Here is a 63,466-nt window from a genome sequence, read left to right as displayed (position 1 = left end):
CAAATCTGGAACTAAAAAGGAACTAAAAGGTATCACTCACCTGCAGAGGCAGACCACTGACATGACGCCGCATAGAAGCAATCCAATAGCAGGTGTAAGTATGTATACCAAATACCATGGCTGGTGGGTTGCTGCATGAAATCAACAGTGAATTGCATAAAGTATCATGCAGTGTGTTATGTGTTGTACAGAGACCATGAGCCTTGCTCTTTGCTTTACTTACCTTCAGGGTTCTCAGACACAGTTAAATTCCACTTCATACTGTTGACTCCAAGAACGGAACTTATATTACATGTATAAAGTCCTTCATCCTCAGGTTGAGCACTGCTGATACTCAGCTTTGTAGGTAAGTTGTGGTCTATTGTCACTCTGGGAGAGGAGAAATCTGAAAATGTCTGATTCGATGTAACAGCATGTACAAAACGAGATCTGCCTTTAATCCAGGTGATTTGCGTTGCATTTATGGAGGATATGTTGCAACAGAACATGACCGAGTTTCCTCTGGACACCAATATATTCCTGCAGTCATCTGTTGGAGCAGCAGCTGGAAGGAAACGATGAATAAACATAAAAAGAACTTTGTACTTACATTTGAATAAAAGCATGTATCGCAAACAGAAATCAGCTCTGTACCTGCACAGACGCGCCATGTCACTGAGAGCAGAATAAAGAGCAGAGCTACTTGGTTTACGCTGAACATGATGCCTATCAGACAGAGAAGGAAGACAAAGTGGAGCTACTCAGTTAGCTTTTACAGGTATTTGTGGAGGAGGCACAGAGAAGAGGAAGTGGTTAGTTGCTCTTCTGCTCAGCTCATAAAAAAAAAAGATTTAAAAAAATTGTGGAATAAAAAATCTTGTTGCTTTAAAATTATATACAGTTATTTAGTGGACATACGGACAAGCAAAGTAAAATCCTTTGTCAAAATGAACTGACAACATGATCACACAACAAATAACTTTGCCACCATCTTCAGTCACTCGTGTCATAAACCAAAGTATAAAATGCTGCCACGTAAATGACTGTCTTAAAGGGCAGGAAAACCACTTCTGCATTGTGTGAACCAAGACTGTTGTGTGAGACATCACAGCAGCATTAAGCGTGGGGGACTTCATAGTGTATGCGCTAACCATAACTAACGGTTATTAACGACGATTCTCTTGTGTTGCTCAGTGTGTGTTCGAAGTAGTCGACTTGTTGTGTACCATGATGGTGAAAACCACTCATCTTAGACATCAGTAGATCCTTTTCACAGAAAACAGTCTGACACATCGAAGTCAGAAAAACTGGTTTCTGGTAGCGTCTATGGTTTGCAATCACACTGTCATGAAAGAATACAACAGAGCCATTGTAGAAGTTACTAGTGACAGCTGTGTGTTCAGTCCAAACATCTGCTATGTTCATTGTTCATCCACTAAAGGTACTGATATTATCCCCAAACACTGGTTTCCCTTATTTCCCTTAGAATGAAGGTGATGTTACACATTTGTGAGACCATGTGGATATAATATACTATATATCCACATGTAATATAATATGCTTTAAGAAATAAAATATTCTTATTTTACAAAGTGCCTTGTCTTGAATGACCCTGTTGCAAAATACCCATTGAAAATAGTGCAGATGGAAATATCAGGAAAAAATTCTTTCTTTTACGCTGTATGTACTTTTTACAGTCAGAGGTTGTTAATAAATCTACATTCTGGCTTTTGTTTCAGTAGGATGTATTTAAACTATTAAAAATGGCTTGTAAATCCAAAATAGAATTGACATTTTGCATGTTTTTAAATCATTTGAATCGACTATTTGTTCACAGATTAATGCTGCAAACCTAAACATTAAACGGAACATCAAACTTGGCCGAGTTTAAACACAAAACAGGGGATTTATCAGAAATGGCCTTCTTGTAATCATGAGCTACGCCCAATGATGCGATGAACAAACCATCCCCACAAGCAAGGAGAACGTGCGCGTCATTTTTTTAAGATACCGGAACAAGCCAATAGATTGCATCTAAGCAGCAAAGACAGATAAAAAAAAAAAAAATGGGTGAAGTGAAAGTTGACTACAATCGTTTCATGAGCATCAGTCAGTTCAGCCACTGTTGTTGCTCCATTTCAACTTGGAAGCAAAAGGTGCAATCATTAAGCTAAAAACTTAACAACAATAATAATAATAAACACAGTCGTAAGGAGAATATGGAAATAAAACCTATTTATGAATTAAGAAAGTGTGTTATGAGTAACGATGGGCTGCAGTCAAGCTTTCGTGCAATAACGTCTGTGTTCACGTGTATATTTAACACCCGCAGACACAGTCTACACGGCTATGAAGTGTCTCTCATTTCCTTTGTTTCTGCTAACACACACACACACACAGACACACACACACACACACGCACAGTGAGGGGCTTGACTCTTGACTCGGCTGTTGACATGGAACAAGAACAGGAAACTCACAAAGGTTCACAAAGGTGTTAAAAGAGAAACGAATTTGCCACCTCAAATGGATTCACACCCCCCTTAGGAAATATGTTACACACATGTCTCACGCACGATATTTTGATTAAAGGTGTTTACCGGTTTTCTGTTTGTCTACATCACATTTTCTAATCACACGGTGTCTGTCTGTCATTGTGCTCAGGTCAGAAGTGCACTCCAGTATGAATCACGCTAAAGGACAGAGTCGGATGGCTGCAGGGAAGATTTATAAAAAAGGACTTCGTAAAGAAACACAGAGATCTGTCAAGAAGACACACATTTGCTTCCTAAAAAGACATGCTTTAGTCTTCCTCATGCTTCTACATATTCTGATGGAGATGCCCTGCTGCCAACTGCTGAGAGTGGTAACACTTCATAATGCAGCCCACGTGCCACAGTTTCAAGATGCAATGTTTCCGATGCGGAAAGTCACGTGGGTCTATTATTGAGTGTGCCCTCACCAAGTTGTAAACTGGAGTTCAAACTGTTTTCGACAATCGTACATTATATTAATGACAAGAGTAACAAATAGAAATACAAACAAAACATATTTATTATTAGTCAGCAACAGACTCAGACATTGTCATGAGGGGTGGCCAGGCTGAAGCCCTCATCTCAAATCTCTGGAATTCAAATAGTCCCATTTAAAAAAAATGTAACCCTGAACTGATTTATAAAAAAAGATTTGGATTTGGTTACTCAACATTATGCTCTTTTAATTGTTGAGATTACCATTTAAACTACATTAGAGTTCTGAAATAACTCTGAGTATGTGCAGAGCGTTCTAACAGACTTCACTGCTGATTGCGTGACGTGGCCGGAAGGGTGGCAAGATTGTAGTCCGATGGGCACCCCCGGGCCACCCCTTGTCTCTGCCCCTGTTAATATTTAAAGCAAAGATACAACATCTGTGGTAAACACAGCATTTACGACTAAAATATTATTAGAAATCCTCAAGGAAGTTCTTTCAGTTCAACATGTAAACGTCACCATGCAGGCACAAACTTAATCGAACTGCCTCTGGCCCTGATGACAGCAGCACACCTCTGAGGCATTGACAAGATCAATTTCTGAACATAGTCAAGGGAGAGTTCGTTGTTCCAAACATGAACGATGGCTTCCTGAAGTTCATGAAGTGTCTTTGGTCTCTTTCTGCCAACTGCAGATGCCAGAAGATGCCAACAGTTCTCTACAGGATTAAGGTCCGGGCTGTATCCTGGCCATTTTAGGGTTGTAATGGACCGCTCCTCCAGCCATTTCTTCACCTGTAACACATGTAAACACATTACTGTTGAGTGTCGGATGCAGAAAAGAAGCAGAAGTTACCACACAAGTGCTGCTTCAGTCGACAGTATGTCAACACCACACAGAGCATGAAAGTTGACTGAGGCACACAAATCTGGAACTAAAGAGGAACTAAAACGTATCAGTCACCAGGAGCTGAAGTTTAGTTGTTGCTTCCAGCTGTTTGTAGGAGCAGTTTAATAAATGATTGGAGCATTAAAGAGGAGAGGGATTCATTTGAACATCTCCAAAATGAAAGAGGTGCATGCGTTCATGCACAACTCACCACAGCGATCATTTCATAAATTACATACTTAGAAATTTTCAGGGTCTATCAGTGAGTGACTGTCATGGCCTCCTCCTCCTGTGCTTAGCTGCCAGCTCGCCCTCCTTAACCCTTTCTCCCGTGGACGTGAGGGCGGTGTGCGTGTGCTTTCCCTCGTGCAGGTGATTGGACAATCAGCTGAGTGAGGCCACTTTTGATGGGGAGTGGCTCACCTGTTCATCATTCACTACCTGCCTTAAAAGAATGGCTTCTGTTGCTTTGCTCTAGTTTCAGCTGTGTTTTCTTGTTCAGTTCGCTCCTGCCTCCACGCTGACTGCACTCCACACCTCTCCATCGTGCCCACTCTCCTTCTAAGACATGCAATCCCAGATTCCTGCAGCCACACTACGCACCTCTCCGTATGCATTCCCCTGAACTCTCTCCTCTAACTGCTGTCGGCTAAGTTGATTAGTTTCGCTACGAGGTTACGTCTGTTATTATCTGAGCCGAATTCTTGATGCCTTGTGCTTAATTGCTAAACTTGTTTGATGGAAGCCTTTGGTGCATAACTGTCCTAGCCCTGTCATATTCAGTCTTGTGAATTCCCCGCTCTGTAACTATCTAGTGTCTTGTGATTAATTCTGTTTGTATCTTGTGATTTGCATGCGTCCCTTTGTGACTTCTGTAGATGCTCCATATAGGAGTAGCTTCTGTAGCGTTATTCCCTGTCGTGCCTTCTAGTGCCCCGCCCCAGTTCCCATATTATCTCTTGTATCATAGTCTGAGTGTGTTATATAGTAAATTGTTAGACATTTATTCTGTGTGCTGCGTCCCTCTGTCTGCACTTGGGTCTCTGCACAAACTGTGACAGACTCTGTAATTTTCTACACCAAAGACAGGTCAGCTGTCAAATACAGTGTACCGTCTGCAGCGGTTTTACAAAGCTGAATCACACCTGTGTTTTAGTTACTGTAAAACTTTTTAGTAAACTTAAAACACTTTTCTGTCATATCAAGCTTTTTATCAGAGATGTTTGTTTTGCAGCAGAATATTTGCAGTATCATATGCATTGAACTGCCAAAAAGTGGCAACAGGTAGTCTAGTAACAATGAACTAATTTCACTGCACCATAAATTGTTATATTTACATAAATTACACTGAGTTACAAAAGAAATGCTTTTTTGAAGGTGTCTAAGATTTCTTTTTAACTGATTTAGGACATTTTTGCAACGCTGAATCCAAAAATGACATCTGTTTTTCTGTATCAGGTCAGGTTTTTATGCCAACTCGATTAAAAAATAAATAAATTTTGCCACTAAATCGATGACATTTTTTGAAATTAGCGATTGATTTATTTCAGTATTTCTCATCTGAAATCGGATTTTAGAGGAAAAATTTCATTTTCTAATCCTTTTCATAAGCTAAATGATCCAAAAGTTGATGAGCGTAAACATTTGTAAAGGTAAATACAAGTAAATTGCATGTTTCATCAGCATTGCTCAAAATTCAGGGCTTGAACTTGCGCTTCTTGGAACTCCTGGAATGATCAGCAGCAGGTTTGTCTCTCTTCAGAGTCCAGCAGTAATCAGCCATCATGACTACATCCCAGCATCCTGATACCTGGTCTCCATCTCTTTCTGCTAAAATCACACGACTCTGATGTGTTGCTCATAAACCAGGAGGTAAACTTTCTATCTAGATGTAATTCTCCTGCAACTATTTATAGTATCAACTTGTTCATTTCAGGCAATAGAAAAAAATCATTTTGTATGATACAAAGCATAGATATCCGCACATGTACACAAAAATATATATATTAAAAAAAAGTGCATGTTGCGACAAACAAAATTTTGACCTTATTGAGCAAAACCAATGTAATATTTGGATTCTGCACATTGCAATTGTCCAAAATCAGCTCAAAAAACTTTGACACCAAAATGGGTGTAGACCATCATACATGAACAGACACATCAACTTCTTGCGGACATCACAGCATTTGTTCTCTAGGACTATTCTGAGTGGTGGTCATGATACAACTAAAATTGCAATTGTGCTGGTATTAGTCTACACACATTAGATGAAAACATTAGCTGTAAAATAAGACCGTAAATTTAACAACTCTCAGTTTGATCACATATATTCGACAACAGCATACCAGAATTTCACTTTTGTTTTCCGTGTGCCACCCCAGGGGCCCCATCTGACCCTCCTATAATAAACTTCTGGATGTGCCCCTGATATACTCACACTTTTAGCCCGATGACAGGCAGCAGAGTCTTTCTGAAAGATGCAGCCATTTGGCAGGTTGAAGTGGTCCCTAATGGTTGGCAGCAGCTTTTCTTCCAGTATTGCCAGGTACCCACTGGCATTTAAAGATCCATTTATAAACTGCAGGCGACCTACTCCACGATAAGAAATGCAGCCCCATATCAACTGGCTGGTGGGGAATCTCATCACCAAACAGTCTGGATCTTCCTCATGTCCAACAGTTTCCATCCCATCAGCCACACGCAGGATGAATTTCTTCTCATCCGAGAAAATCACTGACTTCCACTGCTCGGGTGTCCATCTCACATGCTCCTTGCACCAATTCAACCGGACCTTTTTCATTTTTTGCGTGAGGAGGGGCTTTTTCTTAGGACGTCTGTCTTTCAGGAGGCGTCTTCTGACTGTCACTGCACTCGCCACCACTCCTGTACGTTCCTCCCACTCCCGTTTCAGCTCAAACGAAGACGCGCTGCGGTTTTTGTGGAACAGGCGCTTCAGAACGCGGTCCTGTTTCGCCGTGGAGACTCGTTTGCGTCCCGTTCCTTGTTTCCTCGCTGCAGAGCCGGTGTTCTTGAGTTTGGAGAGAAATCTGCTCACCGTCGACTGATTACAAGACACTCTTTTGGCGATCTGACGCGTGGAACGTCCCTCCTCATGCAAAGCAACGATCGCAGTCTTCTTTTCCTGCGTTAACTGCGCGTAACTGGACATCCTGACCAAAGCAGAGGCTGCAACTCATGCACAGCTTATGTACGCCGATGTGCAATGAAAGTGCATCACCTCTGAAAACTGAGTTAGTAGTAACCCAAGCAGCTATAAAGCATGATTTCTTACAGCTTGCATCAGATAAGATTGACATGCGTGGGTGGTGATGTAATGTTACATCAGCTGTGGTTTTCATGCTCATGTTTCAGTTGTATCAGGATGGAGCTCCTGGTGAACTTTTCACTTTGTTGTAGTTGCCCTTAGCAAGGAGCAATTATAGAGTAATAGGTCAGTGTGTGTGTGTGTGTGTGTGAGAGAGAGAGAGAGAGAGAGGGAGACTGTGTGTGTGTGTGTGTGTGTGTGTGTGTGTGTGTGTGTGTGTGAGAGAGAGAGAGAGAGAGAGAGAGCAGTCTGATAAGGTCTAACAAGTTATTTTACAGGTGAGCTTCTCCTCAGAATGATTCGATTTTGGGGTCAATCAGTGAAACAACAGCTCCGCCAAAGGTCAAAGATCACTTTTTTTCCCTAAAATATCACCTAGCTTCAAACGAGTTGAAGGTAGATTTATGGTATTTGGTACAGAGGCTTTCCATCGGTGATGATTCATTCCACCTTGGGTGATGTTTCAAGGTCAAAAGTTTTGACTGCACTGTAGCTTGAAAACAAGTTAGACACATTGTTTGTATCGGGGACTTTGTATAGGCTTCCTACTGGGGATGTCACATTTGATCTTGGGTGATTTTTTTTTAGGTCAAACTCAAGGTAAAAAATATTTGATATATTGCCATTATATTTTAAACTATGCGGCCATCAGTACAGGGATATAGTTGCCCCTGCTGGCCATAATTACAGTGAGCCCCAGTTAACCACTATTCCGTCCAACTTACCACAAAATAGGTGTTTTCTTTCACTAATCATGTTTGACTGGTAGTCCAACGTGAAAAGGGTCCTGTCCATGTATATATTACATGCTATTTCAAATATAATGGCAATATCCTTTTTTTTTTTTTTTTACCTCGAGTGAATTATCCCCCAAAGTCAAATGTAACATCACCAATGGAAAGCCCTATCATAGCTGCGTATCTGCACCAAATACTGTAAATCTACCTTCCACCCTTTTGAAGGCGTACAGCCTTTTTGGAAATAGTGACCTTTGACCTCTAGCAGAGCTATTTTTGCACTGATTGACTGCAGAATCGAATAAGTCCGAGAAGAGGCCATTCCTAGCTCACCTGTAAAATATCAACCTGAGAGTTTAGCACTCGAGTTCGAGACTGTTCACAGACACACACATAGATAGGACCAATAACTCTACCACAACATGTAATGTATACATGGGTAGTACCTAATTCACCTTGGACAACCAGCCAACCATGATTAGTGAAAGAAAACACTTGTGTTGTAATTTGGATGAAATAATGGTTTAGTGGGGTTCAGAGCAATCATGGCTGGCGGGGGCAACTATACCCCTCTACTGAGGGTCCTCTAGCTTTCCATTTGAACCACTTGAGGGCTTCTGACAGAGGTGTTGATAGGTCTTGAAACACATCAGTCTAGACCAGCCCAATCTTAAGAACTGAACCTGAATTTCAAGGTATTTCAAATAAATATAAAACCTGCATTACTGAGCTGTATCCCACTTTTCAATACTTCGCCCATGAGCCACATTAATGTCACAGTGAGGTCATTCATAAAGCTTTGAGTGATGAAGAACAGTTTTATGCCAGTTGCAGCTGCTGAAGCTTAAAACTCCTTCAGAGAAGTCATAGATGTCTTGGTGGTACTCTCGCTAATCTCTTTCACGCATACTGACTCAGTTCTTTAACAATGACTTGCTCTAGGAAGATCCACACATGTGCCGTATTCTTTCCATTTCTTAATGATGGGTTTACCAACACTCCAAAGGATATTCAGTGACTTGTAAATTGTCTTGGATCCATCCCCTGACTTATGTTTTTTAATGACCTTTACTCTGAACTGCTTGGAATGTTCTTTTGTCTTCATGGTGTAGGTCTAATGTCGTTCATCATTGACTTTGAACTACAATCACTTGAGACACACTCACTGCACTCATCTCCATTTTCTCCACAATTAGACTTCGAGCACCAACTGGGTGCACCATTATTGAATTAGATGAGTCACTTGAAAGGGGGTGTCTACTTATGCAATCACATATTTTACATTTTAGATTTTAATTAGCTCACGGTACTTTGTAGAAATCTGCTTTTATTTTGACACAAACGTGCCTTTTTTGTAAATTCTTGCCAAAAATGCCCAATTAAATTGAGCCTGATACCGTGTTGAAAGCAGTAGAAGAGAAAAACATCTGAAATGGGTGGATACTTTTTATAGGCTCTGTATTTTGTAGGTTATTCTTTCATTTTTAATAATGCATTTATTTGACAGCACTTTGAATGACTTCTGGTAAGAGGAAAAAGTTCACCCATAAAGTTTCATAACCCAATACCCAAAAGGAATAACTAATAATTAAATGGTGTCTGTGTTGCTGATGAAAAACACTGAAAACTCTATGTTTGGCAGTGCATTCAGCAATGGATCCAACTCTTTCACCACCTCCTCCTGCCTCGCCTGTGCCTCGTTGCCTTGATCCTATTCTTTTTGAAAAAGGTTCTTACATCCAAAGCCATCCATTGTTGCCTTAGTGAATTAGTTATCTGGCTACCGCCAGATGCCAACAATGACAAGTCCTGCAACCAGTGTGATGTCTCTCTTGTGGGCTTGCACAAAACGCACAAGTGTGAAGTAAAGCAAAGCTGATTTGCTGCTTGAATGACAAACAGAAGACCTGAAACACAAAGTGCTTGTGTTTTTGATCAATGCTGTCATCTATCTGCCTCTATTACAGAAGCTCAGGGCCTATCAGCGCCACTGATTTCTGATGACATTTCAGCCATAGATGAAGGTTGCAAATGCTCATTTTGGAATACTTTGAGAACACTTGTCAAATCTTTGCCTTTGTTCGATATATTTGGTTTATTTTTGTGTTTGCGATGCTCGTCATTTATGTATTAATGTAACATAACTTTGTGAAAAAAAGGGTTTGATGCACTTTCTTTGAACACCAGTGTAACAGCTGATGCAATATTACATCATCACCTACACCAGTCAGTCTTCTGTGACACAATCTGTAAGAAATATTGCTGTAAACTTAGACTAAAAGCTGCTGCACTTTCTTTGAGAATTTAAGACTGATAAATTCCTGTCATTGTATATCACACTATATTATTATCTTAACTGTGGATTTTATTGCAGCTTTGCTGTATTGCATTGAGTTAGTTTTACGTAGGGCTGCAAGGTGGCTCGGTGGTGAGCACTGCTGCCTCGCAGCTAGAAGATCCCCGGTTCGTGTCCCAGTTAGGACGCCTGGGATCTTGCACAGAGTCTGCATGTTCTCCCTGTGCAGTGTGGGTTCTCTCTGGGTTCTCTGGCTTCCTCCCACACAGTCCACAAACATGTTGGTAATTCTAAATTGTCCGTAGGTGTTATTGTGAGTGTGCTTGGTTGTCTGTCTCTAAGTGTAGCCCTGTGATAGACTGGTGACCTTGTCCAGGGTGTCCCCTGCCTTTTCCCTGAGTCGAGCAGGATAGGCTCCAGCCCCCCAGGACCTTAATGAGGATTAAGCGTTGTATAGATAATGGATGGTAGTTTAACCTATCTGTATCTAATAAACTGGCAGATGAGAGTGAATTATTTCTCCTTTCCTCTAAATTGTTACTCTCCAAATGGTCAATTTCTTATCCACTGTGTCCAAATGAGCAGTGAAAACTCATAAGTATGTTTTGTTCCCTGTTTCATACAATAAAATTACCCCTTAAATTGTGGGCTGTACTATGAAGTGTTGCTATACAAGCTTCTTGGCCGACAGTTTGTTCTGTTTTTCCATCTCTCTCTCTCTCTCTCTCTCCCCTAATGCAGAGCTGATGGAGCACAATTTGATTACAGGCTGCTGATCTGTTTAACGGGTACAGGTTTACCAAAGGTCTGTGGAGGCCTCGAATCAATTTGCCTGACAGATGGGAGAAACACATTTTAAATGTGTATCTCTGCTGATGTTCAAAGAAAGTGCATCACCACTTAAACCTGTAAGTGTCACCCCATTCTGAGTATTTTATGGCGTCATTTCTTAAGGATTGCATCAGATAAGATTGACATAGGTGATGATGTGGTGTTGCATCAGCTGTTTAATCTCTGCAGTCGCTGCAGTCGCTCCTTGCTTGTGTCGGGAAGGAGCCTGGTGAACTTTTTAGGTTTTTTTTCCATTTAAAATGATAAACTGAATCAACTCAAGGGCTTCTGATAACATCCCAGCCTTAAATGTCACACGTGGAACTGTTGCACAAAGGTTGCAAATGCTCATTTTGGAGCATTTTGAGGGCACCTGTCAAATATTAGTTACTTTTGCCTGAATTATAAAAGTAAGTGCCGATTGGTTTTGCACTTTCCTTGCAGTTATTGTCAATGTGTGTGTGCACATAAATGAAAGTGCATTTGTAGATGTTATATTTTAGATGTGATAGGGTGCACACACATCCCCCCTCCCTTTGTGTGTGACACATTATATGTCTTTGCTGCTCTTATATGTGTCGATATGCACTAGTGTGTGTGTGCATGTTCACACCCCGGGGCCTGTTGTGTCCAAATTCTTGGTAAATCAACGAGTTCTTTGGTAACAGTCAGCAGGCGCCTCTGGCCATAGTCACCAGAGTGAGAAGAGCCTCAGCTAACAAGCAGAAAAAGAGAACGTTGCTTTTCACCAACAATGTGTGAGTCCTTTCAGCATCATTTCAATTTGATTCCATTAAGGCCAAAAAAAAAAAAAAAGAGTCCCCAAACCGTCTGTCTCTGAACACAAGCGTGATTAGCGCTGATCAGCTGTTTTGATTGCAATCATTATCTCTCCTTTTCTCTATTTGATATTTGCAACTTGGAAATTATGAAGGCAGAGCAATAATGTGCGCATGAAAGCGAAACAGGAGCCCTTAAGTATGATCATAATATTTAATTCTGCAGGGCCCTCCCACACACATATGCAGCTTCTGCAGGATACCGCTAGCCTCAACCCTTAACCACACACTTTCACAAGCACACGGTGTTGTTTCCATCATCTGAGGGGAGATTAAGCTGACATTTGTTTGGCAATTTGTTGCGAACTAACCACGTCTCCTATTGAACCTGCTTATATAGAAAATGTGATTTGAAAAATGTATTTACCACAATAGAAAATGGTAACACTTAAAGGAGATGTCAGCTGATTTTACGTTAAGTCTTTATGCAGGCCTTGGGGAGTACGACTGCATGTAACACTGAGCTGTGTGATGTCTGATAACATGCCTCAGATGCTGAGTCAGACCTGGATGAGGCCTAAGGATTATGAGTTTGAAAATTAAAATAAATATCTGGAGGTGTTGAGTTAGAAAAAAAGTGAGTTTAGCAGACCTCTGTGACCAACTCCTCATCTCTGCTTGAGGCTTGTGGCTCAAGGCTTCGCTTGCGAGCCCACAATCTCTCACCAAACTGTCAACGCTCATCTTGCATATTTTAAGGTCCTGTCGGTGTCGGGGTTGTACAAGAACAATGCGGCGAATGAAAAAAAGATCATCTCTGGTTCTGCTTCATCAATTTTAATCACTTTTTGAACTGCCCTTTCAGAGGCTTTTTTAAATAAAAATATGTTGTGTTTGTAGAAATATGCTGTACATACAATGGCAAACAAGTACTTCCATATTTAGCAGATCATGACCCAGATAGCCTTAATGGTCAATGAGGTAAAATTCTATAAAACAGTAGCTCCACTGTCAAACTAGAGAATCACAGAGACAGACAGAGTAAGGACAGAGGAGCAGGTAAATGAATACATCAGACAGTTGAATCTCATTCAGGAGGCAACACAGGTTGTTAAAATGTGATATTAAAGGATGCAATTTATTTGCAAAATCATAATTATGTCCTGTTTCTTTAGCCAGGCAGTCTGAGATGGTGAGGCAGAAGAGTGGCTAAAGGCACTGATCTGTTTTTCCTTGGTGCCATTTGAGATACAGATGGGTTACAGATGTAAAGAAGAACATCATCATATGTCTTAGGAGGGAGGAATGGCACACAATTCTCACACAAGAGATCCCCTCATTTTAGATGATGGCGGTGGAGTCTAATTCAATTGGGATAAGATGTGTGTGTGATTGAAATCATTTTCATACACATTAAACATTCAGTGACCCCTCACGCCATGTGGATGGAGGCCCTGTCATCCTGGATAGAAGTATTAATCACAGGATGAGGGTGATCACTCAGGTCAACTTTGTATTGATATGCAGTGAACCTTTCTTCCAAAGGGACAAGTTTCCTCAAACCATGCCAGCAAAATGTCCTCCACAGCATAACAACGCACCCACATCTCCTCGCTACAGGAGTCACAGTTCATTTTTCTCCTTTAATTTGTCATTCGTCTGTAGATTTGGCTGGTGCTCCAAGAACTGCCAGAAGAGGGCATAATTGTACCTTGATCTCCTGGTTGGAATATCACAATATAGCACCAAAAATGTCTAAGTTAACAAGTCCAGAATGTGTGCAAGTAGTCTGCTTGTAGATAAACACAGTGGATAGATCCTGAGCCATGATTTTAAAATATTTTAGCTGTTTTCAAATTAAAGGGCATACCATGGATAGCTTCAAACTGAATACGTCTGGCGCAAAATTTGGCTCCAAGTCTTTTTCTCATTCAGTTAAACCACAGAAAATATGATCAGTGGCCGTCATAATCCGATAGCAAGTATTAGCAATACCGAGTAGATATTAAGTATTAAATCAGTCCGCTCTGAGTTGTTTCTAATATTGTCTTACATGGGAGGTTAGGGTGTGAAGGAAACTGTCTCAGCACAATGCAATGGATCTAAAAGTGTCTGAAGAGATTTAACACCACACTTCTTACATAAAGTGTCAAAGCTGAAAAAGTGCTAACCTTCCTAGAGGTTCCGGAAACAACTCGGTCTCCTTCTTCTCTACTGTGAAAAGGTCAAGTCCACTATAGAAGGTGGGAATAAGTGATTCCTACTAATAGGACCAAGTGAAGAAGCTGTAAAAAATTGAACACGAAGGCGACTTTTCTGGAGACTTAACCTCACCCTTTACGCTAAACTTCACCCTAAAATTGAATGATTTACGCTGTGGGGACCTTGCTTTTCGCCTCCCCCACCCACACACGCATAGAGTACAGGCAGCCTCTGAATCCCACTCATGTTTTTCCTCTGCAGGCCTCAGTGAAAGAGATGATAGAAAAAAAAACTGTGATTAAAGAAAACTCCAGGAGCAAAAGAAAAAAAAAAGAAACTAATTGAATGTGTATGGTGTATTTGTGTGTGTGTGGGATTTGAGTGTGTGGGATTCTTAGTGACTGTGGCTAGTCTCTGACCCTTTCAGGCATTGATGGATGTTTGTGAATATTTGAGATGCCTCTTAGAAAGCCCCTGGCAGAACACAGAGAGACATCAGAGGATCTAATACCTCTGTTCTGAATACTGCACGATTCGCTCGTATGTGCGCGCACAGTGCATGAATTTAAATCAGTGGTGGAAGAACACGGTTTCTACACTAATGGCTTGGAAAGAGAGGGAGCACGAATTGTTTGTTAGACGTCTCGGCAAGGGGAGAGATTAAACCGTTTGTCTGCATAAGTGCTCATCTTCTCTCCCAGCTGCTTCCAGAACACGGCGAAAGCAAATGTGATGTAAATGTGTGTCCTTTTCTGATTCACTGTTTCAATTTTCACACACATCGGCACTGGTCTCAGTGTGTGTGTGTCACGTTGTGTGTGTGTGCGGATGACACAATGTTTGAGACGTGTATCAGCTTTTGGATGACATATCAATCAAGCTGCTCTTGGAAACATTCTGTTTGCATTTTTTTTCTATTAATATATTGTGTATTTCTTATTTCAGAGACGAATAAGGAAAAAAGCCTCCAACAACGACAACGAGGGTGTGTCGAGGTTTGAAACGTGGATATCAAACATTGATTGCAATTTCATGGTGCATTTTTCACAACCCTGTCTTCATGTTTACACGCAACTAATCGCTCGTGAGAAAAGGTGTTGACCTAAAAACACAAAGTGCAGGACCGCAGAGGTTTGGTGTTTGGGTCTCCAGTGTGGTTAGGATTCAGGCAAGCTTGTAGTTTCAGTAAAATATTAATCAACAACTTAGTTTCTCATGCTTCAAGTCAAGACGGCAATCTTTCCCCTTACCTTAATTGTGTGCCGTGAAGCCACAAACAAAAAGAGGAGTTTGTAGAAGAACAAAAAGATGAATAAAATATGTTCACAGTGACTGCTTTGGAACGACACTAAAAGAGCACTCTGGTGATTTAGCGTTGCACTATTATAACCTTGTCAAATCTAGACTGTGCGGTTCAAAAGTGATTAAAATTGATGAAGCAGAACCAGAGATGATCTTTTTTTCATTCGCCGCATTGTTCTTGTACAACCCCGACACCTACATGACCTTAAAATATGCAAGATGAGCGCTGACAGTTTGGTCAGAGATTGTGGGCTAACAAGTGAAGCCTTGAGCCACAAGCCTCAAGCAGAGATGAGGAGTTGGTCACAGAGGTCTGCTCAACTCACGTTTTTTTTCTAACTCAACACCTTCAGATATTTATTTTAATTTTCAAACTCATCGTCCTTAGGCCTCATCCAGGTCTGACTCAGCATCTGAGGCATGTTATCAGACATCCATGTAAAACCGCAAAGGGTCTCGTTACATGTAGTCGAACTCCCCAAAGCTGCAAAAAGACTTAAAATCAGCTTACATCTCCTTTAAGTGTTACCATTTTCTATTGTGGTAAATACATTTTTCAAATCACATTTTCTATATAAGCAGTTTCTATAGGAGACGTGGTTAGTTCGCAACAAATTGCCAAACAAATGTCAGCAGTTGAGTCATCGCACCAACATACCAAAATTAGTTTGTCGGTGTTGCATTGTTGCTTTGTTTCACAGATGAAGTTTACTTCTGCAACTCCCAGTGGAATCACAAAGAGAGAGAGAGAAAAAAAATCTGTTCCCCTCCTTTCACACAGCTTCCTGCATTAAGAGTAAAACAGGGAGGCAAACAAAGGTCACTGAATAAGTGAGACAACATAGAAAAATACTGACTATCCATCGCCGTACGGACAAGGTCACCCAAGAGCAGAAAGCTACCTTCAGCAAACAAAGAAAAAGCATTTCACCCCCAATTTTTTTACCTTTCCATTTAACACCAGGGCCAGTGGAAACACAAGAATATGCACACATGCATTCCCGCTTATACAAGAAACCCTGGAGTGTCAAATAATCCCAGCATCTATTTAAATAGGTAGATTTACTCAAAGGGGATGAAGTTATGTATAATTGATGGCTTGCAGTGAAAAAAAAGAGAAAACATTCATACACTTCTTTCATATTCAGTGTGCCGCTGCGTTCAATGCCTCACACTGTCCTTCTTAATCACTCCACAACACCGATAGTGGTATGTAGTCCTGAAATCACAGGAGCCTTTGAACAAGCTGTGAAGGCACAAGGTAAAAAGGTCTTTCTGCAGAGGACTTCTGTGCATGTGCTGTCGAATCTGCTCGAAAAGGACACGTTGCTTTGTAAACCAATCATGTATACGTACATACAGTGAAGTACATTTGCATAACACACATATGCAAATCACTAAATGCCATCTGACGAACCTGCACATACATACATGCACACGCACATCCAGGCAGACCACGCACGCTACACAAAGGCAGAATATTTAGAGAGATCGGTGTACAAGGCTAAAAAAAAAATGATCGAATGAAAAATGAAGGCAAACTATAACCACCGTGAATAAAACCTCTTTTTGTGTGCATCATAAATTCTGAAGGCAAAAAGAGCAATAGAAATATTTACGAGCTTAGTAGAGATTCCTACTTCAGCTGCCTATGCAAAGTGTCAGTCAGTAATATTGCAAAAGGAGCTGACACATTTAAAATGAGGGAGAGCTAATCGGAACAATTGTGTTTGTATGCATGTGGGCGTATGTTTTTAGTTGTTTCTGACTCCATTAAGCTCCTATTAACCCATTTAGACATCAGCATATATTCAAACAAACAAAAAACAAAACTGTAATATTCCAGCAGATGGGGAAGCTAAAATACTGTAAAATAATGGGGGAAAAAAAAGTACTTTTTCACAATTAAAATACATTTTTTAGTTTTGATTTCTGTGTATTTGTTGTTTTGTTTTTTTTCCTTTTTAACATTTCTGTTGTGAAAACATCTGCAATACCATAAACATCTCTTGTTGGGGCCCCTATAGCTCACTTAGCTGAGCGGGTGACCCATAAATAGGGGCTATAGTTCCCCTACACGGCGGTTGTGGACTCCACTCCTGCCCGTGACTTTTTTGAGAATGTATTCAAAGTGTTTTTTATTTTAAAAAATCTATTTAACAAATTATCTTTAAAAAAAAAAAAAAAAAAAAAAGATAATTTCTATATAGATAATTCCATAGTCATTCAAGGTTATATGTTAACGAAATGAAAAAAAAATACTTTATTCATCCCAGAAGGGAAATTCAATCGACAATTAACAATAATCATAATAAAACTCAATTAAATCTGCAAAATGATGTATTTTTTGGGTCGTAGAGCGCAAGATATTGTACCAATACAAGTAAACTTATATAATACATCTCCAAGGCTACATCTAGAGTGACTATAGTGCTTTCACATCACACATACACACATCAAGTTTCAAGAAATCTAAAGTAAAATCCTTGTTACAAATCTGTTTCTTTCATTTCCATTACAATTTAATTACCTTGTTTTAAAGCTATTCTGCCCTCTAGTGGCCAGAAATACAGTAATGCAGCTTTAAGCATCTAAAACTACCCAATTTAAAAACACCAGATGCTTTTTTTTTTTTAACTGCTGCCTCTTAGAATTTACAATAAATGTGATGGATTACTACAGACAGATTATCTGAAGTTATAGCTGTAAACTCAAGGTAACGGAACTAAACGCACAAAGCCAGTGAACATCCAACCCAGCAAAAAAAAGAAAGAAAAAAAATGTATTTATTCTCACACAATCCAGCCTACACACCTTCTCGTTCCTCCCCCTCCTCTACTCTTCTGTAAACGTCCTCGGAGGACTCCAGACGTTTTCATTGGCCGCAGCTCCAACAGAGGAGGAGGAGAGACTGACGGACTGGCAGGAATTCCTCAGCGCTCCTCAAATTTCTTGAAATCACGGACCTTCTGCTCCGCCGCGTCCCGACCAACATCCAGAGCCCTTTTCTTCGAGCTGATTTCCGCTTTTCCCCACAAAGGTAACGTAGTAGACTGTAATCGGGATTTTCCACAAGTTTTAACCTGAGAAATTGGCGTAAAAAAGAAAAAAAAACAGCCGATGTTCGCTCGCTCATTTGCTCATTCTTTCCCCACTGAACCGTACTTTCTCTTTTCTTTACGTCCAGATGTTACGAAGTGTCGCTGTGCTCCTTCTTCTGGCCTTGGCTCTCTCTAATGCGGAGGTAAGTTTGGTTATTTATTTTTTTTTACTCTTAACTTCGAAAATATTGTCTTTGTTAGGTTTCAATTTGGCACCAAAGGTTGTTTTACGCAAAACACTTTATCACCGTTACGCACCGAGATGTCCATTTGGAGTAACACACAGCAGCTTTGTTCGCAAAGCTTAGACGGCTTGAACACATCTGGAAAAGGTCAGAATCAGTCTAGTATCCGAGACAACATGGTGCAGTGGTGTTAAATGTACCAGCTTCTCCAGACTGTATAGAGTCTGTATCTTGTTAGGCTATATTTATCTTCTTAAGGGGAACCAAATATGCCATTATTGTTGGCACTCTGCGCAATTATGAGCTTCATTGCAGAGAAAATCAGTTTACCTAAACTGCCACTGGGACAATGTCTTCTCATTCAAATCAGTGCACATATGAGGCACTGGAAAAGTGAGTTTTTTTCTTCTACATTCACATTTTCCATCTTGCCAGACCACACACACACACACACACACACACATAAACACACATAAACACTCCTCCTCGGCTTTTTTTTTTTGTGGAGTTGTGAAGTTAACAGCACGGCAAAAGCTGCCATAAGAGGACAAGAGTGACACAGGAGTGACAGACAGCTGTGAAAAGGGAAGAAGGGTGGGTGAGTGTTTGTGTATATCTCACAACCTCTGCTCTCTTTGGAGGGGGGATTTGATGGCCCTACCTCATCAATATTGTAGGATGTTGTGGTGCAAAACGCTCTGCCAACTGGCAGCCGCTCCAGTGGCACACAAACACGACGTTTGGGTGGTCATTCGGACAGCGTGTGCGTTCGTCTGCGCCCTCCGAGGTGGTGAGCGTGCTCAGGGGTTGAGAGGATGCTCACCTTGTGGGTCTCACACTGCAGCGCTAAGTAGTCCAGCCTCTGAGTAAACACAGAGGTAATGTGCTGTTAGATTAGCTGGCCTGATGGCACACAGAGATGACCAACGCAAACAACACAGAAGTTTCAGCACTTGCACGCTGTGAAGGATGCACAGTGACGTATGTGTTGCTGGAGAATTGTTTTGTTGTGGACTTAAAGAACTGGTTGTTGCTAAATTTGCTTTGTTATGGGGGTCGACTGATATTCTTTTAAAGGGTCACAATCGATACAGATTGCATGTAATCAAGGAGGCAGATTAAAACAACTGCATCCGAGCCACAGGAAACTTATTTAATTAGGAAAAAAAGCTAAATCTCTGCTCTGATTATCAGCTAAACCAATAATCAAGTGATCACAACTTTGTTAACAATAGTTAGGTGAGACGATCAATACCACTCTCACTGATTAGTCCAGATTATTCTCGAGTGCTGTGGAATGGTCTGCTGCACCTCATTGCCATTTTGCTAAAGAGGTAAAAAAAAACAAAACAGAAAAAACCTTTGGCATGTTTGTATTTCTTGTGCCGTGCTTACAACAGGATGCACCGACGCTGTTCACTCAAAATAGTGATTGGGCTGCGTCATTGTGGGATCCAAACCTTTAAAACTTGAAATTTGTAGTGTGTTAGTTGCCATTTGGAGGATGTTGTTGTTTGTCATATGAAGTGGATTTTGAAAATGGTGACAACTAGAAGGAAAGCCGCATGAAATGTGTGACCCCTAAAATGTGCAGCCATCTATATCCACCCAGTCAGACTAGCAGCTGATTAGCTTAGCTTAGCATGAAGACTTGAAACAGGGGTAAACAACTATTAGCTCTGTTCCCCAGTAATAATTATCCAACTACCTTTAGAGCTCAAAAATTACAGTAAGACCAGCAACTTGTTGGAGCCTCTGCTGGTTGCCTGGCAACTGGTCCCAGCCAAGAAACAGACCAGCGCATAATCCCCTATTTCCCAGTTTCCATCCTTTGTGCTAAGCTAAGCTAACCAGCTGTTCCCTGTAGCTTCATAAATACCATTGTGATAAATACCATGAGAGTGATATCAACCTTCTCATTAAAATCTTTGGAGAAAAAAAAAAAGTTATTTACGTCCGGATATGTTCCTTGAAAAAAAAAATAGCAGCACACACATACCAGGTGGCGCTTGATGGCCTTTACCCCCAAAGACACAGCTGTTGAACACCTGGCTTTCTGCTGACTCCTCTGTTGTCCTGCACAACAATTACAGGATGAAGGATTAAACGGGGGAATAACTGTAGCCTAATTAGAGTCTAGATTTCTCAGTGACGTGTGGCCATGCCAAATGTGGAGCATGAGATAAACCAATTGTCTGCTGCCTAGACTATCTTTATAGCTTAATGCAGATGGCCATTAGTGTCTCAGATGCAACAACATCGCTCATAGCCTGGCATGCCTTCCTTCCCCCGCTGGCCTTCCACCGCTGTTCCCAAATTTGCCTGCTGGCTGCTAAATGTGCCATTGTGTGCATCTTTATTGAATCCATGACCATGTTTCTGTGAGGTATGGCGCGGTGGAGACAGAGCACACAACAGACTCTGTTGAGTGTAGCCACGAAGTAAATGGGGAGGAAAGGCATCTATTCTCCAAAGGTAATTACCTTGATAATATATGGCCTGTTGACTGACCGTGGGAAGGGCCTGAGCTGGCATACCAGCGTGCCGTCTAAAGGAGGTCAGAAGTGAATCTGATGAGCCTATTGGGTTTATATTTAGGGTTACGTTCGGATGATGAAATGCGCGGACCGCTGTTTTTATTCGCAGGCGTGAGTGTGTGGGTTATTAAAATCTGGACACTAACTTCTGATTTATTATGAAGGAGAGTGTTTGTGTGCTTCCTGAGGTGAGAAATTGCTGTGTTTGAAGATAAGCTGCTCAGAAATGTAGTGTGGCAGGGTGGCCGGGGTTGAGACTCAGGGAAAACTCTCGCGTGTGTGTGTGTGTGTGTGTCTGCAGGCTGGAAATGAGATATGCATCTTGTGAGTAAAATGTTGATGTTTTACTCAAACACACCGGGAGCTTGATATGCAAAGGAGGTCGGATGCAGGCGTAGTGAAAGTCATAAGAGTTTGTGGCCTCGGGGGACAAGAGAGCGCACACACCCGCATACAAACAGAGAGAGAGGAAAAAGAGGGGGTGGGAGTGTTTATATTTCCGTTTTTTTTTATGGCATGCAGTGTTATTGTATTATCCTGCATCATCCATGGTGACAGGGTGGAATGACACAGTGGTTAATTTAGTTATCGGTGCTCTGGATTCGGAGAAAACGCAGACGTCAAGAGGAAGTGAACATCCCCGACAGATTCCTCTCCTCTGGTCCAACAGTTGACAGGACAAAGAACAAACAGAAGAAGGAGTAGCTCGCTTCCCCTCGTTGTGGCCCTGGGTATGTAGTACGCTCTGATTGAGCCACGGCCTCTCAGGCACCCCGCCATGTTGCCATGTTGATGCTTGTTCTTTCTCATTCAAGGTGGGCTAAAAATATCTGCCCAGGTGGAGGGAACATGAGCATGAGGGGACGCTGTGTCCTCTGTCTCTATCAGCCTGCTCTAATTACTGTAGCTCAACATCCAGTCATGGATCCTGCGCAGGGATTGTGGAGGGCAGTGAGATAGAGTGATGTAAAACAGAGAGGAGATGGAGCCACAGTCATGCAATTATAGCAGGGGAGATTTGGAGTGAGGTAAGACTTGGCTGTGTAGCGAGGGGGTAGAGAGGCAAAGAAGAAGAAGAAAAAAAAAAGAGAGGGTGTGCTGTGTTTCATGTCCCTGCAGTGTGTTCTCTTCACTCTTGGCTTGGCTTGAAAGGAGTCCTCATTTAGCTTACCAGCTGTACTGGTGTCTTATCATTATCGGCACTCTGCACTCAAAGGCACTATGCACATAAATTAACTCGCGCACACAAATGAGAAAGAGCGGGCACTAAAGTCTACTCCGAGACTTTGTAAGACAGAGATAATGAATATGTGACATACTAACTTACTCATACGCACTAAAAGTTAAACATATGTTTTAGCAGAAAGGCTTAAAGTCGGTCCATTCAGTAAAGACCCCCTGAAGTTGTGAATGATGAGAGTTTACAACTTTATTCTTCCTTTAAACTCGCAGTCAGAGTCAGAAGAAAAAGCATCATTAGTGGGGCATGTTAAAGTCTCTGTCTGGTCACAGATTGAACCTCTGAAGACAAACTAATAATTCATTCCTGTTGGAAAATATCTTAGATGCAACTCTACACTGTTGCTTCCTTTAAAATGTGCAGATCTATAAAGTTTTTTACCTCTCTTTCCGTGCAGCTGGAGCACACCAGCTCACCTGCACCGATTCTTAAGAAGAATAACGACACAGAAAGCCCCACTTTGCAAGTTGAAAGGATTGTTTTTCTTATGTTTGTATGAATCTGTAATTTGGGGACTGTAGGGGTGTAAACATTCAGCGTGCATATATGGACATGTTTTCTAGGGGGAAGAAAAAACGTGTTTCACGGCTTAAAACTTGAAGCAAATAACTGGATTTACTTCCACCAGAGATCATCCCGTGTCCAACTTGATATCAGGTCCCACATCTGGAATGCAGTTTGCTCGGTGAAACGGGGTCACTGTAGGATGAGCCATTAACCGGCTGCTATTGTTCTCTTCCATCATTAACCAGAAAGCCCATAAACCCACCACAGGTTGAAAGTGGCTTGTTCGAACGGATGTAACTGTCACATGGAACACATTTTGTTTTTCCCGCAATGCAATGAATCACAGCTGTTTTGCTATATTTCAGAAGAACTGCAAGAAAAAAATTAATTCTTCTCATCTACCATTTACCAGAGACCGTATTGTTTGTGTGTTGTATTATCGACTCACCGACGCTGACTGAAACTATTTTGCTTTTTCAGGCTGAAATGACAATCTCCTTTCTCTGCATTGTGAGGATTCACTGTTTTCTGCCGCCCCTGTAGTACTAAACTAAATATAATTACTGTAGGTGTGTGCTTTTGGAGACAGTGATGGACGTTTTTCATTTACAATTTTCTGGCATTTTTTTAGAACAAACAATGCCCTGAGAAACCAATCTGTAGATGGAATGATGGAGAAAATAATCATCAGCTGCAGCCCTTTTCTTTTTCCACTTAAATGAGCAGAATTGGATTATTTTCATATTTAAGAAAAAAAGGGGACAGCACACCCATCGCATGAAGCATCAGCCGATGTGTGACGCACGCCTGCGCATGTTCGCTACTGCAGTTTGTTGTCAGGTTTGTTGTGAAGCAGTTCAACAAAGGTCGGCCTTGTGCTCAGAAAAACACGTCAAACACAGGTCTTTGAGCGGTAACGCAAAATCTAAGCCCAAGTTGTAGCTTCTTTTTTTTTTTAAGTTTCAACTGCACATGACAGTCTTCATCCAGGGAATGGAGATGTCAGTCTTGGAGCTTAGGCTATTTTATGAGATATTTTATTGTTGCTTTAGTATGTATGAGAAGAGGTATAAAGCGGGAGGAGGGGGTATGACTTTGAATCTCAAGTGCAAAGTCAAAGAAAAAGAAAACACTAAAAAAAAATGACAGTATGATGAAGAGTTACATTTACAAGAGCTGTAAATTAATGTGATTTATATGAATAACAGCCCAAATATATTCAGGTTAGAGAAGCAACAAGTAGAAGAAGCTGGAGCTAGTGAATACCTGGTGTTTTTAAATAATAATGAACCGACACGATTTATTAATTATCAGAGTAGTTGCTGATTAACTTCATCGGCCAATCAGACCTTTCGGCTCCTATGAAATCCTGGCGTATTGTAAAAGATTTCTACGATACAAACACGTCCGGTTAGAGCTCATTAGACTTGGAATGTGTTCCAGATAAAATGATGCGGGTGTAATATCATCACAGCGCATATGGACAATAAAGGTTTGGTCTCATGCATGTCCGTAGGGCAACGGAGTTTCAATGGCTGCACACAACAAACACGTCCCGCAGCCTGTAAATGGGCCTTTTTCCTTCTACAAACACGTTCCAGCTATTAGCCCCAATACTGGCCTCAGAGAGGGAGCAGAGAGGAGGGCAGGGAATCTGCTCATTCCCCCTGCATGAGTCGGAGCCTCCCTCCTCCTCGCCCTCACTTCCCCCTCCCCTGGTGGTGGAAAAATGCCCAGAACAGAGCAGGGTGTGGGTCAGAGTGGAGAGAAAGGTGACAAAGTGGAAAGAGAGAGAAAAGTTAGGAAAGGATTAAGGGGGAAATAATAAGGTTATCTGGTCCGGAATGAGAGAGGAAGTCGATGGAGAGATCTTTGTAGCGAAAAAAGGGCGGCAAGAGAGAGAAGCGGAGGGTTCGGATGAATAGTGTGTGAGACAAAAACAGGTGGTAGAGACAGGGGACACCGTCGTCCTGGTAGTGTCACAACAGGGTGAACAGGGGAGAGCAGGCGGGGGCTGGTTCGCAGCACTTTATGTCCTCTGGTGACGTTTTAACTGCCAGCAGATGTGGCTCAGCCCAGACCGTGACTTAATTTCCTGCTTTTCTTTAGCCGCTCACTCTTACTTTCTCAGTGTTGTTATCGGTTCCTTCCTTACTGTACTCTGTCTTTCTGTTATTGTCCGTTTTTGGCTCCTTCTTCTTCTTCTTCTCATTTCTTTCAGGGTGTAGCTGCTGCATTTCAGCTCTTGAACAACGGGTCTCGTGGGTGTAAAATAAGAAGCTGCAGACTGGGGTGACATCATCCCGTCCGTTGGTGCATTCCTTTCACACTGAATAAGAAGCAGGGAGAAGAATAACAGGCAGATCTGTGTAGACTGGTCGTTACCCAGAGCCCCTTTTGTTTCTTGCAGGTTTAATCTCAGACCTGGCCCCCTGGGAGAGTGTTTAAGACCACCCGTGGAGCTCTTACAGCGCGCTCATATCTTTATAAAAGACTCAAATTAGTCTTTCTTTGGCCTCATTATTCCAAGGACACATCTTGCCTTTTCTTTTCTGCTTTTCGACTGTCAATCAGCTGTCATATAATCCACGAAATTCCGGGCGTTTGATCTCAAAAGGATTCGTGTCAGTAGATTGTGTCAATTTTGGGGGGCTGAGTGTGTGTTTCTGAGGGGAGGCTTTACTGTACGCCTGATCTCAAGAGGCTGTCAAGCACAGAACAAGTGAGGCTGAAACTGATTCGATATGAATGAAGATACAGTTGAATAGATTCGAACGGCGTGTGAGAATTGCGGGATTTGAATTATTGAGGGCAAATACTACAGCTTTCTATAATGACTCAAAACTAGAGCCGGTGATAGTCTGTGATGTTTTCCCCCGTGTGGTGGATTTAGCCACAAGCTGGTATGAATTCCTTAAAGGAGGAAGCTGGATCATCGTAAGCCTACAGTGTGTTGCGGAGTAAGAGTGGTTCACATTCTTCTTTGGCTATGCTCCACTTCTTTCCTGGTAAGGCCTGGGTACAGAGAAGCGAGAAGGAGGTCTTTACGGGCTGAAGGAAACAGGCTGCCCAGTTTGAGCCCTTCCCCATCCTCTCTGCTCCTGGCGTGAGTCCACGTCTCATGAAGCTGGAGCGTGTCTGGAGCTGGAGAGACAGACCACGAGGAAATGCTGGAGAGGGGGGAGAACAGGGCCACCTCTGTGACCCAGATACTTTTGGCTTCAAGATGAACTGTGCCGGACCCCAGCTGAGGCACAACATAGCTCAGGAATGCACCCCCGTCTCTCTCCCCCCTACCTTCTCATTCTCCTGATTCTGTCTCTCGTCCCTCACTTCCACATCCTGTAGCTGTAAAACGCTGGGCTGCATTTCGAGGTCGTTAGGGTGAATTTGTGATTTGTTTGTCCATCTGTCACTCTGAGCGAGTCTGACAGTGTCAGTGTTGTGCTTTCAACAACAAGATGTTTCACACATCTACAAATCAGCGTTTGTTTAGACATGTATGGACTCTGGATAAGCATTTCAGGAAATACACTCATTTGCTTTCTTGCTGACAGTTAAATGAACAGATACTATCCACTCTACAATACAGATGAAGTGTAAAACCTTTACTTTGATCACTGCAAGGACTCCAACTTGAAACTCCAACTTGTTATTTAACTCTTTGGTTTATGTTTATTTTCCTTTTGTTTGTACCTTCATACATCCAGTCTTCATGCAAAGTAAAGCTTTGCACAAACACACGAGGGTTCCACTGATCTTCTCGCTCAACTTTCTGCAAGAAGTACAATTATAAAGAACATCAAAAGGCCAAAGTTGCCCTTTAATACCTTCATATGGGTCTAGTCTTTCAGCAGTATGAAAGACAACCACATTCAATAAGATGCTCCGGTTTTAAGCAGTAAGTTTGACTGATTATAAATAACACCTTCAAAATCTGTAAATGGAGACAGATTGATGCCTGCAGGCCTCAGCTGGGAGCTTTAATGCCTGTCTTGACTTGACTGTTTCATGTTCATGTCAGAATCATCATTAAACTCTCTAATGAGTTCCCAAATATGATTTCTTTTGTGAAGATAAGTTGTCAGACCATCATATCCATATCACATGCCTTCTTCTTAGTTCTGCAGTCATCAGTTTGCCAGTGTTTTTCCACTTATATAAAATTAGCACACAACCCTGGTTGTCATGATTTTATTCAAAATTGTCACAGCTTTCAGCTGTCCAAAGGTCAGAAATTAGTAAGGGAGACGCAACTCTATGCTGTAAGTAAGGTAAATAAGGTGACATTTAGAGTTTAGAAAATGTGAAAATATTAGAAAACATGAAATGAGTTTTAAAAGGATGCCTGCTCTCCAACACTGCATGTAAATGAATTAAAACGGCAGCAATTAGCGAGTTTACTGTTTTTATTCAGTGTGTCAGCATTTAAAGCTGTCAGATATCACGTCTTTCACAGTGAGGTGCCAGCTTACTAGACACGTCTAGATACATTCAATAAATCCAATACGACGCCCCTGCAATAAATCCTGTCTTGTTGAAGCGTTTCACACTCAGGTTATTGTTGCAACTCTGTGTGTCATAGTCGTGTTGATGCAACTGAAGCTGAACCACTCTTCACCTTTTTATAATGCAGAACCAGAAAACACAGCCTCCACAATGAACATAGCGCTGAATCAACACCTCTCCAACACGGCAGAGAGGAAGAAAAAGCTCGATGTGAGAAGGATCGGACTGCGGGCTTGTTGTATCGGATTGCATTAACTGAAGCCCGGTGTGCCAAATGGACTGATCGAGCTGTTTAAACTGATCTTTTTTTTTTTTATTAACGGAAAAGCAACATTCAGTAATTAATGCACTTATTTTTTTTTTTTAAAGCAACTTCCATTATGCTGTTTGCTGCTGTAAGCATATCCCCCTGCAGCGTGTTTACAATCTGCAAATCAATGTTTTCTATGCTAATCAGGGGCAGAGTGCATTGTGGGAATGGATTCGTGGTGGCAGTAAAGTGACATCCACTGGAGAGAAGCATTGACTGGCTTGCTAGAATCAATGGAGCATCTCCAAGTTGTAGTCGAGAGCACACATATGCACAAGACATGCAGATGGCTCGTACTGTTCTGAGTGTGCGTATGTGTGAAAGGACAAGGAGATGAGATGAGCATGTAGGCAGATGCTCGGATGTTGTTTCTGTGCTAGTGCTTGCCGATATCAGCCTTGCTGCTGCTGCTGCTGCTGCACCGCCTATGTCCTTACGAGCAGCGGAAAACACTAAAGGCTTTTCTTTACTGAAGCAAGAATACATTGCCCTTTCGCTCAAGTGTGCCTCAGCATGGAGCCATTCAACATGTGGCAGGGGAGAAATTGACTTGTGCACACAACCCTGCCTTCCCTCCTATATCTTCACCATCTACTTGTTTCGTAATATTCAGACTGTCTTCGCAAATTCCGGCTATTATTCTTCCTCTCACTGCTCGCTTATTTTCCTCCTCTGACGTCCTAAGCTCTGCAAGGCTGGTCGTGGTTCACCGGCACGTCTCCTGCAGCTGTAAAAGGCCACGGCACTGGGAATAAAATGGCAAGACAGGGGGAATTACGGAATAGCAGAAATTAGAGATGCAGAAATAGAAAGATGGAAATCGTGCACTGAGGGTTTGGAGAAAAAATCACATAACTTTTAATCTTCTTAAGACCTTTAAATAATTTCCTCCTCTTGACAGAAAGGCTGAAATAGAAAAAATTAAAGAGTCGAGGAACATGAGCTGTGAAATGTGCGTGTATATATATGCAATCAGTAATACGCTGGAGGCAGATTTTTGTACCGAGGATCGTGTTTATTCTGTTATCATTCACCAGTCGTTTACCACAGCGCTGGCTTCTGTGATTGGTTTTAAATGGGAGAGAAGGCATCATTTGTTGTCAGTGAAAAATTTATGTCATTTAACTAGGACAGCCACAGTGGGTGTGTTGTTTGTGCTGAGCTTGTGCATTTTTTCTAATGTCAGCTCTGCTGGTGATTGGGTTAATGAGTGTGTTTACATGAGTTCTACTTATAGTGGGGTTTGTGGAGGATCCTTATCATGTTCACACTGAAAAGGCACTGGAATCCAAAGTGGTTATCTCAAAGAAAGAACTTGAATTTGGGCATATACAAAGATAGTTCCATAAAAACATCGATAATCAGTAGATTAAAGGGTGAAAATCAAGTTTATTTTATCTTGTTAACATGTCTATACAATGTTTTTGCATGTTTGAAGATGTGTCATGACTTAAATAGGCTGTCAACACCATGGCTGAGTAGCTCCACCTTGAACTGACAGTTTACCAATGACAGTTAAAAAACATAGATTCAGACCTCCTGGGTTTTGTGCATAACAAACCTAAGGAACCAATCCTTTCAGCTTCCAAGTTGGGCTTTCTATGTCATTCTTCTTCTTCTTCAAAACTGGTTTCCAGTTTCAACATGTATGACTGAATTACTCCAATATTACAGCTTGTAATTGTGCAGCAGAGAATAGTTTTACAGTGTTTGAGCAGAGTCATAGGTGAGCTGGTGTGCTCAAATTGCAGCAATCTGAGAGTCCTTCGTAGCTCTGCACATTCTTCAGGAAGCAGGAGGTACATCCAAACCATTTTAAAGTTGGAAGGGATTATTTTCATGCAAAGAACTTTTTAATATGTAACTCTGATTTACAGACTCGAGTTTTCAGATGTTTAATCAATGACCAGAGAGAGACTTTAAATACGGAGCTACAGTCAAAACGCGTTTCAGCTTAGCATTGCATAAAGACTCAAAGCAGGATGAAACAGCTACCCATGCTGTCAGACGGAGAAAAAAAAAAAAACCCATCTGCCAGCACCTTTAAAGCTTACCAAGTAACACATTTTATGTTGTCACATCATTTAAATTTTGTCTTGGCATTCAGCTGCTAAGCAACCACGGAAAAAAAAGAAAAAAAAAAACACTTGGCCCAGAAATAGCATCAACACATAAATCCATGTAAAGCCTTGAAAAAACCTTGATTTTTTTTTTTCACATAAAAAATATCACATATATATCAGTTAACTTCTATTGTACTCTTTGGACAGAGTTGTTTACACTCTCCGAGCTTTAGCTTTATATTTAGCTTGCAGATCTGGGTTTGGTATTAATCTTTTCATGTAACCTTCAGCAAGAAAGATAAAATATCCAATTTATGGTTTGCATTGAGGATCATGCCTTTCAAAAGCGAATCTTGTCAGTGCTGTCCGATAGATAAAGTATTTGATGGTTCATATACCTTGAGCATTTCTGTCCTGATGTTTCTCGTTTGTCTTGCTCTATGAACGAGTGGAAAGGATGTGGAGGAGTACGATGATAATAAAAACCTGGATACTGTTGGTAAGGTTTGGTGTAAATACCAAATTGCGCCACAATTCGAGGCTTGTAGCTGGGATACTATTGTGCACGGGAACATGCTCGGTAATAATGGAGAATGCCTGCCCGCTCCTGTTCATTTCGACAGTGAAGGCTCCAGGCCACATGCAGGCATGATTTATGACCACATAAGGAAATCTCCTGTTGTTTTGTGAAGGTGACATGCGGCCATTTTGTCCATTGTTTTCTACAGTTTTGTGTTTTGTGTCTGTGTCAGTCGTGACATCCGAACAACGCGCTCTGCTGTGATCTCATTATGGGACTGGTTCCATTTGCCTCGTATGATTGACACTTCTTTGATCTTGAAACAACAGGAGCCTGTACATGCGCTCACTATGGCAACAATCCACTTGAATCGACTGCAAAAAAAAAAAAAAAAAAAAAGAGAGAGAGGACCTCTTGCCTCTGTATTCATTAGCTAAATGTCAGGGATCCTCTGCCGGTTCTGCTCGGAGGGAGATGGACAGACGGAGCTCTTACGTTTTTTACCAGATTCATCTAAGGAGCTCATCCATTATTCATGTTCTTGTTGGAGGTTTCTACAGGTTTCAACAGGCCTCTAGCCCATCTGTGTCGAACAAACCGAATTGTCCAACATGCTCAGGGCCACAAGGATCGCTTTGAAGATTTTCCATGACCTCAACTTAGGAGTGCAAGTGTGTATGTGTGTGTGTGTGTGTGTGTGTCTGAACCGTGCATAGAAATAAAGTAAATCCCTACAATCCTTCTCCTCTCACCAGTTTTGAGTTAAAGTTGCTCCACTGCGATGCTTGCATGTGACTGCTCCCCCCTCCTCCTCCCTCTTCCCCAACCCTCAAGCTCCATCCTGTTATATTTTATCATTAGAGCTTATGAAGGTTCAGTGACAACAATCCACCTCCATTTTAACCTACATACCAGACTGTGCTCTCATAAACACACACAGAAACTTTGGAAGCCAGCTCACGTGCAGACACACACACACACACACACACACACACACACAAGGCCAACTTTCTGTCTCAGAGGAAACAGCGGCTTAGGGAGGAGGGAGGGAGTCTAGAGAAACAGGGAGGAGAAAAGATTTCACATAGCATGGGAATGGGCCCAAAGGAAAACACAGCTCAGACTCCAGATGTGGGAACACCCTGTATACACATGCAAACTCGAGTACACACACAAATACACACATGTGCAAGAGGCGCATAGACGGGGAGGAAAGGAGGAGGTAATGAGGGTCATAAACAGCTCTGGAAGCTCCGCTTGGCGTCTTGTGATTGGTGGGTTCGTTGCGCCGATGAACTCATTTTTGGAATCTGCCGGCGATCTGCGAGAACGAGCAAACAAAAGATGAAGAAGAAGAAAAAAAAAACTAGTGTGTCAGCAAGAGATGCGATACAAAAGAAAGTTTTAACTGAGAGAGAAGAACTAGAGCAAGAAAAGAGTGTTCTGGAGCTGACAGGTTGGCCGCAGTCTGGCTCGCCTGTGCTGTTCTCGTCCTGTCTTCGTTCTTTGTTCTCGCTGCGCTCGCACACGGCGATGATACTGTTTTAATCTGCATCGCTGCCTTGTTTAATTCACTCCGACTTCTTGATCCCAGTATGGCCATCACTGATAGGGTAGCGATGAGTGTGCGTCTCCAGAGACCTCAATAAAAAAGTACAGACACTAAAGCGCAAGTGACTTGTTAAAGAACAAACGAACTGCCAGGAATGTAAATGAAGCCCAGAAATATTGTGGCTTTTAATTCATCCTTTGGGGATAGAGCATCACCTAGAGGGGAAATGCTATCAAACTTTGTGGGATGACTCAGAGTTGATATGTGCATGTGGCTCCAATTAAACAATATGAAGAAGAGCCAGTAGATGACAAAGCACACAAGTGGTTTTAGCTTTTTTTCCTCCTCATTTTTAAAAAAATCTGCTCAATAATTTAGAATTCCGACTGAACAGACGAACATAGCTTCTTTGGTGGAGCATCGTCTGTCACCTTGGCTGTTCTCTGAGTTTAAAATTTGAGTCCTACATGCCAATTTGTGTTTGATATGTGTGTTAAAATGTCCTCAACGTGTTTTTAGTGCTCTTAAATGATCCAGTTAAAAGTGCAACAGCGCCGCCCTGTGTGTGAAACCAGTACAAACTGTTCCTAAAGTGCCAACAATGTGTTTTTTTTTTCTTTCAGGAGCTGCAGAGCAAGAGCAAAGTGTGTGCCAATGTGTTCTGCGGGGCCGGCAGAGAGTGTGCAGTCACGGAGAAGGGGGAGCCCAGCTGTCTGTGCATAGAGGTGAGTGTTGGGCTTGCAGCAGTTTCCTCGAGTTTTCGCTGGAGTTTAATTCTCCCTCTTCTTCTCTCTGCTCAGAGCTGTAAGCCCCACAAGAGGTCAGTGTGTGGCAGCAATGGTAAGACCTACAGGAACCACTGCGAGCTCCACAGAGATGCCTGTCTGACCGGCTTGAAGATCCAAGTGGCCCACGACGGACACTGCCAGGGTGCGAGCAAAACAGCACTCGGCAACGAAACACTAGATGATAACATCGCTATCACACAGCTTTCCACTTGACCTGAGCAACGGTTTTGTCAGCCGATATTTTCAGTGTCACGTTTACACTCCTAGTAAATTATCCACACACGAGTGAGGTTAAGACCATTATCACGTTATCGTTATTAATCAAAGAGATGTTCTTATCAAGCGCCGTAAAGTGCTCTGATAGTCTGCAAAGTGCTTTGGTTGTCTTGAAGACGTGCCAGATCAGAACATTTATGCTTTAAACGTGACACTAGAGACTTCGCTGTCGCTATTCTGCCTTTAAAAACACAAAATAAACAGCTGAGAACAGTATTTTAGTTGGTGGTACATGTGGAAGACGATAAGAAGCGGGGGTTTTCCTGCATACAAGGTTTTAGGCAGCAACAATGGAAAATCTCCAGTGCCAAAATGATAAGAACTGAGAATTACATCACCACCTCAATTTTTTTTAAATCATTTTTGTTAATAGGAGTTTTTATTTACTCAGGAATAAGAGTTTTTTTTGTATTAAATATTCACAAATAGCAAAGGAAATGCATAGATTTGTCAACAGTAGGTAGCATAAAGTCCCTTCCTTTACTGTACACAAACTAAGGATGCTTACGGTTGTGCATAGTCACCCCCTAAAGGCCAGTTCTGAGCCAGAAAAAACCCTGCAAGAAGACATGGCGATCGAAGTTTTTCTCTCCAGATGCTGATTTAGATTCCTCAGCCCAAGTTATCTGCCAATGCCGAGCACCAAGTCAATACCAGTTCCCTTTTTTTCATTTTTTTTTTTCAAATTCAGAATACTGCACAAAACTCAATGGAATGATTTTTTATCCAAAGTAACATGACACCACGGACTGCTGTAACAGCTCACAGCAGTTCTAACTAAACGTTAGGTGTAATGAGTAGCATTTGTTTTTTTAACGCTGTTGACTAATAACCTGCAATTTATAAGGCCAGCATTGACACCATTAACAAACCCATCTGTTAGATTGGTGCTCTTTTCATAAATGTTCTGTTGTGAGTATTCAGAGGTAAACACTTATATATTCCAACCTTATTATTATTATTGTTGTCAACAATTATTTGGTAGATTTACTGTTCTAGTGTGGCTCTCCATTAACTCTAGAACACAACAGAACCATTTTTCATCAGAGTACACTTTAGGTAATAAACTGAGAGCCTCAAATTTTCACTAAACTAATGACTCACTGATTTGTAATGCGTGTGAGGCAGAAAGGCCGAGAAGCACGTCTGGCACAGTGAGAGTAATGGCATTTGACTCACCTGACAAATGGTGCAAGTGCCGATAACACTGCTCATAGTTAATTGAACTGATTAGTATGTGATCTCTGAACTAGCACACATTCACAGAGCTGATAATCAGAGGTGACTGGGTTGACAGGCAACCATATAGGGCCACACGCACACACACCCACACACACACACGCAGCATTGCGCTGACGTTACGTTCACACCCCTGGCCTCCGCTCATCTTCTTAATACAGCAAATATTAGGGTCTTATCTCGAGTGAACTTTCACTTCTCACACTTGACACTGTCGCACACTTTGGGTCCCCGTTGGCCTGAACATTGATCAGTGACAGAAAAGGTAGTTAGAGAGAAATCGTTACATCACACTGTCCTCTTTTTAGACCTTTGGCCGATTGTTCAGTGACAGCGAGTCTCATCTCCAATAATCTGAATCAAGGCATTGCAATTGATTTAGTCTGAAATGTTGTATTCTTTTTCTTTTTTAATCACCTTTTAGAGAAGAAAACGGAGCAGGCCGCTGCCAGCCCAGGTGAGTTTGCATTTGTGTGCCTGTGTATATGTGTCCTCTTTCTTTATGCTTTGAGGACTAACAGAGTTTTAAAAAAAAATGTTGTGAAGTTATAAAAACTAATTGAGTCACATTTAGATGGTACGATTAACCTGTTGCTATTAGGCATGTGCCCTCACTGTAGTTTCTGATCTAACAGAAAGGCCATAACAAACCTTGAAATAGTGACGCATGCACAGAAGGAGCGGGGTCAATCGACCCTTTCAAGACAGATTTGTGAATTATTTATTAATCCCGTTGACCTTTGGAAATATTCCCACCCCTGCAGTTGTATGCTACGCCGCTGACCGTAATGAGTTGAGGAGTCGTGTGATCCAGTGGCTGCAAACTGAGGTTATCCCAGACGGCTGGTTTGTCAAAGGCTCCAACTTCTCTGACATCCTGCTCAAATACTTCAAGGTGGGTTTTTTTTTTTTTCTCTCCGTCGCAAAAAGACAGAATGAACCCTTGTCCGTATTTGTGCACACCACTGCACCAACAGCATTCTTTTTACTGAATAGCCCAGTTTATTTGTCCGTGCGGGCCTCTTCCAACCACCCTGGTCCTTAAAAGCAGCCTGGGACTGTGTCTAATTACTCATGTGACGGACCTTTCAAGCGTGTCAGCTGACGGTTGTAATTCAGTTTAATGAGGATCTCCGTTCTGCAGAGGAGGACCCCTGCCTCTTCCTGGTCTGTAATGAATGACATTAACGCAGAAGAGCAGATGGTTCATTGAACTGTTCGCTGGAACAACTTTGTTTATTTGTCCGGTCTTCCCCAGCATAAAAAAATGTTCTGTACATTTCGAGTACTGCTGAGTATCTCATGAATGCTTTCAGTTCATTTGTCTTGCACGAACAACAAAAATAGGTCATGAAATGCGTAAATTGTCCGAAGGGTCAAGCACTAATACTGCCACAGTATTTCTAAAGCCTTTGTTAAGTTGTCCTCCAGAGACGGTATCACAAAGCCAACACATGACACATAAAAACAAAGCACAACATCATATAAATGCCGAAAGTAACTATTTGAACAGAACTTTTCATGTTATACAAGAACCGCAGCCTCATTAGAACATTACAAAAGAAACGCAGGCTAGACGTATGTGCTCAGCTCCCTCCTGCTTACATTGTGCAGCTATGACTGCATTCTCAGACATGGAGGGAACCCCACTGACCTACAGATTACAAACTATGCTTAGAAACTACAGTATATCAGAATGAAAATCTACAATCTTGAAGTGTTGTGCACATAAAACAAGCGGCTGCTCAATAAAACCGACGAGCTGATAATTATCTTTTAGAAAGAATGAGACAAAGACACACCCTTGTCTAAATTAGTGGAGCTGAGGTGGAGCAGATTACAGTTTAATATCACTAAGTGGCTGTCATGGTTGTCACACATCTCGCTGGTATAGGCTTCTAAAGGAAACTTAAGAAAGCTAAGTTCTTGTTACCTTTTACAGAGCAGCATAAAAACCATAAAAACCATAAACATCATAAACTATATAGTATAGGATGTGAAAGGCCCAGAACAGGAAGGTTCTGCAGTGAATGATTACAACCACCCAGAACATCATCGGTACCATCCACTGATGGTGATGCTGTCGTCTGGCAGAAGCATCTGCTGCTGTACCACTAGATGTTATTCACCAGAAAGGGATTTACTTTTATTACTCCATTCTTTATTTGTTCTTATTTGAGAGTAGCATTATATTAGTAATTTAATTTTATAGTCTTGTGTTGCATAATGATAATTAAATTAAATCTAACATAGTTGCATAGTCATGAATTACACAATGTTTTGTCGAGGCCAGTGGTGTGTTCTTTGTATTTCTGTTTACATTGACTCCAAGTTCACCATAATCCTGAACTGACCTGTCTATCCAAATTTCCAAAAACTTCTTTTAGAGTAATATTTTCACATGGCACATGTTAATCAAACTATAACGCAAGTCCTGGAGATATAATGTTTAAATCTGGTTGTTCATTGTAAAATATCAGCCATATTTGTTAAGACCTGTTCTATCATACGTAGGCATTAACTGTGACTTTTCTGTGTTTATCCGTTTTCCTGCAGTCATACGACAATGGTGATTCCCAGCTGGACTCCTCTGAGCTGCTCAAATTCATCCAGCACAACGATTCGGTTGTGGAGCTGCAGTCCTACGCGGACCAGGAGAGCAACAAGCTGCTCAGGTCAGTGTGTTTGTGGCTTTTCACATTTTCATGAGTGTGCAGGATGGAGGAGCAACAGTTTACTACTGTTTGCATTTTTCTCCCCCTACTTGCCCTCAAACATTTTCTTCTGCGGTATTGCTTGTACATACAGACTCATATCTGTTTGCTGCGGTGCTATTTTAAGGCACATTGGGTAAGTCATTAAACCCGAGCTGGGCCAGAACAAACATTTCTGAAGGCCTCCTGTGGGAGCCTGCAGTGGCATAAACACCTGTACTCTGTGGAATAATACCCTCTAAACTAATTATCATTTCCAGAGCATGCTTATTGTTTCTGTAATTTCCTGTCATCACTGTGTGTGGCAGCTAATATTTGTTCTGCGATTGCATGTATGTTTGTGCTTCCCAGGAGCCTGTGTGTTGACGCCCTCATCGAGCTCTCGGATGAGAACGCCGACTGGAAGCTGAGCTTTGATGAGTTCCTGAACTGCTTGAAGCCTGGCTTCAATCCACCAGAGAAGAGTGAGCTTAAAGCAATACTTTATATACTTTAACATAGCGCGAGATAAAGCTACACACTGGTAGGTTACACTATGTATATATGCAGTGATAAAACGTCAGTAGTGCAGCCCTGACTTCCATCAAACTGTGGAAATGAGGCTGAGCTGCTGCTCTTTTCTGAGGAATTTGAGACAGTTTCGCGGTAGTCGCTTCAGTCTGCTCAGTCATCTGGTGCCGATGTATCTGGGATAAAGTTCACAGGAAGCGGAGACATTGCTCTGTCACCCAGCCCTTATGAAGTACTGAACCCTGGAGCTTCACCAGATCCAAGGATCCAAGGACACACACACACACACACATTTGGCAAGCTGAATGTTTATTTCTTTAAAAAAAAAAAAAAAACTCTGGGTTTAAAACACATACAGGATTCCTTTGGTCACGGATATCAAGATTTTCAGGCCCGGAGATTTTAAGAGAATGATGCACATCTTTAGACATTTTGAAAAATGTCTTGATCTTTTTTTATGAGTTCTGCTTAGCGTGGGTGTTGGCAGATTTTCTGACTATGCAAGAGTAAGCTAAATGTAGCTAAAGGCATGTCACAGGGCAATTAAGCTGTGTGGCATAATGTGGTATTTTGAAATGCTGACAAGTCTGTGTCATGGAAATTGGTATCAGTGTCGCGCTGTTCCTCCTTATCGTTCTGCTACGCTCTATTATCTGTGGTCTTGGCTGGATAACTTGTCATGTGTCTTTTCCTCCAGAGTGTGCCTTGGAGGATGAAACGTACGAGGACGGAGCAGAGACCCAGGTTGAGTGTAACCGCTGCGTTTGTGCGTGCGGTAACTGGGTGTGCACTGCCATGACCTGCACTGGTAGGTTCAAGTGCTGAAAGTGATCTTAATTTAGTCTATTCTACAAATCATTTCAACGAACCATTCTTCAAAAACAAATGCCCCTTGACCATTTTTTATCTGTCCAGACAAACAGGCGACTGCGGATGAGTCAGCAGATGCTGGAGCAGAGATGACTGAGGAGGAGTGGAACCTCCGTGTGGCTGAGCTCAACAAGCACCAGGTCGGTATTTCTAATCTGAAAATCCATCTAAAGCATATCAGTCATACTAATGACGACATAAATCAAAATCAGAAGCCCTTCCCCTTTGTCTCCCCAACCTGAAAGTCTTTCCCAGAATTTAACTTTTCACACCATGTGACTGCAGTGATGGTTATTAAAGTGTATTTCAAAGATCCATCACTGTCCGCCGCTCGTAGGATTCCACTCGGGTTTTAAAGTCCACGAGACATCACCAACGTGAACAACAAGCCCTGTGTCTGCTTTTGGATTCCTTCAGGATATAACCTTGATTACTTGCAATGTGTTTCTGGACAAAGAGCATTCGAATTAAACTGCTCAGCCAGCACAATACGATTCACAGGGGAATTGGTAGGTGTAAATTTTTATGTGACTGTGTACCACCCTAACACGGCCCAGCGAGCCTCAGTATCAGCAGCTTTATCACTCCTGGCATAAAAAGTAAAACAATAAATCTAAAGCTGCGAAATAAAAAAAATGTTTTGTAAATGAGATCAATAAAACTTCTGCTGCGATGATGACATAGAGGGCAGATTGAAAAGGCTACGGATGAGCCTCAGTTAATAATTGCTTAGTAATGTGTAATTCAATGAGCAAATTAGGTAAAAGTAGGCCGAGATAAGCAAAAAAAAAAAAAAACCGCTTTACATAAAGAATCGTTTTTTTTATGTGGCGTGTGTGCGTGTGTGCACTTGCTTACGAGTGTGAATGACAAGATAGCTGTAGGGATCTGGCTTGAGGCCATGGCTGAATCAGCAAGGTCACGTACTCTGTATCCCAGAGGAGCAGCTTATAATGCCGCTGTAAACAAATGTAGCGCTGTAGGTACAATTCACCTTCAAAATACAATGGTTAACTTTAATGGAACAAGCACTCGTGAACAATTGGAAGCCTGTACATGCTTAGACACATGCACTGAAGTCAATATGCATTCAGTATGTTACATGATAAGCTATATTTTAAGTTTAATTTAACTTTTCATTGTTCAAAAACGCAGGAAACGGTTGAGAAGATGAAGGCCAGCACAAAGGAGGCCTAAGTAAGGATGCAATGAAGGAGAAGATGCCCGCCATCAGCCCTTCTTCCATACTTGATTTGCCTTGTGGCTGTGTGTTATTAAACTGACTTTTTCATGTTTCTCTGCTATGTTAATTATTATACTTTTTTTTGTTTTGTTTTGTTTTTTTGTTTTAAATGTTTGTGTTGATGTTTGTTAGATTCAGGGGCAATCTAAGAGTATAATGGGATTCCCTTGTGTTGAGTACTGTCATGTTTGATTGTATTACTGCGCCCCTAAACTAGCCCTGGGGCTATTTTTACTACAATCCTTATATTTTTTACAGTTATTATGAAAAAAAAAATACTGTCAAGTTGTCACTGTTTTGGGCTGTGGAAGTCACTGTTTGAGAAGGTAGTGAGGTTTAGGGGCCTGTTGAAAAGAGGGAGCTGTCAGAGTAGAGGGAAAGCTGACGACCTGACATCTGGTGCAGCGTGTTTCTCCATACCTTAGGTCAGCAGGTTGTTTGAAAAAGCTGGGACGAGAGGGTAAAGCTACTCGTGCTTTTGATTATGTTGCCATTTAGAACTGCCACAGTAGTCCACTACTTGACCATTGCACTTCACTTTCTTTCTCCTTAGCTTTTTGTAGGCTTTAGTTTACCACAAGGCTGGAATTTTATTTGTATCTTACTGCTAAAGTAATAGTTTTGCTGCAAGAAAGAAAGTTTGCTTCTATGTAAAATATGTTATTGGCTTGAGTTGGAACTCATCTTGTTCCCATGTTATATTTAGGGCAAGTCTCTTTGGTGCTTTTTTAATTCAACATATCTCTGACAAAGACATAGTGGTCCAGCTTTCAGTGTGAAGCAGCACAACTGCACTGATTAAGACTTGATCCGAATATAGCATGGCGAAAAACTGAAACCAAAGTCTTGATGAAGTATTTGAATGATGTACAAAAAATTCTCCAGGTAAAACATTACTCTGGACCCAGCAACAACACTATACCTGTGCTTTCAAAATCACTCTAACAGAAGGACTAGCCTCACTGTCAGCTAAGGTAGCGTAGATGCATCAATAACAGGGTGCAAGTAAAATGTGTGCGCGTGTCTGTGTGTGTGTGTGAGTGTGTGTACTGTTAAAATATGATGCTGAGTGTAGTTTGGTTTGTTAAATGTGTTCTCTTGTTTGAATCTTGTATCAAAATTGGGAGGTTTGACAGTAAAAAAACCAGTGCCTTAGACCTGCAAACAGTACAGGTCTCCACCTCTGCCTGCACGAAGGCTATTATGTCACATGGCATTGCAAGAACGAGTGTGCTTTGCTGAAGTTTAGCAGTAAACTAGTGCTTTGTGACTCTATCCCCGATAAATGTCTGTGTGAAAGTTGCATTGCTAGGTTCTGGCTAAATCTTTATATTCCACTAAAAATGCAGAGACCGTAAGCAGTATGTATGTATGCCAATAAAGCCCATTCACCACAGCTTTGTCACTCAGTGTGTGCTTTTATCTGTAGAATTTAACTTGGAAAGAGTGAAAGGAGGGGGGAGAAAAAGTTTCTCATGGAGAAAAATAATTGCTTTAAGTAGAAGCCATTAGATAAAGCTATTGCATTTTCTACCAAAGACAAAGTGCAGGGAGCTGCCAGTGCAGTTTAGAATTAAATATAAAAATGTACCCATTACTTATCAGGCGGTACTCAGAGAAGCCATTGAGTACATTCCTGAATTGCACTGCCCACATAGTGACCTTAAGCCTCTCAAGTCGATAAGTCAGCAGCTGCTGTTTTTCTCAGGCCTGACTTAAAAAGGCAGTTCATTGAGTTTTACGTCTTTGCTTCGAAATGTTAAAAATACTTTCTCTCGGTAATACACATTAACGAGAAGGAATGTAATAATGGATTATTTGAATGAATTGGCCTTTTTTTAAACCTATGAAGACGCACTTTTGCTCCTCACTTTTTATGCCTAATATTTTATCTTAAATTATGTTATTATGGACTGAAAATTCTACAAAGTTAAACCTTTACATATGCTCTTCTATTAAAGTACTTTGTAGGGGTACATCAACTAGAGGCCGGTGCCAAAATGAAATTTGGAGCTTAACATTGTAGTGTCTTCCAGCTGGCACAAGTCAATTTAAAAGTCACAATGCATCATATTTTATGGAACATGCAATGTTTATATACTACAATCTTAAAGTAGATTAAGATAATACAACCTTGTACTAATCACACTGTGGGGGAACTTGCAATGTCACAACAGCAAAGATAGTGCAAACATTTAGGGAATAAAGTATAATAATGAAAATAAACCAAAAATATTCACTAGTACTAGTTCTAAAAAGATAAAATCACTGCACATATCAGTGCTATTGCACGCTTTTTGGATGAATAGAAACACTGATGTTATTGTTGCACAGATTGTACATAAGCAGAAATTCTAAGGAAATGTATGTATGGGAATGTATTCTAGATGAGAATCAGTTCCTCAAAACTGACAATGAAATGTACGGTCCACTTCTGCAATTGGCTGCACTTTTCCTGAATACAGCAATGACAATATTATGGAGAGATCTGAATTCAGAAGGAGCAACTATCCTGTACCTATTTATCAATCTATGCACATCAAGCCACCAGACTATTGCATAATGTAACAGAGGAGGGTTGTTGCATAATAGCTCGAGAGGTGGGAAGTTGGCAGGATGGCTCATCAGCGACAACCCTAAGGAAGACCTAGCGACGTAATCGTGGCAGGTACATACGGAAAAGTTGTAATGTATAGCTGTAAAATGTCAACAAACTGCCATAAATCTGCGGTCTATGGTTATAACTCCCTTAATGACAACGACAGTAATATGACAGATTGGGGAAGTAGCCAATCAGAGCTTGGGTGGGCGGGGCTTCTTCAGAATCAGCCAATCTGCAAACATGGCAGCGACATTCACTCTCAAAGAACGGCTGCATTGTTGGAGCATGCAGTAGTTGCATGTAGCTTCAGTAGCCCCACGACAGAACAAAATTAGTGACCTAGATTCAACTAGAGATGCTACTAAATGTTGCTAGAAGGTGTATAGAAATCTGTCAGTTGTCTATGCTAACAATAGATAGCAAGCGCTGGAGCTAATTCTCGCTTACGGGGGCGCTTCAAACCTACAGCAAAACTTCTGCACGGACTTTACACAGAGTTAAAGAAATTCACGCCAATATCGCCAAAATGGAGACTCACGATGGGGCAGCGGCAGCGGGCGACAGCGTGCTCGACTTCTCCCGTTTGAGTTTGACCACTTTAAGCCTCGACAGCATGAGCGACGAGAGGAAAAGGGACACCAGGCAGCTGTATCTGAACTACAACCGACTAAACCTGCTGCCGTCGTCGGTCAGCGTTTTCTGCAACCTCGAGTTTTTGGACATCAGCAACAACGGACTGACGGCCATCTGCGAGGGCATAACGCGACTGGGCAAGCTGAAAACGCTGCTAGCAAAGAACAACCGACTGGACGAGTTCTCGCTGCCTAAAGAGTTCGGCTCTCTGCAGCTGGAGGTGTTGAACTTTAGCGGGAACAGATTCGAGGAGATCCCGCTCCAGTGTACGAAGTTGCGGCGCCTGCAGTCGCTGTCACTCGGCGGAAACAGACTGAAAAGTATACCTGCAGAGATAGAAGACCTAACCAGGTGGGTACCACACTAGCTAGCTTAGCACGAGCAGGCAACAAGGCTAAAATTAACGGGCGACTGTCCAGTAAAGTAAACACACACAACCTGCTCTGGTTGTTAGCTTAATCGACTATGTTGCACAATGAGATGATATTTCACAATAACCGTTGAGGTTGATGCAAAGAAAGCAGCCAAGCTTCTTCTTCAAAGTCCTTTTTTAATATTAAAACCCCTGGGATCATGTAATAGACTTTATACCGTGATTTTTACACCATTTTCAGTCAGTTTAGCCTGTGGTTTGTTTCAGCTAACTGGAATATTGCTGTGGAGCCCAGGTGTTGTTGCTATGGTTACCTGATGTTTAGAAGCCTTTAGTAGGGATTTACTGTTTCCTGGAACTTTCAGCCAACAATACCAACTAATCAGTAAGAACATCAGGTTAGAGCTGAAAATGTCAAACAAGTAGTTCATTTAGTTACCTGATAGCAACAATAGTCCCAATGATGATAATGATAATTGTGGCAAAAGATTCATTTTTTATTTGAAAGATCTTTCTCCTCATCATGTTTGACCCTACAGTGGACATTTAAAGGTGCACAAGCAATTAAATAATCAACAACTTAGTGATTAATCTGAATTGTTTTCTAAGTTGTGAGGATTCAATGCTGTTGTTTTTCTTTTTTTGTCTTATGTGTATGTAAATTGAAAATATGTTGGTGTTTCTCAACTTGTAAACAATCTACTACACTTTTATAAATGATTGAGACTAAGACCATGATCTTTAAATATATGTAGCTTAAAAATAATATTAATTGCATCCTTACATCCAATGCATTCATATGATGAACCGGATTTAGATTGTGGCAATAGGTTCGCCATTGGCTGCACATTTCTCTCAGATGTATCCTTCCATTCCACCATCTATGTGTTAACGTTTTCAAAATCAGCTTCACTGGGGCAACACAAATATCTGGGGAGCCGCCTACCACACTGACAAATGTCAAGTTTTGCAATGGAATTGGATCCTGCATTAAGATAGCTCTGAACAATTCCTCCACGACTATTTGTCAGGGAAACCCTTACAGCATCATTTTGCTTACATCCAACCATTGTCATTGGTTTAAAGAAATACAAACAAGCCAGTGTGTTTTTTCTCTTTATGGCAGAGCGATAATGGTCTGGCCATGGAGGCTGTTAAAGTATTAACTACAACGGTGGACTAGTAATAAATTGATAATAACATGCCTGTTCAGAGCACATATTTACTTGTTGTCACCTCAGAGATGCAGTCAAACACGTGTCCCTAATTTCTGCATTCTCATCTTTGACTTTTGAGGTTTGTGGTGCATTTGCCTCTGCCAAATTTTACCTGTTGCAATCATTATCTGTATACAACATCTGGCAAGAGTCACTTTTTATTGTTGTTGTGACGTACAAGGTATTGTAAACCCACTTTAGCCGCACTTAACCTAGTTGACCCACCTATTTATTCTGTCAGCAATATTTACAGCCACACTCAGGCAACCTGTAACACTTTAAAATGCATTTAAATGTGGCTGTTTTTTCTCTGTTTTTTCTGTCTTTGTGGGTTTAAAAATATTTACCAGTTTACCAACTCTTAGCATGTGTGTGTATGAGCCATGTTCACTTCCAGTTAACTTGTGGTGTAAACATCATGATTCATAGTGTGGGCAGGCTAATTTTCAACGGTATTCCAGTAAATATCCTGCTGTGGTTCTGGAGATTTACCAAGTCTCACTTCTTAGTAGTTTCAGAAAGTAGAAAAGTCATGGAGTACATTTGATGCACATTCATTATTATAGGACAGTTTATTAAAAGTGATTAGCTGCAAATTGCAGCAAATAATGATAGAGACACAGCTACATAATTACATGTTGTCGTACTTCTGTGAAGAAAACACAACCTAGGGAGAACGTGACCACACTCAGAGACAAAGGGCACCAGTTTGTTTCCTGTTAGGGTGTTGAAAGCAGAACAAAGGATGCCAACTATGAGACTGGTGTGTATGTGTTTATCTTCACATGTGTTGACTTTGACATTAGAAAGTCACAGTGACCCAGTGTAGGGGCAAAGATCGAACCTGTTTTCACACATGCACAGCGCTTCAAGAGGCAAACAATAAAAAATGCCGCTTAACTTATAATTGCATGGAGCCAGGGCTTCTTATTTTGGAACTGAAATCTCTCCCTCGCTCTGTCTTTCGCTTCCAAATTCAGCCACAATGTCTTAAATAGTTTGAGGTCTGGACTGCTTTGCAGGGGTGTTTTTCAAGAAAACAAGGAATTGTGGGTTTTATTGTGAAAAGTCTGGCTTTCGAAGCTTAAATGACTCACTTTATTAAAGAGTAACTCAGAGCTGCTGACATGCAGGCCTTTCTGTTCATCTGCCAGCATCTGAATCGGCCGGCTTCATCTGTGAATCAGTACTCTGGTCACTTTTATGTAAAGGTTTCTGTGGAACTCTTACTAGGTTGGACCTTGTAAGATTTCCCTCCCATTTTCAACACTGCACAGACGTGAATTGCATGCATAGATGGATAGGCACATACAAGATTACCTTGTACTGACAGGACATTGGTACGTTTATTGGGCCAAACAACCTTGTGCATTATGCGTCATTTGATGTACTGTCCAATCTCACACGTATAGAAAATGTGTCACATGTGCCGTGACGCTCTCCTTCACTGTTGTGGGTCTGAATAAAGCAATGAGGAACTTTAAATCAAAGTGACACATGTCTGAATGACAGAGTGTTGTCACTTAATGACAGATTCACAGAGCCATCAATGTTCTGAATCTAATGTCTGAAAAAAGCCATAAGGGTCCAATAAGTGCTTCAAAAAGATTTTCAGTATAAAACAAGACTGACTAATAGATATGAAGGGTGGGTAATCTTATGATCTTCTGTCATGGAGGATCCTAATTTGTACAGATTGCATCATTAGATAAAGAAAATTAGCTACAGCCCTGCTCCAGTTTTTCCATTTCAGATGAACCAAGCAAAAGTGTAACAAAATTAGGATGATGCTGATGGGGCCAAATAATGAAAATGTTTGATTGTCTTTCATTCGGATTCTATAGTTAATGATCAAAGTACTCCTCAAATTGCAGAATAAGCAAGGCTTACCTTGCAGTGTTGCATAGTGAAACATCCCTCAGATCATTCACAATGTTGTTTTTAAAATATTCCTGTGTATCTTGTTCTTAATGTTTGTAAATGTTTATCCGATCCTCTGCTTTTACAAGCTCCCGTTAAGACTGTGTGTGGTATTTAGTGTAATAGCATTCAGGATGATGAGTGCAAAAGTAAACCTTGATCTCAACAGATGTAAGAATCATCTTTTACTTTCAGAGGCTCCACAATTAGTGGCCATGGTGTTCGTTTTCATTAGCATTTGGTCTCTCTTTGCGACACCACATTAAATCTGCATCTGCTGAAGCACCTTGGCAACAGCTGCATGTGCAGCATCTCCCACTGTCAGATACTTGAACCTGTATCACCTGCAAAGGGTCCACATGGCTCTTCATGATGTGGATTTTGTCAGGAAATTCACTAATGAGCTACAGGAGTATTAAAGTCATTGTCATGCTTTGATTATACGAAGGAGATTGCCATTTCACTCTTCAGTCCTCCAAAAACAAATCACATCTCATCATGTCACAGTTGGAAAAACGCAGGTGAAATAATGTGATGAATGAGGCTGAATTTCATTTAGCTGTTAATACTGTTACTGTCTCAGTGTGGTGCATGCTTCCTCTGTGTCACGCTGTCATGACTTACTGGGACACGTGTATAGAACACAACTCCTCCCATTTCTCTGGTGCACTTCCTGTTTATCAATTTTGACAAGTCTAAAGATCTGCTGTGAAAAAAGCCTGTTTGCATGTCATTTTAAAACATTTGTAGGCATTCTTTTCACTTGGACTTAAAATCTAAGCATAGGTACATTCTGTAAAACTGCATAATATAATATAATATAATATAATATAATATAGGTCTACGTGTTTGTAAAATAGAAAACTTCACCCAAAGTTTCTTGGATAGAATTTCCTTGAGAAAAGACTACAGTTGTGCTTAGCTGTGAAAACTGCGAGTGATTTATACTGTCCTTGGTACAACCCTATAACCAACCAGTTTGGTTGATTTGTGTCACTGTGTCGGTGTGGGCTGTGAGCAGACCCTGAATGTCTCAGTTCCTCTCACAGAGGGGGCTTGCTCTGTGCTCAGCCACCAAGGACAGCATAATGGTTTCCTGTCTCGCAGTCGCTGTGTCATCAGTTCCAGCGGGCAGATGGCCTGACAGCTTACTTTTGCTGACCAGCCATCCATGACACTCTCCCTGTCTCTCTCTTTGACTCCCAATTACCCCCCTGTGTACTCCATACCTCCATTAACCCAGCAGGGTTGTTTGTTGTCTTGATAACACAAACACGTGCATATCAATTTTGCTGTCTTCTGAAACTGAACGTATTGATTTTCAGATCAGCACCCAAATTACCTAATTTATCTCAAAATTAGTTTTATGTATTTGTGCACTTCACTGTGTGTAGGAAATGCATACATGCATGCAAAGTACAAAAGAAGACCCATTTGTGCTGTCTGTCATTTGGGGTTTTTTTTTATAGCTTTTGCAAGCAAACCCTCAGAAAAAATTTGACAAACACATCGACATGAACTCTTTAAGCATAATATGATGCAGCTTTAGTGCCCCCTTGTGGCACATTTTGTAAGTTTAATGGGGTCATCTGGCACGGTTGGGTAAAACAATACACTTTTATTGCATCGTTAGCCTTAAACTGTGATCAGCGCTGACACCGCAGTGCAATTAAATCAGATTTCAACTGTTGGAGGTGGATGTCTAAACAACATATGCTGGTTAATCACTGCCACACATATATTGAGTAAATTAACATATTGCATGCTGTATACTACAGAGGAAGTGTAGGCTGGGACCTTTTTCTCATTCATTAGAGATTATTGGAGACTCAGTAAGATATTAGAAATACAGAATTATAAGCCATTTCTTTCAGTTAAGGTCACATTAAAACAAACATAGTGTCTACAGTAGTAAAATTTAAAAAAAGGCTTTTCTACACTGAACAACATTCAACAAATATATACATGCAAGGCTCTGTACTGCGACCATTTTGGTTAAATTTTTGAGCAGAACAGCCCGTGTAGGTGTGCTCCACATTGTACAAAAACAATCACTCTGTTTCATCTTGGACAAATCGGACATTAGAACGCCCCAGTTGAACTCTTTTCAAAGTATTTTTCGGTCACACATCTGTCTGAGCACACCACAGCCACCAAGCAGCAGCTACCACAGCCTGCAATGTGGGGCGTTTAAGGAACATCTGTAAATTGTAGCGTCTGTTCAACAAGTGATGTGGTTTGCCTGTGACAAGGTGGGAGTTGCGACCAAATAAGAAAGTTGGTCTACTGAGTTGTGCTACCAGTGAAAAAGTTAGTGTCCTGACATGGTCTGCATGTGTACGGTTTTGACACTTGAGTTTGACCTTGTCTGTGTTTGTTTTTGATTTATTGGTGCCATAAATAGTCGCGTTTATTAGAAAAATTGCCCACACAATTGCAAAAAAGTGGACGGCTATACAAATATAGGAAAGAATGAGTTCATGGACAAAACAATGACAATTAGCAGCACAAAGAACGGAATACAAAAAGATGCCAAGAAGTAGAGCAGCATGTGAACATCACTGTTATACTTTGTACTGTGATACTACAATAAAACATCATATGATTTAAAAATGTATTTTTGTGCTCTTTTGTATTTTTTTTGTCAGTTTGGAGTTGTTGTATCTGGGTGGAAACCTCATCTCAGCAATTCCTCCTGAAGTAGCGAACCTGCCTTACCTCAGCTACCTGGTCCTGTGTGACAACCGCATCCAAAGTGTCCCACCGCAGCTCACCAGGTAACTTCATTCTGTCACAACCTTCAATGAATGCTAAAAGCCAGAGCTGTGCATGATATTCTACAGCACAGCCCTGATAGCTTCTCATTCTTGTAGTCAGCATTTGTAAATCAAAGTACTTCAAAGCGCCGCTGTGTTTTGTTCCAGGCTCCACTCGCTGCGATCTTTAAGTCTCCACAACAACTTGCTCACCTACCTGCCGAGAGAGATCCTCAGCCTGGTGCACCTGCAGGAGCTGAGTCTCAGAGGCAACCCGCTGGTGGTGCGCTTCGTCAAGGAGATGACTTACGACCCTCCGTCGCTGCTAGAGCTGGCAGGACGTACCATCAAGAGCCGGAATATTCCTTACTACCCTCGCGACCTGCCCTCGAACCTGCTGCTCTACCTGGACTTGGCCAGCAAGTGTCCCAACCCCAAGTGTGCCGGTAAGACGTGAGCGTTTGAGGAAACTGCATGTTGATACTGAGTTGTTTCTTAGTCTGAAATATAAGGCTTACTCTTCTTTAATATGTAGCTCTGCCCTTGTCTACCAATTGTGCCCAATTCAGCCAAAAACTGATTTGTGGTGGCTCAGCAGTTCAGGCTTTGGGCTACTGATGGCACAAAACATTACATTTTGTTGTACTCTATGCAATGATGGTTTTACATTTTCCATACTTGCTATAATACTGTAACAACGACTAATGTCTTTTGCAATTTAAATGAATTTTAGTACATTTTAAAGACCTGATGAAATGAGAATATTCTAGAACCTGTTAGAAAAAGGCAAATAAGCATTTAAAAAAACACAAAACATTAACAGATTTTCTGAATTGGTTAAACCCTAATTTTATCTTACGAATTCACAAGTTAGGAGCTGCTGTGATAACATCCATATCCATGCTTGTCTTTTTACTTTACTACTTCTTGCTTGATTGTGTGTTGTTGTTTGTTTGTTGTGGTTTAATATACAAACAATATACTATCTTCATACACATATGCACAAAACAGTACAAATCATTAACCTGCCACTTTAACATGACTTTCCATTTCCTGTCACTCTCGGCTTCCTCCAGGTGTGTATTTCGATTCATGCGTGCGCCAGATCAAATTTGTGGACTTCTGTGGAAAGTACCGGCTGCCCCTCATGCACTACCTGTGCTCCCCCGAGTGCACCTCTCCCTGCAGCTCCAACCCCCAGAGCGATGCCGAGTCTGAGGACGAGAGCAGCGTTCCCGCCGACCGCCTTCAGAGAGTGCTTCTGGGATAACACGACGCGGAGGAGAAACCTCTGACCCCGTGGCCAAGCGAAGTCTTGTCAGTCTCTCACTGTATTCCATAATTCTACAGAGTGGAGCTTGCTTCAGACTTTACCAGATGTACATACTCACACACAGCCACACACACACATACGTGTTCTTGTTCATAACTAAACGCACAGAATATGAGACAGCCTACTGTGGCTCTGATGATATGTTTAATCCAATTTGGGAATTTTTTTGAGGGAAGAATTCTTCATTCAGTCTCACCAAACGTCGTTCTTGAAAAAGCCACATTTGCCAGTCTTGGCTTTATAAACATGCTCGTCTCACGTTCGAGCACAGGAGGGCAGTAAAGCTCCTGTTTGGACTGTGAAAGCTGAAGGAGCAGCTGGATTCTTTCTCTTTTCAGGGCAGCATACTTTATCTTAAATGCGACACTTTATGCTTTTTAGTAGCTACAGCGCACACTATTCTGCATTTTCAGTTTGGATATAAAATTTTAAAAAAGTTGTTTATTTCCAGCTGTTTCATGCCAGCTCTCATCAGAATTTCCAAGAAGGCATCAAAGCAGATATCCTAGCTTAGAAAAAGCCTGTGGGATTGTTTTGAAACGTGTGCCAGCAGAAACTTTGAAAGTTGTTTTGAACTACAGTAAACTCTCAGTTGATTGATGTGTGAGGTGGACCTATTTACACTGTATTGGTAGTTGGCCTGTCCCACACAAAATTAAAAGAGCAAGGTGGCAATCTTTTATCAGTGTTTTTGTCAGCGCAGTGGTCATGGCACACCACCCTTGAAAAAGCGTTGGCGTGATGGCTTAGTTGTTTTAAATGAACTCAGAATAAGGGCTGTGTATGTGGAAGAATGCTTGTCCAGGCTTACTCACAGGAAGTGGACGTGGGGCGGACCAGGGAAAACCACTTACTGTGTTAGCACAGAAACAATAGGTATTCAGCACAACACAGTGGCAGCCTTTATGTTTATGTTCAGAGCTGTGAGTTTTCTCTGTGCATAAACATACACATGTATGTGAATGAAGCCCACAGTCAGACGGCTTTGCAGGCTCCGAGCTGATTCTTTTTAGGGACAGAAAGCAGGAGATGCTGTTCCTGGTTACATCTCGGCTTCGTCTTTCTGCTTCTGCGGAAAGACGGGTGATTTTATAGCATCCCAGGTAATTTGTGTCCATTAGTGAGGAGGAGAAATCCTCCCTGGCTTCACATTAGACCTTAAATGTTTAGAAAACAGAAGAACATTCTTTTATGTTACAGTAGCACCTACACTGCAGCAGTTGCTAAGTGCCTTACTAATGGTGACTTCTAACACATTAAAACAAGTATGTATCGGTATGAGGGGGGAAAAAATGTGACATATGCACCCTGAAATGTGACAAATCTAACATTATGAATTACAAAGTCCTTGTTAACTGATTTTTTGTACTCATCAGCTTAACCACAGTAAAGAGGAAAAATAACCTTTTATAATAAAGTGAACTGCTTTTATACAAATCTTTTTTTTCAAATGTTAAATATGCTACATTTATAAATGACCTGCAGAATAGATTGCACTTAAGCAGAAATTATATATTGAGATATATTAATTATATGTACTTTTACCCTATTCAGAAGTAGAATGTATAATATACAATTACAATAATAAAGACTGGTTGTAATATCTTTGGTTTGTGTTGTGACCCTTTGTGATTCAAATGAGAGTGTGTGATATCAGGAACAACAGGGTGGAGAATGAAGAAAACATTTTCATTTTAGTGTTTTTGCATTTGAAGTCTCACTCATGTTGTCTGCAAGTTGTTTAAAGGGAAGCTATTTCTATGTGCAGTGTGTGTTATCAGGAGAGTTGTGTTTCTGTGTGTTTACATGAGCCAATCCACTTTGTAGCTTGAATCTGTCCAGGTTTCATTTGCATATGAAGGTGAGTTAATTCCTGAATCTGAATACTGAGAGATGTTTTCTGTAACCCAGAAGTAAGAGGTGCCAGGGCGAATACATTCTGCTTCGCGCAATTTGTTAATCCTTTAACATCACCCGCCAAGAGCCACAAACTAGTTTGTTTCCTTTTCTCTCATCTCCTTTCACAGTTTCTGCTCCTATCTCGGCGTCTCTTTCATTTTCTTTCCACCTCGCTGTTTCTTTCAGACTGGTTGGCAAGAATGATGCTTTGAGTTTGGCATATTTTGTTTGTTTTGAATGGTCTTTGACCAAGTCACAGCTGGGTTCCTGTGTTTTAGCACTGTGTCTCTTCTCCCTCATTTTTTTTTACCCTCAACTCTTGCACACAGGACCGTTCTGCCAACAGCAGGCACCTAGGAAACACTCCAGCACATTGTGTGGAGTTGCATTACCTCCCATGTTTTGTGCGCACGCACACCAATACACAGTCTTGGTATACGTTGTGTGTCAAACAAGGGGGGTGCTGTCACAAATGCAACCTGAGATGCGAGCCAGGATGGAGTGCAGTGAGTTGTGATTGGCAGATGAGGAGAGTAGCTGTCACAAACACCCAGGAGTCAAATCAGCTTCTGTTCTTGAACATGGACCTTGGAACCTGGGATCACTCCTGAAGGGGGACGATGCCATCTTCTGTTTTAATCATCTCAGCAAGGTAACTGTGTTGTCTCTGTGGTCATATTTCTCCTACATGTAGTGATTGTCTTTGTCATTTTGGAGGATTACGACCATTTAAATGTCTTTTCTTTTGGTTTGCTGAGTTTCATGGGGCACACTTACCTTAACCTTAACAGTAACAATACATACAGTAACGCAGATCAAAGAGCAAAGTGCTTCGACATTAAGGGGTGTTTGATTCTCTAATCCTCTTATCGCCTTCAGTCAGAGGCATACCAGCCCATATCAGCTCACAGTATAGCCAGTGTGCGGTAACATGCATGCCAGACCTCACACATGACTAGTTTCACATTTACACCGAGCTGAGCCTTTACATTCGACAGCCGCACACTGCAGACACCCCGATAACAATCAAGCCTTGTCTTTAAAGTTACACTGCTAATCCTGCGAGCAGAAAGTCTGGCTGGTGTGGGGAGGAAGTGGTGGACGTGGAGTTGAGGAGATGTGGTTACAGGCAAAAAGACGAAGTGGTGGGCGAATAATCTACCGCTGCTGAGTAACTGTGTTTAATTGCTATGGTTAGTAAGTTCCTCTTTCCTTTTCTTTTCTTCTGCCATTCACGCTGTCACAGTTGGTCTTGACCCCACATCATTTCCTCCTTTATTCGTCTCAGCAGACTCTTTGTAGCAGCTTATATTGTAATAAAACGGTCCCCCTGCTGCGCAGAACATTAGAGGAAACCTTTGTGAAGCAGTTTTATTCCATCAAACAGTAAGCATGTGATTGTGCTCTCAGTGCATCGTATTTTAGAGATAGTTTTTTTGCCTTGAATTGGTTGTGTTTAGTAGAGAAGCAGCCATGAAAGGTGGTGAGAGAGAGAAAGATGACCAGCTGAGGGGGAAAAAAAACATCAATTGTCTAGTTTTCTTTTAGCTTTCATCAGTTTTTCCAAGACAATTGCATCTCTTAGCGTCATTGTTGAAGATGGAGGTGACACTAAACTCTACACACTGAGGAAGACTGTCAGATTCAGTTCAGATAAGAGGGCCTTTTTGTGTCAAGCTACTGTGGAAAGCTCTGGAAAAAGATAGTAAGTGGCCCTTGAGTTAGGACTTTTTGAGGGCACCTAAGGTTCAAACTTCTGGAAAACACTTTCAGGTGGGCTTTGAATTTCGGGAAAAGTTTTTATAAACAACATGGAGGATTTAGCGGCTAAAGAACCTCACATATCCCTGTGAAGTTATTGGAAACCAAAACAGAGCAAAAAATGAAGGTATAAAGTGTTGGACTAAGGACTAATGCTGGAATTGTCTTTAGATTAAACTCCAAACTAATGCTCGGCTGCACAAGAGCTTATTTGTGCATCAGCAGCTTTGACAACTGTTGCAGCTCAGTCATGGTTCAGATTATCCGGCGGTTATTGCATCACCTGTTGCTATGATGCTTTATACCAGTAAGACTAGAAAATCATTTTTGCAAATAGTGAGTAGGCTGATGCTTTACCCCCTACATTTACCATATTAATCACTGGCTGCATTAGAAACACCATGACTGGAACCTGCTAAAGAGCTTTGATCCAATGCTGCTAATCCAGGCCCATAGCAACACTGCAGGAGGAGCTGCAGCGTTCCAGAGAGGGATTTGTCTCCGGGTATGTTAGTGGGCAAACCTGGGCATGTCGCAGGGGAGCGTCCAGGCTCTGGCAAGGACAGCACAGCGCTGGAAGGGGTTGATGATGCTTCGCATGGAGAACAATACATCTCCACCCACACAGTCAATCTCCAACGTTACAAAACGGTGGGACTCACCGGCTCGTTGGTCAGATGTTGAATCACAGTTGCAGATGCTTCCACGTCAGGAAACGGCGGTGCGGCCTGACAGGAGTGGTTCAACAGGAAATGGCATGTCATGAGTTTTTAAAAGCATCGCTTGTTTTTTGTTTTGTTTGGTGGACTTCCAGCTGCTGAGTGTCCACAACATGGTAGTCCAGAAGAAGACTGTCACTGACACCCGTATTTGGTAATTATAACATCTTAACGTTACAGTTGATCCCTGGTAACATCAGTAGAACGACATGTGTCCTGTTTCATTCAGTTCAGCCTCCCAGCCAGCTTGTCCTCCTTGACTCCTGCTTTTTGAGTAACAGCCTCGTGTCCTGAGATGAAATATTCAAGCTCCCAGTAATCTGAGTATCAGCGCAGCCAACCTGCTGCTGCTGCTGCAGTCTATGTGAACCTGATCTTTAGGGAAACCTGAGAGTGATTGCCACGCTTTGGCTGTAACAGAGCTGGTGACAGTGTTTCAGTCCCTCGGTAGGGAACTAACCTGGCGTCATTTGATCTTAACTCACTTGTAAAAATGGTGAGCTTAGGGGCTGTTATCCCAAATCCTGCTGGAAGTAGTCATGTCTCAGAGTTCTTATGTTAACAGACGACTAGTTGATTATTGGTTCTGTTTTTTGGGGTGTTTTTTGAACTTATAGAATGATTCTAATAGTCAGAGTTTCCATTGACAAAGGATCCAGAGTCCCGGCTGCTAATGAACACTTTCTGAGTGACTTAATGCTGCATTATGACTGTACTCTATGTAACTTCATAATCAGCTGTTCTGCCTTCATCGGAGCGTGGCAACAGCCTGTAACATTAAAACATCTTTCAACACTTTCCAAGAGGAGTGTCTTGGAAGGTGTTGAAAGAAACCTATAGCATGGGTCCAACTTAGACACAAGTTTGATCTTGAGACTTGACCTGATGGCATGCATTTCCTTTTGCATTCAAACAGAAACATGTGTGAATTTATTTATATGTTTCTATTTGATTTGATTTTTTTTTTTCAATGAATCTTATCTTACAAAAAAAAAAAAAGGTGCTGTGAGTCAATTGTTTGGACATAAGTTTTCTTGTACAGAAATCTCAGTCTTCTTTTTTTAAATGTATGTGTCCATGTTGTTGAATTCTAATGCCAGTGTTATTTGTCAGCACACATAGTAAATAGCGGCAGACGTTGGCTGGGCATTTAGAAGCCCAATATCGTGTGAAATGAAGTCAGTCCATTCATTTCATAATTTGTATCTGTGGAGGTCTGTATGTGTTCTTTGTTTTAATCGGCTCCACCTTTCCTGTCAGGAACCACACAATTAATCTGAAACTGAAATTGGAACTGCTGTGGGACTATATTTCTAACTTTTCTCTTTTTAAAAATTACGTTTATCAGAATTCTTTAGTGTTTGAGGCAATCTTCTTCTATACATAAACACAGAGTACACTCACTGAATTTTTACTTTTAATTTTACAGATTGTTTTCTGTATTTTTCGCTTACACAAAAATATAATTCTGAAAATAGATTGCAAATTGACACATATAATGTAAAATACCACAAAAACCTGCATTGTAACCATAAAATATCAACTTTTCAAGGATATTGACAAAAAAAAACTTAAACTAGAATTGCAAATCACAAACATTTCCTTTTTCTGTAATACAAGAAACTATTCAATTTAAAATGAATAGTGAAGATATATCTGAAACAGAAGAAGGATTGGTTCTGTAAGTTTAGTGAGTTTGTTAAAGGAGAGATACTACACATGACTACAGACGTTTTCACAGCAAAATGTTGAAGAAGTATGTTTTTTAAATCAGTCTATAATATCCATAAACAATCTTTAACATATATTAACTTAATCAATTTATATGCGTATTTACATATTATTATTACTACAATATATTGTTTTTAAAAAGCCCAAAATAAAGGCTCCACATGATCTTCTACGCAGTTAAGGCTAGAAAAATGTATTTTACTCGTGGAAAATTACTTCGAGTGAACCTGCGCTAAATCCAGGATAAAGAAGAGCATGTGTGCGTAAAAACTGATGAGTGCATGAATGAATAACCGCATATTCCTTTCATCAGTATAATCTCCCTGTGTGTCTCTGGTTCCTCGCTTCCAGCTGTCAGAAGTGGTGGCACTCCCTCATCAGGAATGACCCCGTGTGTAGGCTCACACTGTAAATCTCTGCGACGTCTTAATAACACCTTTATGAATCTTATAGCTGGCGGAACAAATGCAGAAATACTCGCGCTGGCTCAGTGCGCTCAGAGGGAAAACTTGTCTTGTCTTTTGATGTGATTTATCAGCCTGCAGAGCAATCTCTCTCTACCATCTCTCACAAATGACAAAACAGAGATGGTGTGTTTCTTTTTCCACTGAAACAAGCCCTGTTTCCAGTGCATTTTATTTGCACCGTGGACATGGAGTGCGACGCCCTGTCCCATAACGCGCCATCCAGTCCTCCTGGGAGCCCCCCCTGTCACAACCACAGCGCTCACATCACACTCTGAAACCCCTTTGTGGTACATTTGTAGCTGGAAAGCTTAAAAAAAAGACAGAAAGAGGGAGGGAGAGAGCGCGCAAACACCTCCTATTCTCTCTTATGACACACTCACACGCCTCCCTCCCTCCATGCGCAAAGACAGAACTCCTGCAGTTTGGTGAACTTTTCCTGAGTGACAGGATCTTCCCGGACGGACAGTTTGACGGCGAGATTAAGTCGTGGGGGATTCATTCCAAGTTTTTGCAGCCATGGGAACTACGTCGCGATGTTAGACAACGCATTATCTTTTGATCTATTTTCAGTTTTAATTGCAACGTTTCTGAGTCTCGGTGCGCGATGGAGCCTGAAGCCGGACGAGGCGATGGGATCCTCCGTGCGCTTTGAAGACCGAGGTTTGCGCTTTTAAACTTCACTTTTACGGGGTTCTTGTCTCTCTTTTGTTCTTTTCCTTTTCATTCACAATTTTGATTGACGAATTGGGTGTTTTACAAGGTAGCTTCAGTGATGCACCCATGAATGAGCATCACTTTTACCTAAATTCACCTCTGACAAATCTGCTGCTGATGGAGATCATTCATTTGTAGGATGTCTCTTAATCTACAATTTATTGTTAAAAGAATAAAGTGTTGTACTCCTTCCATAATATTTTAAAAACGTTTACTTTCCTTTTGATAAACTGACAATTTTGTATGCTTTCTGAAGTGGTCCTATGGTTTCATCCAGGACTGCTGCAGGCTCCTAAATTCAAACTAACTATTTATTCTGATGAAATTTTGACAAATGCACCTGACTGTTCATAGACCCAGGCTGCGAAATGCACCATGTGCCCAGAAATGGCATGCGCCAGGCCTGAGGCGGTGCCAGTAATTACATTCTAACTCAGCTTAAAGAATAAACTTATAAACGGATTACTGACTGAGAAGGAATGTTTCAATATTGCCCCCTGAACCAGGCTTTACATCTGGCCGCTACAACACCCTAATCTTAGAAGATAAACAGAGTGACTGACAGGACAATGAATGGGCTTTACTCCATTTATTTTTAAGTCACAGGCCATCCATGTCTGTCTTGGTGGGCCCAGTGGTCTGTCAGAATTGGGGAAACGATGCCTGATAGGTAAAAAAAAAATAACATTAAAAATTCAAAAAAATGAGGTTTAAATGGAGGCCTGAAGGTAAGTGAACAAGTGAAAGCAAAGTTAAAGACAGGTGAGGCCCATCCCACATTTAAATAAGACATCAGAGGCCACAGGTAGCTCAGGTATTATACTTGCGGTTTAGCCTTGAGGACTTCAAAAGACACTCCTCATGACTATTCTGAACTGTCAAAACATGTCCATAAAATCCAACTCGGCTTGGAGTCGAGCCCTGCTCTCGCTGATTACACAGTGACCCCACAGCTGGATGTTAGTCGACCTTTGTTGACCTCTGCAGGGTGGCGGGTTTTCTTCCAAGCTGAAACCTATGGAGGGTGTTTTTCTTTTTTTTGTAAAACTGCCGGAAATGCCTCTCTCTGCCGGCTTTTCCTGCGGGAAGAAGCTTAACTGTGATCTAAACTTGGAAAGTGACGAAAGGACATGAACAGGAACTCCAGACATTTCCCAGATATGTTGCCTAGAGGGCCTCATTGTTCTGTTAACGCCAGGATTTTTTGGAAATAGGTCACCGTGGGCTTCATATAATAATTCACTTCTTTCTGTATTGTGTGTTTTCTTGGCCTCATATCCCAGTCGAGTGAAGAATTCCCACAGTTTTTCGAAGAACCCACTCAGGTGACCTTCGTCATTCTTCAGACAGTGTCGAGACCTGCGATGCCTAAGAACGCGCTCATAAACACGCACCTGTCTGCCAATTTGTATCAATACAAGTAGTCGTACATTGTCTCAGCAACATGTAGCTGAGTCACTGCAGCAATTACAATCATCAGACTCTCAGTCTAGTTCCAGAGTATCAGGTGATACCATGCCGCATAATTAACGCTGCAACATGTCAGTGCAGCATGGCGCAGCCTCGTAAAAATGCCTGTGGCAAGAGTGACAAACTGCTGTTTGGTGATAAAGTTTACCTCTTCAATCTCGGATGCGCTAAGTAACTGCGCTGATTGCAGATTATGTGGCCCTTAGCGAAACTGTAAATGATGGGTTTGGTATATTGGAATTGCAAGATTTTCTCTCCTTTGACTCCGTCTTTCGCTTCGTGCACAGAGATGTTCAGCATGATCCAGTGTTTGCTAAAGCAGCGACCACGATGACGTCATGTTAGTGAGAACTGAGGTTTCCTGTCACACATGAGTCTTAGCTGCTACATTTGTGGTATTGTGGTTGGAAATGCTCAACACTTTACCTTAATTTTATTCTCTTTCATTCCAACCTGAGTGTCTGTCAGGCTTGCTCATGCTTTAAATTTAAAGCTTCTCCCTGTCAGTTCACTCTCAGTGCAGAGCACAATCACTTCCATGTCCCTGTCACTTCTCTCAGAGGTTTCTGTCAGAGCACCACACTGTGGTGACACCAAGTCTTACAACTATTCACTGCATTACAACCCTGGAAACAGAAGCAGGACTTTACATAAAATGCATTACATTGCTCTCTGGTGTTTTCTCTTTTGGAATTCTGACTAAACAAAACATGTCATGACTAAACCGAGGATGAGGGGATTTTATGAGTGTGACTTCTGATTTGCTGTAGGTTGTTTTACTAAGAGCAATGTATTGTATTTTCAAATGTCATCGCTGGTTCTTCCACAGGATGTGCGCGTGATGGTGGACAGACTGGGGCCGATCATGGAGCCTGAGCTGAACTGCAGCTCCCAGTGTGATTCCCCACTTTGCTTCATCCAGTCAGGAGTCAACAGGCAGGAGGGCCTGGACATTCTGCAGAGACTATGCAGTCTCAGCACGGTAATCTCTCGCTCTTTATGTGCACATTAATGCAGAAACTCATAATGATGGAGTTTGAAATATAGCACACACACTACATCAGAGGTCATATCTGGCCAGCAGAATGTAGGTGAAAGGTTAAAGTGTCTACATACTGTATTCATACTATAATATTGAGTATGAGCTGTTGTCTATTATTTTATCTCATCTGATAAACTGATCACATGAACATTAAGAGTGATCAGTGACACAAGAATCAAATAGTTTTGTGAATCACTTTTAAATGTGGCTTTTGTCTGCTGGTCTGTTTGTGTTTACAGTGTAAGAGTTCAGGAACTTCTGTATGATATCAGTGAAAATACACACTAAAATAAAACACATCAAATAAGAACATACTAGAAATGCGGTACTGTTCCACTGGAGAAACGATTTAAATAGTAGAGATCCAGAAAGGGAAATGGGGATGGACTACTGAAGCTATGTTTAGTACCGTCTCAGTCGCCGGTGCCTTTAAGAGCGGCGTAAGCGCAGATCAGCACCATGAGGCGGGCACCAGAAAGTGTAATGTGACTTTCTAAACAGAAACTAGACACTGTTTCAAGGAACACAAACAGGCCTTTCTCTCCCCGCTACACCGCACTGAAAACAAGGTGAGTTATCTCTTTGATTTCCTTCGTGCTTTATGATGTTAATTTATGCATAAATCAGTCTCAAAGTGCAAATTCACCCAAAGGGGGAAAAGGAACAGCGAGCCGCACTGTGTTTGCTTTGTTATGCTAATGTTTCATGTGGCAAAGATAGTATTTTAATGTGGTGTTTTTACTTTATTTTAATGTCCCTGCAACCCCGCTTTATTATTTGTCGAACTCGGATGACACGAGAAGTGTTTAAGCTAAGATGAAATACCCTTTGATGAAACGTAACACCGTGCATTTGTTGCTATTTGGGGACGTGGACGGCTCACCAGGCACAAGTGTTTCTAAGCCTAACAGTGTAGTGGAAAGACAAAAATACAAGAAGCTGAGCCAACTTATTCCATAAAATGCCACCTGTTTTTTTCTTTCTGGATGTGTTCCCAGATATGGCTACTGCTGGCAGTGTGCTGTCTAAGGAGCAGCTTCTTTGCCCCATCTGTCTGGATTTGTTCAACCAGCCAGTCACTACTCCTTGCGGGCACAACTTCTGCAGGGACTGCATACAAAGATGCTGGCAGAACGTTAATCTGCCCCAGTGCCCCATGTGTAAGCACAAGCTTTACATGAAGCCTGACCTCAAAGTTAACATCTTCATATCGGAGGTGGCATCTCAGTTCAAGGAGTTGGCAGAAAGGAGGTATGAAAATGAAACCAACGCTGCGGACCGATCAACAGGCCATAAAGGGGAGGTCTCATGTGATGTGTGTGTTGGAAAAAGAGTCAAGGCTCTTAAATCCTGTCTGGACTGTTTGGCATCATTCTGCGAGACCCATCTGGAGCCCCATCTTGTCCTTGGCACCTTCAAGAAACACCGCTTGATTAGCCCCATGATGAACATGCAAGATAGAGTGTGTAGGAAGCACGAGAAACTGCTGGACCTGTTCTGTAAGACGGATGAGACGTATGTGTGCCAGTTTTGCATTAAGAAAGACCACAAGGCTCATCACACTGTTCGTATAGAGGATGAGAGCAGAGACAGGAGAGCTCAGATTAGAAGCGTGAACGAAGAAGTGGAAAAAATGATCCATTGCCGACAGAAGAAAATCGGCGAGATCAAAGAAACCGTTCAGCTCAGCAGAAGGAATGCGGAAAGAGAGATCGAAGAGAGTCGGCAAGTGTTCGACAAACTGCTCCAGTTTGTCCAGAGAGGTCAAGCTGAGGTGGTCGAGGTGATCGGCGCAAAGCAGAGGCAAGTGGAAAGCAGGGCCAACGGGCTTATCGTGGAGCTGGAGCAGGAGATTAATCAGCTGAGGCACAGCACTACCGAACTGGACCAGCTCTCACACACCGAAGACGACCTTTACCTTCTCCAGCACTCTCCAGTTTTCTCCACAATGCCAGCCGCCAAAGACTGGGCTGACACCGGCGTGGAAAGCGCTGAATACGTGGGCACGCTAAGGAGAGCGGTCAGGAGAGTCGCCTGCCAGCTGGAGGAGACGGTAAAGGCTGAGGTGAAGAGGCTTTGCGAGGCTGAATTTCAGCGGGCTCAGCAGTGTGCCGTGGACGTGACCTTGGATCCCGACACAGCTCATCCCAAACTGGTGCTGTCTGAGAACAAGAAACAGGCCCATCACAGTGATGTAGCCCTGAACCTCCCTGACAACCCAGAGAGGTTTTACCCCGGTGTTAGCGTTTTGGGAAAGGAGGGTTTCTCGTCTGGCAGGTTCTACTATGAGGTCCAGGTGAGAGGGAAGACGGAGTGGGATATTGGAGTTGGACTGGAATCGGTCAACAGAAAAGGAGGGAGCATACTAAACCCTGAAAACGGCTACTGGGCTCTGGGGATGAGGAAGGACGAGAGCTACTGGGCGCTCAGCAGCCCTCCCGTTTGCGTCCCGCTGGTCGAGAAACCCGAGAGAGTCGGGGTGTATGTGGATGTGGGGTGGGGGCAGGTTTCTTTTTACAACGTGGACTCTCGTTCCCATATCTACACGTTCACCGGATACTCTTTCAGAGAAAGACTTTTCCCCTACTTTAACCCCCGACGCAATCACGACGGGGTCAACTCAGTTCCTCTTATCATCTCGCCTGTCAATATCTGAAACTTCTGAACATTTGATCTCTTTTTGCTGTTGAGTCCTTGCAGCCATCTATTTATCTTTTTTTAGCATTTAAACATTCAGATATAAAGTTGTTGTGTGATGCTTGTTGCTCTGTTTGCCTGAATAAAATCTTGCTCATCGAGATGAATCACGTGTTTCCTTTTTGTTGCTTTTGAGCATATCATTCAAGAAAGAAACAACAATTATGGAATCTACACGTACATGAGCTGCTTCTGGAATATTTTAGATGTAACTTTAAGTGGTTTGCATGTACTTGTGTGTGTACAGATGGCGGTGGAGCTCCCGAGGCGATCCCTCTCCCCGGTGCTGAGTGCTGTGGTGTGGACGCTGCTCTCCTGCGGCATCCTGCTGGCATTCTGCTTCCTCCTCTTCACCCTGCGCTTCAAAAACAACAGGTAGAGTACAAAGTGAAACATGTGTCATATATAAACTCAAAGAGCTGCTGAAGATTTACTCTATGTATATGTGTGTCACATGGTCAGGATAGTGAAGATGTCCAGTCCCAACCTGAATGTCCTGACCCTCTTTGGAAGCGTCCTCACCTACAGCAGCGGCTTCCTTTTCGCTATTGATGAACGAGCTCAATCGCAAGGCGGGGCATCCATAGCTGTGCTACAAGTACGCGTCCACCCATTCCATCCCTCAGATCTCCACTGTTGCATTGCTATGTTGTTGGT

The 63,466-nt window shown here is 41.7% G+C and overlaps 5 protein-coding genes and 1 long non-coding RNA gene across 8 annotated transcripts in view; 4 read left to right on the top strand and 2 right to left on the bottom strand.

Moving 5' to 3' along the window:
* The window catches only part of LOC103373482 (hemicentin-2-like), a 25,975-nt gene extending 25,239 nt beyond the window's left edge, over positions 1-736 (bottom strand). For 2 of the 3 annotated variants that reach the window (XM_008303371.1, XM_008303370.1), the window contains exons 1-2: positions 634-736; positions 224-544 (exon numbers count right to left, since the gene is read on the bottom strand). In XM_008303371.1, the coding sequence (XP_008301593.1) occupies positions 224-544; positions 634-700 (388 nt within the window). In that variant the 5' untranslated portion in view covers positions 701-736. Of the gene's footprint in view, positions 1-40; positions 132-223; positions 545-633 lie in introns of all 3 variants that reach the window. The other variant, XR_521065.1, reaches the window with a different exon arrangement.
* Positions 737-3,015: 2,279 nt separating this feature from the next.
* LOC103373481 (uncharacterized) lies at positions 3,016-6,631 on the bottom strand. The gene is made up of 2 exons (XR_521064.1): positions 6,277-6,631; positions 3,016-3,745 (listed from the first exon to the last, which is right to left on the bottom strand). It is a non-coding gene; the product is annotated as an uncharacterized LOC103373481 (long non-coding RNA).
* Positions 6,632-18,202: 11,571 nt separating this feature from the next.
* On the top strand, positions 18,203-40,871 carry LOC103373480 (follistatin-related protein 1). The gene is made up of 11 exons (XM_008303369.1): positions 18,203-18,351; positions 18,499-18,555; positions 32,459-32,560; positions 32,636-32,765; positions 34,563-34,595; positions 34,903-35,033; positions 36,695-36,813; positions 37,204-37,316; positions 38,060-38,170; positions 38,278-38,372; positions 39,388-40,871. Exons 2-11 carry the CDS (start codon positions 18,499-18,501, stop codon positions 39,427-39,429), a joined length of 933 nt encoding a protein of 310 aa, XP_008301591.1. The 5' UTR covers positions 18,203-18,351; the 3' UTR covers positions 39,430-40,871.
* Positions 40,872-42,331: 1,460 nt separating this feature from the next.
* On the top strand, positions 42,332-51,914 carry LOC103373479 (leucine-rich repeat-containing protein 58). The gene is made up of 4 exons (XM_008303368.1): positions 42,332-43,061; positions 48,869-48,997; positions 49,145-49,422; positions 50,053-51,914. The coding sequence occupies exons 1-4, from the start codon at positions 42,604-42,606 to the stop codon at positions 50,244-50,246; spliced, it is 1,059 nt and encodes a 352-aa protein (XP_008301590.1). The 5' UTR covers positions 42,332-42,603; the 3' UTR covers positions 50,247-51,914.
* A 5,443-nt stretch (positions 51,915-57,357) lies between these two features.
* The window catches only part of LOC103373478 (probable G-protein coupled receptor 156), a 13,322-nt gene continuing 7,213 nt past the window's right edge, over positions 57,358-63,466 (top strand). Inside the window, exons 1-4 of the mRNA XM_008303367.1 lie at positions 57,358-57,546; positions 59,900-60,052; positions 63,057-63,184; positions 63,272-63,407. Of these exons, the coding sequence (XP_008301589.1) occupies positions 59,912-60,052; positions 63,057-63,184; positions 63,272-63,407 (405 nt within the window). The 5' untranslated portion in view covers positions 57,358-57,546; positions 59,900-59,911. The remainder of the gene's footprint in view (positions 57,547-59,899; positions 60,053-63,056; positions 63,185-63,271; positions 63,408-63,466) is intronic.
* Positions 60,367-62,916, top strand: LOC103373477 (zinc finger protein RFP-like). Its single transcript, XM_008303366.1, has 2 exons — positions 60,367-60,681; positions 61,111-62,916. The coding sequence occupies exon 2, from the start codon at positions 61,113-61,115 to the stop codon at positions 62,766-62,768; it is 1,656 nt and encodes a 551-aa protein (XP_008301588.1). The 5' UTR covers positions 60,367-60,681; positions 61,111-61,112; the 3' UTR covers positions 62,769-62,916.

Source organism: Stegastes partitus, unplaced genomic scaffold, assembly GCF_000690725.1.
Source record: "Stegastes partitus isolate 25-593 unplaced genomic scaffold, Stegastes_partitus-1.0.2 Scaffold1992, whole genome shotgun sequence".
In the NCBI taxonomy this organism is placed as follows: Eukaryota; Metazoa; Chordata; class Actinopteri; family Pomacentridae; genus Stegastes; species Stegastes partitus.
Note: the sequence above shows the minus strand (reverse complement) of the source record. Positions and strands in the feature narration are given on the sequence as shown.

Coding starts and splice junctions, on each gene's coding strand:
- LOC103373477 (XM_008303366.1), top strand. CDS start 61,113: ATGGCTACTGCTGGCAGTGTGCTGTCTAAGGAGCAGCTTCTTTGCCCC.
- LOC103373480 (XM_008303369.1), top strand. CDS start 18,499: ATGTTACGAAGTGTCGCTGTGCTCCTTCTTCTGGCCTTGGCTCTCTCT. Junction 36,814..37,203: donor GAGAGCAACAAGCTGCTCAG/GTCAGTGTGTTT, acceptor TGTGCTTCCCAG/GAGCCTGTGTGTTGACGCCC. Junction 37,317..38,059: donor CTTCAATCCACCAGAGAAGA/GTGAGCTTAAAG, acceptor CTTTTCCTCCAG/AGTGTGCCTTGGAGGATGAA.
- LOC103373479 (XM_008303368.1), top strand. CDS start 42,604: ATGGAGACTCACGATGGGGCAGCGGCAGCGGGCGACAGCGTGCTCGAC. Junction 43,062..48,868: donor GAGATAGAAGACCTAACCAG/GTGGGTACCACA, acceptor TTTTTTTGTCAG/TTTGGAGTTGTTGTATCTGG. Junction 48,998..49,144: donor GTCCCACCGCAGCTCACCAG/GTAACTTCATTC, acceptor GTTTTGTTCCAG/GCTCCACTCGCTGCGATCTT.